This window comes from Theropithecus gelada, chromosome 8 (genome assembly GCF_003255815.1).
Source record: "Theropithecus gelada isolate Dixy chromosome 8, Tgel_1.0, whole genome shotgun sequence".
In the NCBI taxonomy this organism is placed as follows: Eukaryota; Metazoa; Chordata; class Mammalia; order Primates; family Cercopithecidae; genus Theropithecus; species Theropithecus gelada.
Genome location: NC_037676.1, coordinates 137117262 through 137189350, shown reverse-complemented (window position 1 = coordinate 137189350; position 72089 = coordinate 137117262). Strand labels below are relative to the sequence as shown.

At 42.9% G+C, this 72089-nt stretch overlaps 2 long non-coding RNA genes across 2 annotated transcripts; both read right to left on the bottom strand.

The window, feature by feature from the left end:
- Positions 1–16494: 16494 nt before the first annotated feature.
- LOC112630712 lies at positions 16495–48694 on the bottom strand. Its single transcript, XR_003120920.1, has 3 exons — positions 46990–48694; positions 17112–17208; positions 16495–16802 (listed from the first exon to the last, which is right to left on the bottom strand). It is a non-coding gene; the product is annotated as an uncharacterized LOC112630712 (long non-coding RNA).
- Positions 48695–57626: 8932 nt separating this feature from the next.
- On the bottom strand, positions 57627–61941 carry LOC112629731. Its single transcript, XR_003120746.1, has 3 exons — positions 61701–61941; positions 57943–58036; positions 57627–57807 (listed from the first exon to the last, which is right to left on the bottom strand). It is a non-coding gene; the product is annotated as an uncharacterized LOC112629731 (long non-coding RNA).
- Positions 61942–72089: the final 10148 nt, after the last annotated feature.

Here is a 72089-nt window from a genome sequence, read left to right as displayed (position 1 = left end):
ATGAGTGACCCCACTTACCATCACCCTCAGTAACCCACTGGAGGATTATGTACTTCCTGTTCCCACTGTTCTGGGGTCTGTGGAATGGAGGTCTTAGCTTTCAGAGAAAGTGCTTCCACCACACAGTGACAGTCTTATTAAATTTTATGATTTGTCCACCACCCTAACACTTCAGAATCTTCATTTCAAGAGACCAGCAGGCAAAGAAAGGAGTCATCATCCTGGCAGGGGTGTCATTGGTTATAATCATTAGAAGGCGTAGAGCTGTTGTTATGCAATGGGAGCAGGTGGAAATAAACTTAGCACCCAGATGATCCACTCAGAGTTTCCTTGGTACTCCCCAGTCCCTATGTTGATGATAAATGGTTAACTGTTGATGGTAAATGGCAACAGCTGCAGCCTGAAAAGAGCTTGGTGACATGGTGACCAGAAGCTCAGACTCACACTGGTGAGGGTCTGGATCTTGTTACCAGGTAAGTCATTAGCATACAGACAGAGGGTGAATGACTCTGATTGAGGTGGTTTGGATTTGCGTCCTGCTCAAATCTCATGTCGAATTGCAATCCCCCGTGTTGGAGAGTGATTGGATCATGGGGACAGATTTTCCCCTTACTGTTCTGGTGATAGTGAGTGAGTTCCCATGGGATCTGGTTGTTTAAAAGTGAGTAGCACCTCCCCATTTGCTCTATTCCTCCTGCTCTGATTATATAAGACCTGCCTGCTTCCCCTTCCACCATGATTGAAAGTTTCCTGAGGCCTCTCCAGCCATGCTTCCTGTACAGGCTCTGGAAATGTGAGCCAATTAAACCTCTTTTCTTTATAAATTACCCAGTCTCCAGGAGTTTTTTATAGGAGTACAAGAACAGACTAATGCACTGATTGACATGAGGAAGAAGGCTTGTTCTACCATGGAGGCAGGAAGCTGTGCTTGAGGAATTCATTTGAAGAGGAGCAAGGCAGATGGAACAATTGGAGCTCTTGCTGCCTCCAAGACCAAGAGTAGCTGTAGAAATCCCAACAACCAAACCCTGATGAGGACAAAGCAACTGAGGACCTCAGTGCTATGGAGATGAAGGTCTGAATCACTCCAGCAGGCTGACTCATACATGGTTTGCTTCACTAATCCCTGTGTATCTTTTTTAGACTTGTCTGGACACCAAGAGGAATGTGGGAGCCTTTGGAATGTTTACAGCAGAGCAGTGACATGGCCTGACTTAAAATTTACAGGACACAGGTGCTGGGTTACAAATTCACAGAAACTGACTACAGTGAAGAAAATAGACAAGGGAGGGCAAAGGCAGAGGCAGGCGTTGGCTGGAGGCTGTGGCAAGCATCTAACCAGAGACAGTGGCAGATAGGCCAGAAGCAGCAGCGGAAGCAGAGGCAGGAGACTTTCCTCTCCGATCAGATGTGGAGTGTGAAAACAAAAGATACAGCAAGATGACCCCAAGGTCTGCGGCCTGAACAACCAGAAAGCTGGTGGTGCTAGTAAGTAAAATGGAGGAACCTATGGGTTAGATGAGGTGAGGAGAATCGGGGGTGCAGTGTTAGCCTTGTAAAGTCCACGTAACTGGCTCCTGGAAGGACTCCTTCTCTTTTCTGAGTGTTCCTGATGGGCTCATCAGTCATGGTACACAACAGCAAAGGCAGATGACTCAGTCTGACGAAGCCTCAGTTATTGGTTCAGAGATGGGTTGCAGCCCAAGTGGCGCCAGTTAGATTCCTCCATGGGATTGATATGCAGACAGAAAAGTTCTCTTCCTATGACGTGCCTAAGCTGAGAAGCTACGAGCCTAGAGCTGCCAAAAGCTGCCTAGCCCGACTCATGTGAAAGAACTTGCCTGTAAAATGAAATCAAGAAAAGACAAGTGAAACAAAGAGGTGAAAAGAAGGTTTATTTATTATGTCTTTAAACTACCCTGGATCCAGCCTTACCGGAGGTCACAAATCCCCACTGATGAGTGTGCCAATCATCTATCTATTGTCTTTCAGCATCAAATGTCTTCTCCGTTACCTACTCTGCAAAAATAGACCTGGATCCTTTCAATACCCTTCTCTTTGCCAGTTGATATAACATTAAGATTTATCAGTAGAGGGGGTTGGAGAGACACTACAGGAGGTAGTGATTTTTTTTTCCTCTGGTCCCAGGATGCAACTTGGGCCAACTCCTAGGACACACACAGCTCCCCTTGGAGTCTAACTCCAGCAGCACAGATGGTTCCCCCAGCGCCTGGCTGCTGCAGGGCACAGCGGCATCCCTTGGCAGCGCGCTCAGGTGACTTTGCAGCACAGTGCCACTGGTGAGACACTTCGCTGTGAGCCCTTTCCTTGAACCCCTGAGAGCAGAGATTTCTGGCAAGTTCTGGAGAGCCTGTTTCCAGTAACACTGGCATGGCAGCACGCAACTTTCTGCTCTTCAGCGAGCTTCAGCCAAGCCACTTCCAACCCAGTTTGGATCTCAGCCTCAGGCGTGGCGGCTGCTCCTTCTATCAGCCAGCGCTATATCCTTTCAGTTCTCTTGCTTTTTTCAAGCCAATGCCTCATTACTCTAATCCCTTGTTACAATCAGTGCTGCTTTATATCAAAGTGACCCTGTTCGCGTGTATTTGTGGATTTCTGTGTCTTTACGGTAGCGTAATACAACACCATTTACATGATAAAGCCCCTCTTTGCTTAAGCTACTTTATTTCTATCCCTTGCAACTGATAGAGTCTGAAAACCGATGCACAAGTAAAGAAACAATTAAAATGACTTTAATATTGCCGAGGCCTGGCTGCCATGAGCAGTCAGGGAGGACTCTTAACTCATCCAGAGAAGATGATACCTAAACTGAATTTGAAGGCCACACCACCCACATTTACCCGCTGTCTCCACCATAAAGCCTGGGCCACTGAGGCCTAGCTAAGAGGATGGTTGCTCCAGAAATCTTTCCCAGGGCTCTCAGTTAGAAGACCCCGCTCCACACTCAGAACCTCCCACCAACTTGCCCATGATCCCTCATAGGACACTTGGCCCCTCCAAGCTTGCATCACAGCCATGTATGTGCCTGACTTAGGTGGCAGAGACTGCTGGTATGCACCAGCATCCGTGCTCTCTTCTTCTCCCAGGGCACAAAAACAAACTTTGTTTCCAACCTCGCTTGCAGTTCAGTGTGTTCACACGACTGAGTTCAGGCCACAGGAGTATGAGCAAGTGAAGTACACATCTGAGTTGACGCACTGTGCCCTCCCATTCACAATTCTGACTTCCCTTCCCTCTCTATCAAACTGAATGGAGAGAATTCCAAGGACCCAGAGAAGAAGGGAGCCACAAGATTGGAGGAACCTGGGTCTCTGAATGTCTGCAAGGGACCTGCCCTGACACATCCTGTATCTGAAAGTGATGTGTGTAAAAAATAAACATTTGTGGTGTTAAGTGACTGAATTTTCAGTGAGATTTCATCTGTCATAATCATATATCTCTATTTCTTCACTGAGCCAAGAGGTATTCAAAAGAAAACCCTGTGTTGTACTCATCTCCAGACACCCAGTCCCCGGCTGCTGTGTATACTCAGCAAATATTCTTTTGCTATACTCCAAGATATCTGCCTTATTCTCAGTCTTCTGAAATTTAAGTGAAATGTGTTTAAGCTTCACCTCCATTGCAGTCTCTTTAGGGACTTAGGAGAAGAGTGAGGGAGAGAAGTAAAGAAGAGTTTTTGTTTTCCTCATTGTCCCTGGCTCTAAGTTCTTACTTTCCTGCTTCTTGTCCCTGTTTTGTACCCTCCTGCCCTAGATGGGACCCTTGATTCTTCCTCTTGATTTACACAAAGAAACTTACTTGTATGAGCCACGTGACTCTCTGGAAGAATTTATTGAATATTTGAGGAGAGAAGAAAGGAAGTATTACACACAATGCAAATAATGCAAGTTAATTGTTCCTAAAAATTATGTGGGAGGATGACATCAGTGGCAATGGTGAGCTAAGGACCTCCAAAAATCCACTGTTCCATAAAAGCCACAAGAACACTGGCAACAATTGCCAAAATCAACTTTTTCAGAACTCTTGAACAAAGGCTTGTAGCAATCCGGGAAGCATTTACTCAGGTAAAGTGGCTGAATCTTATTATTATTTTTTTTACTGTAAGCCATGTAGAATCTTAGCTTGCCCTATTTCCATTCCCCCATTCCTCTGCTCCATACCATGCTTGAAAACTAACAGCCGTAAATCACAGTGAAAAACAGCAGCCTGCAAGCCACTGGAAGGAGATGGAATGGGATTGAAGCTCTTCCAAATGCTCACTTTGAAAAGATTGAGACTATTTGACCTCTCTGGTAGTTCACTGGAAAACTTTATTTGCAGGATTTGTCTTCATTTGACTGACTCGGAGCTTTCCCAGTAGGCAGTCGTGAAAAATATTTAGTGGCAATTGTGAAACATGGTAGCTGCCTGAGGCAGTAATCACAGCTGGGACAAACAATAGGCCGACCAACTTAAAAAAGGAAAACAGGGGAATGAGATGTCTAATGGGGGCTATGCAAAGTTCCTGGGAATTTAGAAGGTCACACGCACGTGTGGGGCTGTGCTCATGCCCGGGAAAGACCCAAGTTGGCCCTAAGCTCTCACTTCTGACTCACCTTGAGGTTTTGTGCAAACAGGAAGTAAAGGCTAAGGCAGAATTGTAAGCTACTGAAACGAACACTGAATGCATGTCCCAAACACACAAAGAGCCATTTGGTATAGTCTAGGAGACTCATTAGTTCCAGGCATTTAAGGAAATAACTGTCCGATTATTCACTGACCACTAAATTAATCAAGCGGAGATGGCAATGGCCACAAACAACGAAGAATAGAAACTTTACAGAATTCGTGTAGGGAAGTCACTCAACAAACCAACAGCAACAACAACAATAAATAATAACGGCCGGGCGCAGTGACTCATGACTGTATTCCCAGAACTTAGGGAGGCCAAGGCGGGCAATCACGAGGTCAGGAGTTCAAGACAAGCCTGATTAACATAGTGAAACCCTGTCTGCACTAAATATACAAAAAAAACAAATTAGCTGGGCATGGTGTTGGGCACCTGTAATCCCAGCTACTTGGGAGGCTGAGGCAAGATTATCGCTTGAACTAGGGAGGCGGAGGTTGCAGTGAGCAGAGATTGCGCCACTGCACTACAGCCTGGGTGACAGCACAAGACTCCGTCTCAAAATAATAATAATAATAATAACAACAACAACAAACAAAGTCACTAAACAAACAGCAACAATAAAGTAATTAAACTAACAAACAACCCTGGAGAAATGAAAGAACCTGATAAATGACATATTATTTTAAATGTCCGGTTTTCAACATAAAAAATATGAAGCATAAAAAGAAACGATAAACTATGGCCTACATACAGGATAAAATGTAGTCATTAGAAACTATCCCTAAAGAAACCCAGAAGTTGGAATTACTAGAAAATGTTATTAAATCAGCTGTTTTAAATATGCTTAAAGAATAAAGGAGGCCGAGCGTGGTGGCTCACACCTGTAATCCCAGCACTTTGGGAGGCCGAGGTGGGCAGATCACCTGAGGTCAGGAGTTCGAAACCAACCTAGCAAACATGGTGAAACCCTGTTTCTACTAAAAAATACAAAAATTAGCCAAGCATGGTGGTGGGTGCCTGTAATCCCAGCTACTCAGGAGGCTGAGGCACAAGAATCACTTGAACCTGGGAGGCGAATGTCGCGGTGAGCTGAGATGGTGCCACTAAGCTGCAGCCTGGGCGACAAAAAGAACTAAAGGAAACAATGTTAAGAACTATGAAGAAAGTGCTCAGCCATATCTTACCAAGTAAGTAGTTCCTCCTTAGTCACAGTTTCATTTTCTGCAGTTACAGTCATCTATGTCAATTGTGGTCTGAAAATATTAAACGAAAAATTCCAGAAATAGATAATGCATAAGTTTTATCATTTTTTGTTTGCTTATTTGTTTTGAGTCAGGGTCTCACTGTGTTACCCAGGCTGTAGTACACTGGCACAATCACGGCTCACTGCAGCCTCAATGTCCTGGTCTCAAGCAATCCTCCTGCCTCAACCTCCCGAGTAGATGGGACCACCAGTGCACACCACCATGCCTAGCTAACTTTTTATTATTTGTAGAGACAAGGTCTCGCTATGCTGCCCAGGCTAAGTTTTGTCATCTTAATGTCACCTTTGGTCATAGACTGCCACCAAATGATATAAGAGTCTTTTATATCATGATGATGCCTGTGCTACTGTGCTATTCATGGAAATACTTTAGGTTTCACTTTCCACAGTTGTAGTTACTCAGGGTCAATTGTGGTCTAAAAATATTAAGTGGAAAATTCTAGGAATACACCATTCATAAGTTTTTAATTGTGCACCTTTCTGAGTAGCACAGTAAAATCTCATGCCATCCCACTCCATCCTACCTGGGACAAGAATCATCCCTTTGTCCAGGGTGTCCACACTGTATGGGCTACCTGCCCACTAGTCCCTTAGGAACTGTCTCATATATCAAATTGATTCTGACAGCACCACAGTGCTTATGTTCAAGTAACCCTTATTTTACTTAATAACAATTCATCTATACTAAAAAGGAGGTATAAACTGTTTCCTTTAAGTAAAAGGTGAAAGTTCTCTAATTAATAAGGAAAGGAAAAAGACGTGTGCTTCGATTGGTAAGATCCACAGTATGAACAAATCTATCCAGGAAACTATGGAGAAGGAAAAAGAAATTCATGCTAGTTTTGCTGTCATACATCACACTGCAAAAGTTGCAGCTACAATGTGTGATAAATGTTTAGTCAAGAGGGAGAAAAACATTAAATTTATGAGTAGAAGACATGAACAGAAAACACGTCCCAATTGATGACAATGTGTTATTCCAGAAAGCATTGAGCCTGTACAAAGACTTCAGCAAGGGGGTCCCTGAAACAAGTGGCACCTAGGCGTTTACAGCAATTAAGGGATGGCTACTTAGATTAAGGAATATAGAAGGTCAATAGTAGGCTAATGTTACATCTCAATGCCTACATCATTCACTTCACTTTATTTCGTTACATAGGCATTTTATCATCTCATCACAAGAAGTGAGTGAGTACAGTACAATAAGATATTTTGAAAGAAAAAGAGAGAAACCACATTCACATAACTTTTATTACAGTATGTTGTTAGAAGTGTTATTCTATTTTATTGTTGTTCGTCTCTTACTGTGTCTAATTTATAAATTAAACTTTACTATAGATATATATGTAGGGAAGAAACATAGTATATATAGTATTTGATGTTATACATGTTTTTAGGCGTCCACTGTGGATCTTTAAATATATCCCCTGTGAACAAGGGGGGCAGGAGTGTTATTCTATCAAAAAATGAGATACAAATTATTTTCTTAAAAGAACCAGATAGAAATTTTGGAGATGAAAATCATAATAACTGTCCCAAACTTAAGAGATGTAGTTTAAAAAAAATTAGGTAAATGAAATGAAAAATTTACTAAAAGGATTCCACAGCAGATTTGAATAGGCAGAAGAAAAAAATCAGCAAACTTGAAGAAGGATCAGTTGAGATTATCCAGTCTGAGGAACAGAAAAAAAATAAATAAAGAATCGGCGGGCACAGTGGCTCACGCCTGTAATACCAGCACTTTGGAAGGCTGAGGTGGGCAGATCACGAGGTCAGGAGATCGAGATCATCCTGGCTAACACGGTGAAACCCTGCCTCTACTAAAAATACAAAAACATTAGCTGGGCGTGGTGGTGGGTGCCTATAGTCCCAGCTAGTCGGGAGGCTGAGGCAGGAGAATGGCATGATTCCAGGAGGCAGAGCTTACAGTGAGCCAAGATTGTGCCACTGCACTCCAGTCTGGGCAACAGAGCTAGACTCCATCTCAAAAAAAAAGAAAAAGAATGAAGAAAAATGAACAGAGTCTCAGAGACCTGTGGGACAATATCAAGTGTATCAACATACACTTAATAAGAATCCCAAAAGTTGGAGATAAATAGATGAGTGCATAAAAACATTTGAAGAAATAATAACCCAAAGTTTCTCAAATTTGATTTAAATACATTAACCTGCACCTATAAGAAGCTCCACAAACTCCAAAGAGGACCAATTCAAAGAGATCCACACTTACACACATCATAATCAAATTGTTCAAAGCCAAAGAGAAAATCTTAAAAGAAGTATAATTAATAATATAATGAATTAAGTAATAATTTTACTTCTATTAAGATTTCTTACCAGAAACTATGAAGGCCTGAAGGAAGTAGGGTGACATATTCAAACTACTGAAAGAAAAAAATTCAAGAATTCTATCTCCAACAAAATCCTCTCACGATAAAAACAGTTAACCAGGATTAGAAGGGAACTTCTTCAACTTCTAAAGGCCATCTACAAAAAGCAATACCTAACATCACACTAAATGATGAGAAAATGAAAGTTTTCGCTTGAAGATCTGGAACAAGAGAAGAATGTCCATTCTCCCCACTTGTGTGAGCATTGATTGTACTGGGAATTCTAACCATGACCATTAAGCTAGAAAAGGAAAGAAAAGGCATCCAGATTGGAAAGAAAGAAGTAAGTCTATCTTTATGCAGATGACATTGTCTTGTAAATAGAGCTAATAAATGAGTTCAGCAACGTTGCAGGATATAAGATCAATACAAAAATCAGTTGTATTTCTTTCTATATGCTAACAATGAATCATCTGAAAATGAAACTAAGAAAACCAGTTCACTTCTGAGAGCAACAAAATAAATACTTAGGAATAATAAATTTTTTAAAAGACGTGCCAGATTTGTAAACTTAAAAATGCAAAATATTGTTGAAAAGAATTAAAGACCTAAGTAAATGGACAACAGTCCATGTTCTTACATTGGAAGACTTAATATTGTGGGGATGGCCACACTCCCCAGTACGCGCAGACTCCCCAGAGCAGCCTACAGATGGAATGCGGCCCAGTTAAATCCCAGCTCCCTTTCATGTTGGCAGAAATTAACAAGCTGATCCTAAAATTCATATTGAAATGCCCAGAACCCAGAGTTGCCAAAGCAATCTTGAAAAGGAAGAACAAACTTGGAGAACTCACACTTAACAATTTTAAATCATATTACAAAGCTATAGTAATTAAGAGAGTGTAGTACTGGAATAAGGATAGCCATGCAGAAGAATGGAACTCACAGCCCAGAAACACACTCTTAAATTTATGGTCAATTAATTTTCAGCATGTGCCATGACAATTCAATGGGGAAAATAAAAGCCTTTTCAACAAATGGTACTGGATATCCACATGCATGCAAAAGAATATATGTGAACCTTCACCTTATACGTATATAAAAACTATCTCAAAATAGATGAGAGACCAACATGTAAGAGCTAAAACTATAACACACTTAGAAGAAAGAGACATACATCTTCATTACCTTGGATTAGGCAATGACTTCTTAGATATGACACCAAAATCACAAGCAACACAAGTGTGAAAAAATTGGACTTCATCAAAACTAGAAACTTTTGTACTTCAAATGACACTACCAAGAAAGAAAAGCAACAACCCACAGAATGGAAGAATATATTTGCAAATCATATATCTACTAAGGGACTTGTATCCAGAATATATTTTTAAAAAACACTCTTACAAGTCAACAATAAAAAGATAAATAATTCTATTTTCAAGGGGTAAAAAATTTAGGTAGATATTTCCACAAAGAATATATGCAAATAGATAATATACACAAAAATATTATTATTAGTTATTAGAGAAATGCAAATCAAAACCACAATGAGGTATTACTTCACACACACACTAAGATGGCTATAAATTTTTAGTTAAAAATAACAAGCATTGGCCAGGATGTGGAGAAATTACAACCTTCACGCATAGCTAGTGATAATGTAAAATGGTGTGGCCACTTTAGAAAATGGTTTGCCACTTCCTCAAAAAATTAAACATAGAGTTGCCATATGACCCAGCAATTCCACTCCTAAGTATACACAAGAGAAGTGAAAACATATGTTCACGCTAAACTTGGACAGGAATGTTCATAGTAGTGTTACTTGAATAGGAAAAAAGGAAGAAACAATCCAAATGCCCATCGACTGGTTGAATGGGTAAACAAAATGTGGGCTCTCCATGCAGGGAAATATTACTGAGCCATTAAAAAAAATGAAGTACTGATACATGCTACTACATGGATGAATTTTGGAAACATTATGCTAAGTGAAAAATGACAGACATAAAAGACTACATATTGGTGATTCTATTCATAACATCTAGAATAGGCAAATGTGTAAAGACAGAAGGCCGATTCGTGGTTGACGGGGCCTGGAGGGTGGGGTGGGAGAATGGGGAGTTTTGCTAATGAGTACAATGTTTCACTTTAGAGAGATAAAAATGTTCTGGAATTAGATAGAGCTGATAGTCGCACACTTGTGTGAATACACTAAAAACCATTCATTTGCACAATTCAAGAGGGTAAGTTTTTCGGTGTGTAAATTGTATCTCAATTTTTTAGAATATAAGCATAAATTATTTAGTATTTATCTCCCCAAATACTAGCTTCTTGCTGCATTGCCTACTTCTCCCCTCTCTTCTCTTCTTCTATCTCTCCTCTACTACAAGCAACAACATCAAATAACTATTTTATTCATCTGAGCAATTCAGCTTTCTCCAGCCCATACCCCATGACTTAGCTGGGTCTGCCTACTTGCACCCCAAGGACTCACCAATATGTTCTAATATTATGACTCGTGTTCTTCAGTCATGTCAGCCAGAAAAGAGGGGTGTGGAGGGCAATTCTGTATTCAGGCACTGTGTTCAAAGATTGGCTCATCTCTTGGGCAAGCTCTTGACCCGTCTGTGCTTGAGTTTCTTCATCACATGGTGGAACTAATCATAGCAGTATTTCAGTGTTTTGTTGGGCAAAGTAAATGAGATGGTAAGATTAATATCTAACATTTATTTTTTCATGGCAAGTACTGTTATAGTAATTTAATGCTTATTGGGCTATTCGTATATGCCAGGCATTATCATCATTACTCATCACAACAAGATAGGTATTTTTGTTATTAAAATCCCATAAGCCATAGTCACTTTCAAGGAAATGGCAGAGCAGGATTCAGACACAGGCTCCTCTTAACCATGAGACGGCATACACAGTAACTCAGCTAACTCTTGCATAGTTCTCTGTGCACTAAGAACTATTATCTCCATTTGACAGATGAACAAGTTGAGGCACAGAGAGGCTAAGCCCTCAGGCCTGTAAGCACTCAATAAATGTTAGCTAACAGAAGCATCAACTCATAGTGATTTCTTATTCCAATTCTGTGTGAATTTGTTCCACACACACATCCTTTTTGAAGGCACTAGTGGCCACCTTTGCTTTGGTTCGAATCAATGTTATTCCTCCTCTATTAAACACAATGGGTAATATATCAGACTTAGTGCCTTCCAGAAGCTCAGAGAGTGCCCAGGGAAGACAGACGTGTCCTCCCAGATAGCGCAAATGTAAGGCAGGGACTGAAACATAACATCTGCGGGTCCTGCGCATAACAGTTTCTCAGTAGATAAGTGAAAGCTGGTTGGATGACTAATGACAACTGAGAAGGCAGAAGTTACTTCTGGAAGGAGATATAGGAGAATATCATGGAAGAGATGGTGTTTGCCAGGTGTGTGAATGGAAAGTACATGGAGTGAAGCACAGTTAATATGTTGATTGCTAAGTAAACAGAGTAGAGAACAATGCAACATTCTACTTGGGACCTGTAGGCTTGTTATTTTGCATGTAGCCACTAGAGGGAAGTCCAATACACGTTGGTATTTAGAAGAAAGTTGGTTTTGGTTTTAATCTTGTGTCTTTCTTTACCAGACCAGATCTTCAATAAGGTCGTCTAAGTTTGTAGCATCCAGGGATTTGATTCATTCTGGGCATTCCTCATATCCCTGCACATAAAAGGGTCTTGGCTAAAATGTTCATTTGTGATATTCGTATGAAGGAATGACAAAGTTTTTTTTTTTCTAAGCATGACCTGCTCCCTCTCCTCCCTGCTTCCGCGCTCCAGTAAAAGGATCCTGAGCACATTCTCTTCTTTCCCCAAGCTTTTCTCACCCTAACCAGCTTCTACTCATTTCATTTCCCTATGAGTCTCCCTGGGCAGAGCAGACAAACTTAATTGTTCCATTAATATTTATTACATTGTGTTGTAATTGTTTGTATTAAGATTTCTTCATAGTTAGAAGATTACTCTTATTTTTGAATGTGTCTCATGTGCATTTCACAAAAGGCTGGAGGGCTTAACCTGCCTGTGTCTTTTAGTGATGGGGGAAACTGTCATACCCCTGCTGGCCTGTTCTGGACCAATTGTTTCCCTGTCTCACCCACAGAAGGGGCACTCCTGGAGGCTAAGGGTGTATTATCCCAGACTGCTTCATATCCTCAGTGCTAGCTAGCAAAATACCTGGCACATGATCAATGCCCCAATACTGTTTGCTGGATAAAGAATAAGAGAATGAATGGAATCGCCATTCTGATCCCTGACGAGGGCTCTGGCCATCAGTACTCACTATCTTGCCACGAGGTTTATACCTGCTTAAATGCCTAGAACCAAGGTCAAGGGGCTAGTGTCCATGGAATGGCAGCATCTCAGCAGATCATGTCCCTACTCCATCCTCCAGCCTCCGTGGCTTCCTAATACACCTGGAATAAAACTCTGACTCCTCCTTATGATCTACAGGGCCCTACATGATTATTCAGCCTCCTCTTTTATTTCCTTTCCTACTGCCCTTCCCACCCCCATGATCCCAACTGCACAGCCTCTGTCGTCAAACACGCCCTGCCCATCCTGCTCCTACCCGGGCCTTGGCACACACAGGTTCCTCTCCCTGGAACACCCGTCCTTCCTATGATCCCTGGGCTGGCTCTGTTTTATTATCCAGATCTCATGTTCAGTGTCACTTCTTTGTGAGGCCTTACCTGGTCATCCAACCCAAAATAGACACTCATCCAGTGTTAATGCTCTGCACAGCATCCACCTGCTCACAGCATCCAGTGTTAATGCTCTGCACAGCATCCACCTGGGTTTCCATGTGTTGGTTTGCTTATTGTCTGGTGCCCCAGCAAGACGGTAAGATCCAAGAGAGCAGGGATCCAAGAGAACAGGGACCCTTCACCGGCACATCCCTGCACGCAATACAGAGCTTGGTCCAGAGCGGGCCCCGATTTCCCAAACAAACCCTCCTGGGATGAAGCCTGCAGCTTCCTCTGGACCAATGTTTCTGCCCTCCTACCCCACACCCTGCTGCCTCCAGACCTTGCCCTTTGACCACAACAAGACAAGACACACAGAAGGAAGCAAAGTTTCCAAGAAGAAGTAAGGTTGGGGGAAACAGTGCTGGGCTGATCGGACAGAGATCTGGGATTTACCAGCCAGCAAATACACCTCTGGAAGCTTTCAGATGTCTCTGCATTTGCAGAGGTCAGCAAGAGAGCAACACAGCAGCACAGAGCAGGGGCGAGGGAACTAGAGGGCCTGGATTTGAATCCCAGCTCCTCTCCTTACTAGGGATGACCTGAGACAAATTATTTCACTTCCCCATGCCTCAGTTTCCTTGTCTGTAAAATGGAGATGATAATTATAATACCTACCTTGAAAAGTTTTAGTGAATGTCAAGTACTTAATGCTTTTACAGATTATAAACAAATTTTAGCTGTTATTATTAATACTTGTCCTATTATATCAAGAGGGCTATTTGTGCATGTGTGTGTCCTTAGAGAAACGGTCAATTCTAGTAGGAAAAGGATGGTGACTGTGCCCAGTTCTTCCCGAGTGCCCAGCACCTTCCACCATATGTGACACATCCTTTGATCAATGGGTCTCTCTTATCTCAGTTGAAAACCAAGAGTTCTAGGATGCAGAGGCCTTTGAGTCCTCTTGCACCTGGCAGGAGCTCTGTTCCACTTGGACGTGCTTCTGCTTCCTCGCCTTTTAATTTATCTACCTTTAACAAGACATGGACAAGTTCCCCCATCTTCTAAAGGAGCCACTTTGCAAGACTGGGCTGGACCCATTTGCCAAGAGATGCAGCTATGCTAAACATTGAAATAGATACCTTTCCTTTCAGGTGATTTCAACTTTCCCCAAACCCTCTTGAACAGCATCACTCCATCTCAAGACCCCACAGAAAATCTCTGAGAGGAATATAATGTATGTCCCATGGAACTGCCAATATTGCAGCCAATTTCCAAGGAAAATTGCCTCTATCCATCAAAGCAGTCCTGAGCCAATGTGCATTAGTGAGGAAGACCCAAGTCAGACTCTCCGGAGGGTTGCCTCAAAGGCAGTGGGAAGAAAGCCCATCGCTTGAATGAAATAAAATAAGGCAAGAAAGGAAAGAAAAAATGAACCATCCCAAATCAAAAAAGGTCTCCCCAGGTAGTCCCTTCACCACCCAGGACAAAACCAGGGCCAGACGGTGTCCTACAGTTCAGGCAAGTGGGTTTTTCAACCACCTCCTCCCAGATGGGAAATGGGAGCAATAAGACAGGTCAGGAGTTTAGGATGCTGCAGGACTACCACTGCATGGGTGGCTGCCCCCAAGCAAGTAGACTCTGGACCAGGCTCCTACAGGGAGACCATCCAGGCTGTTCTTCCCTCCCTTCTCATCCATCAATTCCAAGCCTGCCAGAGAGGGGTGATGCAGACATCCCTCCAGAGAGATCAATAATGAAGAACACAACCAACAGACACATTCCTCCAGAATCCATTCGGGCCTTTCCTCAGGGGTGATAGGATAACCCACTGGTAGTCTCGAAACTATGAAGCTCAGCTGAGAGAGGCACCTGAGCTTCTGTTGCTCACAGGATCTTCTGAGCTGTGAGAGCAGTGACTCTGTTTGGCGCCAGGATAACCCCTCTAACACCTGCACCTACCCATGGAACCTCACAACCACTTACTTACACTTACAAATGACTCAACAGAGGCTCGGAGAGGCTGAGAAAAGTGTCCAAAGCCTCAGGATTTGTGGCTAAGGTTTGAACCCAGGTCCCCCAGAACCTTTCCACTCCAATGCTCTGGCTCCTCTCTCTGGGCCTCGGTTTCTTTGTCTGTACCACGGGAAGAACATTGCTCCTGTTACAGGGTTTGCCAAAGATGATTCAGGTCATGAAAGCATCTGGCAGCTGACACGAGGCTTCACACAGTGCGAATTCAAAAAAGGAATTGTCTTCCATGCTCATGTCAGGCTACTCAGCTTAACACGGACAGCTCTGCTTTGGGTTAACTCTTCCTCTGCTGGGTCAGATATTGTGCCCTCCCTGAGAGAATATGGCCCACACTGACTTCCACATCCCTACTTCTGACACAGTGCTTGGATACGATGGTGCATGATTACTGTTTCTGGGACCGAATTGCATTCATTAGCCTTAGCCTGAATGGTGAAGATGATGAGATTGAAATATTTTCTGGTAAGGCTTATAATAAGCAATAAATGCTGAGTCTCCTTAAGCCCAGCAGCAAAACAAAAAGATGAAGCCAAAAAGGATCCTGCTCCTCAAAGCAATCAGTGAATTCCAGCACTTGATCTGTTCAGGTAGCCCAGCCACAGTGGAAGACACATTTTCTTTCTTTTCGTTGAGAAAGAGAACGGCAATTTGGGGGTTGGGTGGAATCAGGAGCCTCTCCGTTTACATGGCTGTTTGGATGGAAAATTTGGATCAAAGCTGCAAGGCCCTTGCAGGCAACCTCCTGAGTGAGTTGAGAGCTTAAGTGATCAAATGACTTCCAGGGGTGGATATCCCCAGTTGGCCGATGATGAAAGCCAAGTGCTTCCTGCAGTCACCCAGCAAAACTGCTGGGAAACAAAAAGTCGTATTCACTATTCTCATGTGTACAACCTCAGCTTCATTCAGGAAGCACTTACAGAGCTGACTCAATACATTCAAGGAACTGAGCTAAGCACTGAAGGGAAACAGGCTACGATAGTACAGCAGAAAGGGTGTGCACTTGGAACCTAGAGTCTGGGTTTAAATTCTAGCCCTGCCACCTCACCATACAAAGACCTTAGGTAAGTCACTCCAACCCCAAAGACCTAGTTCCCTCTTTGGCAAAATGAGTCGGGAGGATTTGGGCAGTCATAGTCAGATACGACATGTCATATGATTCCACTGGGACAGACCATAGACAAATGGTGTCTGCTCTCAACTCTGCTCTGCAGATCAATCACGATCTTGGAGGCAGCAGGTGAAACCAAGCAGGTGTGCTAGTGCTGATTTTATGTATTCTTATTTCATCAAGAGTTGTGTGTGTGATAAAGAAGAACCTCTACCATATAGGATGTTCATTTCCTAATCAGCTTTCTCTGACCATTTGTCAGTTGCCTCCTCTTCACTCAGGTTAACCACACCTGGTTCAGGTTAAATACACCTGTCTTAGGTTAACTAAGGAGGCCCTTTCATTCAGAAACATTTAAGAAAATAAAGAAATCATTGAGAATGACAGAAACTGAGCTAGAATGAAGCATATACAATTTCTAAAACAGCTAAAATGCAACATACCACCACATTGGGGCTTACGGTTTCAAAATATCAATACACAGAAGTATATTGGCAACATTTTGCAAATAGTTGAGAATGTTCATGGGATTCCCTCCAGTGCCTTCTCCCTAGGAATGGAGAAAGCCTCAGCTATGCAGGAAGATGGGAGATTTTTCTGTCCCTCTCCTGCCCAGCTGCTTTTCTTCATGCCTCATGCCATCAGCAAGGCAGATTGTTCTCCGAGAGACGGAGTCTTCTCAGAGACAGCATGGCGGTGAGGCAGCTAGGGGTGTTTGAAAGAACATGAGTGGAGAACCCAGACCAGGGTTTAAATCCACATCACATCATCTGAGGTTGTGTGGCTCAACTTGAACCACAGTTATCACATTTATAAAATGGGAATAACTGCACCTAATTCATAGGGTTGTAGAGATAGTTCTAGGCAACACACTGGTAAAGCACTCAACACATAGAAGCTCCCAATATATGATGACAATTCTTATGGTCTCTTAGTGGAGAGTCCTAATATGTTAGTCTATTCAAGATGCTATAACAAAAGTGCCATAGACTGAGTGGCTTAAACAACATTTACTTCCCACAGTTGGGAAGACTGAGGAATCCAAGTTCGAGGTGCTGGCAGACTTGGTGTCTAGTGAGGGTTTCCTGGTTCATAGACGGCCATCTTCTCCCTGTATTCTCACATGGCAAAAAAAAAAAAAAAAATGAGAGTTCTCTCTGGGATCCTTTTTCCAAGGGTAATAATCCCATTCAAGAGGGCTTCACCTTCATGACCTAAGCACCTCCCAGAGGCCCCACCTCCTAATAACATCACATTTGAGGGCAGGATTTCAACATTTGAATTTTAGGGGGACACAAACATTCAGTTCATTCATTGCAAGGGGCAAAGTCTGGTCAGCTTTCCAGAGTCAGAAATAGGATTGTATCATCCCATGGAGAGTTTAAACCACGTAACTTGAGGCTGAAACAAATAAAAATGTTAATTTACTCATTTACACTGAGAAATCACTGCTCTGGTGTATTAGTTTCCAATGGCTGCTGTAACAAAACCACAAATTTAGTGGCTTACAACACCACCAGTATATGATCTTACAGTTTAGCAGATCAGAAGCCTGGCATGGGTCTCACTGTTGGCAGGAAAATTACTTCTGGGGGCTCTAGGGGAGGATCCTTATTTTTTCTCCTCCAGCTTCTAGAGGCTGCCTGCACTCCCTGGTTCATGGCCCCTTCCTCCATCTTCAAAGCCAGTAACAGTGAGCTGAATCCTTCTCAGCTCACATCCTTCCAATCTCACTCTTCTTCTGCCTTCCTCTTCCACCTTTAAGGACCCTTGTGATTACCTTCACCTCACCCAGATAATCCAGAATAACCTCCCCAATTTAAAGTCAGCCAATTAGAAACTATAATCCCATTTGCAAACTTAATTTGCCTTTGCCATGTAACACAGTATAGTCACAATTCCCAGGGGTGAAGATGTGGACATCTTTGGTTCCACCTAACACATGAGAACAAGAATACTTGAGTCCATTTCACCACTCCATGATTTCCCCATAGACAGGCTTACCCACAGGCTTGGTGAGCATGCAACTGGAGCCTAGGTGGTGTCAGGCTTACATAGTCAATGGTGTCTACCTCCACCATGGGCATGACTTGACCAATGGACCCAGAAACCAGTATGACTCCCACCTTGATGAAAGCTGGGTGGGGTCCTGGTGATATTTATCATCTGTGACTCCCTTTGCCATCCCTCCAAGTCCAACAAACCACCAGCCAGTGCCAACTTCTGATGGTCCCACTTTCTTTGTTTCTCTTTATTTTCTTTTTCTCTTTTTTTTTTTTTTTTTTGAGATGGAGTCTGGCCACTGTTGCCAGGGCTGGAGTGCAATGGTGCGATCCCCACATTCTCTTTAAAGGTTAATCCTAAGTAAAGTGTTAAGTGGCTGTGTACTAAATGTGTCCCCTGCTCCCTGCCAAAAATTGATATTTTGAAACCGTAATCCCCAGTGTGGTGGTATTTAGAGATGGGGTCTTTGGGCGGTAATTCAGTCATGATGGTGGAGCCCCAGGATGGAATTAGTGCCCTCATAGGAAGACATAGGAGTTTGCTTCCTCTCTCTGTGCTGACCACCACGTGAGGACACAGCAAGATGACAGCTATCGGAAAACCACAAAAAGAGCCCCCAACAGAACTCAATCACGCTGACACTCTGATCTAGAACTTCCTAGGCTCCAAAACTGTGAGAAATATTCTCTGTTGTTTAAGCCAGTCAGTCCATGATAATGTGTTATAGCAGCTCTAGCCAGCCAAGACAGGTAGCCTGAGTGTCTTCATGCTAAAATCGCTACATTTTGCACTACTCTTTTCTGATCCATTATGTGTGAAATTTAAAGTTCAACTCTTCATGCGTACATGTATGTTTCCCGATTCTTAGGAAACCTCTAACTATGACCCCTAAGTCCTCACAACATCATTGATTCAATCCTGTGCATACTCACGGGAGCCTTCTTTGTGTCAAGCACAGTGATACATCAGGGGGTGAATCAGACGTGGCCCCATCCCTCAAAAAGCTCACCCTGCTTTGAGCCACATAGGACTGCACAACACTGATCATACAGGACATCCCATACCAACATCTTCAAGAGGGAAGAGACAACAGAGGGGAGAGACAACTGTAAGATAAGGTGAGCAGGGAAGAGCCACTAATGCCATGACGTGGCCATTTGAACACTAATTGAGTCATTTGACTGTGGAAGGCTTTGTACTGTGACCCATTTCTATAATGTCCAGACTTCGATTGTGGGCAATTTTCCCTTAATGTTGAATACTACCTAAAAGGAAAAGAACAAATGGTTTGTTCTTAGGATCACACAATAGGTAGGAAACCGTATGCTATACTTTTTCAGTTGCCAAGTTCTTAATTACATCCTCTATGTTGTGCATAATGATGAGTATCTTGTGTTTTTTTAGAATCACTAGGCAGGTATTATCTTTTATTAGGTACCAACAACAGCTGATGTTTACTGAGTGCTTACTTCTTGCCAGGCACTGTGTCTAGCATTTTACATGTCTCTCATCACTCAATCTTCACAACAATGCTATGAGGTTGTACTGTTATCTTGACTTTGCGTATGAGAAACCCGATGCTTACAGAGATTAAGTAAATTTCCCAAGACCACATAGCTGATCAAGGGTACAGTCCAAATTTGAACCCAGGGAGTCCAACATCAGAGGCCCTGAACTTACAGACTTTGCAAACTCCATGCATCACTTACCCTTTAACTTTGGGTCTTACTACAAAAGATAAACTGGAATATTAAAAACAAAAAGAGAGAGAGAGGCATGTCAGCAAGGAGGGCTTCTTGGAGGAAGTAATTTAAAGAACAGTAAGAACAGGCACAGAGGTTCACGCCTGTAATCCTAGCACTTTGGGAGGCCTAGGCAGGTGGATCACCTGAGGTCAGGAGTTCAAGACCAGCCTAGCCAATACAGTGAAATCCCGTCTCTACTAAAAATACAAAAATCAAACAGGTGTGGTGGCACTTGCCTGTAATCCCAGCTACTAAGGAGGCTGAGGCAGGAGAATCGCTTGAACCTGGGAGGTGGAGGTCTCAGTGAGCTGAGATTGTACCATTGTACTACAGCCTAGGCAACAAAGCAAGACTCCGTCTCAAAAAAAAAAAAAAAAAGTAGGCTTTTTACAGGAGGATTTGCACTGCAGGTAGAAGAGATGGTAATCATAGTCTGCATTTATTTATTCATTCATTTATTTTATTTTATTTTTGGAGATAGAGTCTCACTCTGTCACCCAGGCTAGAGTGCAGTGGTGCAATCTCGGCTCATTGCAACCTCTGCCTCCTGGGCTCAAGCAATTCTCATGCCTCAGCCTCCCAAGTAGCTGGGACTACAGGTGCGCACCATGATGTCGGCTAATTTTTACATTTTTAGTAGTGATGGGGTTTCACCATGTTGCCCAGACTGGTCTCAAACTCCTGAGCTCAGGCAATCCACCCTCCTTGGCATCCCAAAGTACTAGGATTACAGGTGTGAGCCACTGTGCCCAGCCATAGTCTGCTTTTTAAAATCGTGATTAAAATACATATAACATAAAATTTACCATCTTAGCCATTTTTTAAATGTACAGACAATAGATTCACATTGTTGTGCAATCACCACCATCCTTTTCCAGAACTTTTTTCATTTTACAAAACTGAAGCTGTACCCGTTAAACAATAATTCCCTACTCCTCTCCCCTCCAGCCCCTGGCAACCACCATGCTACTTTCTGTTTCTATGAATTTCACTACACTAGATACCTCATAGGAGTGGAATCATACAGTACATGTCTTTTTGTTGCTGGCTTATTTTACTTAATATAAGTCCTCAAGGTTCATTCACATCACAGCATGTGTCAGAACTGTCTTCCTTTTAAAGGATGAATAATATTCCATTGCATGTGTATATGACATTTTGGTTATTTGCTCACCTGTTGATGGACACTTAGGCTGCTTCCATCTTTTAGCCATTGTGAATAATGCTGCTATGAACGTTCATGCACAGACTTTTTTTGAGATCCTGCTTTCAGTTATTTGGGGTATATATCCAGAAGTGGAATTCCTTGATCATACAGTAATTCTATTTTTAATTTTTTAATAACCTCCATATTGTTTTCCACAGCAGTTGCACCATTTTACGGTCTCACCAACTGTGCCCAAGGGTTCCAATTTCTCCACATCCTCTCGAACATTTGTTATTTTCTGTTATTTTTTATGGTAGCCATTCTAATGATTGCAATGTGGTATCTCACTGTAGCTTTGATTTATATTTCCCTAACAATTAGTGATGTTGAGCATCTTTTCAGGAGCTTTTTGGCCATTAGCAATCATAATATTGACGTCCTCACCAATGTCTACAGTGAAAATACTGATTAGACACAAGCCCTCATTCAGGGCTGCTTTGAGGGTTAAATGAGAAAGCAAGCATGGAAAAACTAATATGATACCTGGCAAGAAATGGTAGGCAACGAATGGTAACACTGTATTCGTTATCTGTTGACAGCACAATGCTACATAAAAATGACCTAAACTCAGGAACTTAAAAACAACCATCTATTACTGTTCACAAACTTATGAGGTAGGTGATGATTCTAGTCATGACTGGGCTTTCTCACAGTCTACAGTCAGCTGCAGGTTGGATAGCCAGCTCTGATTTTGGTCAGACTCTTTCTCACTTTTGGAGTTTGACTGGCTCTAAGCTGGTCTAAGTTTCAGCTGGAATGGCTCAGCTCTCCTTTACATGTCTCTCACTTTCTCTCACAGTAGATTAGCCCAGGCATGGCCACAGGGCAATGTTAGGGGCCCAGCAGAAATCTGCGAGCACATTTCTGCTAATGTTAAGTTTGCACATTCCAGTGGCTAAAATAAGAGTGGTAGGAAGGATTCTAAGATGAGCCCCCAATGAGTCACATCCATGTATAATCTACTCATGGATACAGGTGGGACCTATGACTTGCTTCTGGCCAGTAGAATGCAAGGGGCCTTCAAAAAGTTTATGGACAAGACATATTTTTTAAAAACTACACATGGATGTCAAAATTTTTTGTACCAAATAAAACCATACTACCTTGTTATAACAAGTGAACAGGATTTAATTTGAGGCACTAAGAAGGATAAAACATCAGTTTGAAAATAGCCCCTATCAGAGCAACACGAATTCTACTAAAATTGAAGCAGGAACAAACATCAAATGTACAGTGAAGCTTGGATGAAAGAATGATGAAATCATTGATGTTTTATGAAAAGTTTAGGGGACAATGCCCCTACAAAATCAGCAAATTGCAAATGGATAACTTGTTTTAAGAAGGGACGAGACGATGTTGAAGATGAAAGACCACAGTGGCAGACCATCCACATCAATTTGTGAGGAATAAATTAATCTTGTTCATACCATAATTGAAGAGAACCAACAATTAACACCAGGAACAATGGCCAACACCATAGACATCTCAGTTGGTTCAGCTTACACAATTTTGACTGAAAAATTAAAGTTGAACAAACTTTCCATTCAATAGGGGCTAAAACTGTTGCACCCAGATCAACTACAGACAAGAGGAAAGCTTTCAATGGAAAGTTTAAACATCTGGGATCAAGATGCTAAAACTGGCTGGATAAAGTGGCTACACCTATCATCCCAGCACTCTGGGAGGCCAAGGCAGGAGTATCAGTTGAGACCAGGAGTTTGAGACAAGCCTAGGTAACATAGTAAGACCTTGTCTCTATAAAAAATAAACAAAATTAGCCAGATGTGGTGGTGCATAACTGTAGTCCAGCTACTCAGGAGGCTGAGGTGGGAGTATGGTTTGAGCCTCAGAGGTTGTGGCTGCAGTGAGCCAAGATCATATCACTGCACTCCAGCCTGGGTGACAGAGCAAGACCCTGTTTCAAGGAAAAAAAAAAAAAAAAAAAAAAAAAAAAAGACCCTAAAGCATTTCTTTAAAGAATTTTAACAGGAAATGAAACATGGTTTTACCAGTATAATCCTGAAGACAAAATACAGTCAAAGCCTTGGCTACCAAGAGATGAAAGTTTACAGTCAAAGCAAAAGTGGAGGGGTCAAGACCAAGGGTCATAGCAACAGTTTTGGGTGATGCTCAAGGAATTTTGTGTGACTTTCTGGAGGACCAAGGAGCAAGAACATGTGCTTATTCTGAGAGCGTTTTGAGAAAGTTAGCCAAAGCTTTAGCAGAAAAATGCCTGGAGATGCTTCACCAGAGTCTCTCAACACTGCTGCTTCTCATTCTTCTCATCAACCAAGGAAAATTTTGCAAGAGTTTTGATGAGAAATCATTAGGCATTCACCTTACACTCCTGATTGAACTTCTGCTGACTTCTTTTTGTTTCCTAATCTTAAAAAACATCTTTAAATGCCACCTGTTTTTCTTCAGTTAATAATGTTAAAAGACTGTATTGACATAGTTAAATTCCCAGGACCCTCAGTTCTTTAGGGATGAACTAAATGACTTTTTTTGTTTTTTGTTTGTTTGTTTGTTTGTTTGTTTGTTTGTTTTGAAATGGAGTCTTGCTCTGTCACCCAGGCTGGAGTGCAGTGGCGCGATCTCGGCTCACTGCAACCTCTGCCTCCCAGGTTCACGCCATTCTCCTGCCTCAGCCTCCTGAGCAGCTGGGACTTACAGGCGCCCGCCACCACACCTGGCTAATTTTTTGTATTTTTAGTAGAGACTGGGTTTCACCATGTTAGCCGGGATGGTCTCAATCTCCTGATCTCATGATCCGCCCGCCTCGGTCTCCCAAAGTGCTGAGATTACAGGTGTAAGCTCCCACGCCCAGCCGTGACTTTTATAATCGCTTACAAAGGTGTCTTGAACTTGATGGAACTTGTGTTGGGAAATAAAGTTTATATTTTTAAATTTGTATCTTTTAATTCCATTTTTCTGTGAACTTTTGGAAGTCCCCTCCTATGGTATATATAGGTGTTGGAATAGTCATTGTCATGATTTCATTATGTTCTGTAAGACTCCATCATAGTGAACATGAATAAGAGTTTCTCCTGCTGGCCTTGAAGAAGTGAGCTGTCACAGTGTAAGAGGGCCGTGTGGCAAGGAAGAGCCAATGACATCTAGGAGCCGAGAGTCGTCCCAGCTACCAGCCAACAAGAAAATGAGGACCTTAGTGCTATGACCACAAGGAACTAACTTGTGTCAACAAATGATGTGACCATGGAAGAGGAACCTGAGCTGCAGAAAGGAGACAGCACAGCTGATTCCTTGATTGCAGCCTCGTGAGACCCTAGAAAAAGGGCCCCTTTAACCCTGCTCAGATTCCTGACCCACAGAAACTGTGGAAAATAAGAAAGATACATTGTTTTAGGCTGGTAAGATTGTAGTAATGTGTTACACAACATAGACATCTAATACAGCAGTTGACATTGTTAATCCCAGAGTCAGCATGGGAGAGCATTACCAAAAAGTAGAATAAAAAGAGGCATGAATAATCGGGGCTATTAATGCAATCAATCCATCATACTCTCTAAGCGCTGGGGGTGGTGGCATCCCTTTGTTAAAGTAGCCCTGTACCATCTTGTTTATATGCTCTACAGACTTGCCTTTGCGGTTTTCTTTCTTATTTTCCAGCACTCATAAATAACCTATGACAGCTGCAGACTCAAAAAAGGAGTGATCTTAGAAACAGAGTCAGTATACAGCATAGGAGCAAGAACTCTGGAGCCAGACATTATGGGTTCAATTCCCAGCTCTCACATTTGTCAGCTGTGTAACTCTGGACAAGTTCCTTATTCTCCCTGTGCCTTAATGGTATCAATGAAAAAAATATAACAATACTATCCACTCTCAGCGTTTTTGTGGAAATTACATAAGTTAATTTAATATATGTAAAGCACTGAGAACAGTGCATGGCACATTGTAAATACTACATTTGCCACATTATTCTAATTATTTTCAAATGATTAGCCAATATAACAATTACAGTCACTCCAACAGAATATTCAAGGAGAAACCCTATTCCTTGATACTACAGATAACACAGATATTCTTTATGCACTCAAAATACAAGATATATAGAAAAATACACAACTAAATTATGTGCCCCTAAAATATATAACCAATAAAATGTCTTATAGAGATGAACAAAAAATAAACAAGAACCTACACCATTTCCACAGTAAAATTTTTTTAGTACTGCAAGCCTCGTAGAATAATCCTATTTTATTGGGATTTTGGAATTTATCATGAAGACTTACTAACAAATTCTAGTTCTTGCCCTTTCATTTCCAAGGAATACATCATTTAAAGCATAGTCTTTAAAATGCTTGTAATAGAGCACACAATAGCCTCATTTTTGTAAGTCAAGGTGGGAGTTCTGCATTTTTATCCCGGAATTAGGACAAAGCAGTCAAGCTTTGGAAGGACAGACAGTGCTCTTGGAGTCAAAGAAACTGTAGTCCTTCAGGCTCCACCACTTGCAACTTGAGGGAACTTCTAAACATGGCCAAAGCTGCCTGAGCCTCAGTTTCCCTAATATTAACACACCCTGCTTCATGAGATAAGAATAAAGACCAGAAGAGGCAAAAGGATGCAAATGGGGCTTTTAAAACCATATTTGAAAGAAAGAAACAGCGTGTCTAGTTAGGGTCCTATCAAGAGACAGAAACTCTACCAGTTATTTTAACAGAAAGACCTTGATACAAAGAATCGTTAACCAAGTACTGGGTAGAAAAAAAAGTTGGGGGAGCACTAAGGAATACAAGAGCAGCAACTGTCAAAGCAGCTCCCAACCCAAGGGTTAAGAAACAGAAGAAAAGATCGGGATTATAAGAATGTAGAATCTCTGAGGAGGGAGGCCCTCTGGAGCTTGAATGCAAATGTCTAAAGAAAGTGCTCCAGTTGGTAGGTACTGGGGGTGCAAGGAGGCTGATCCCAGGAGTGTGGAACACCTGCAATCTGAAACCAAGGGGACTGCCGGAGTCTACTATTGTTGCTGGGTCATTCTTGGACAGAGGATACAGAGATGCCCAAAGCTTTCTTCCTCTCTCATACCCCCATCCAAGAACCTAAACTCAGAGCCAGTGGACAGGATAGAAATGTGGTTTGCAGAGTCCCAGCCCCAGCATCATAAATCAGAGTAGCAAAGGGTGGGTTTGGAGCTGAGAGTCAGTAACTCAATGTCCAACACAAAAAGATAAAGTATTAAACCTGTAGCCAGAGCCAGGTGTGGTGGTGTGCTACTTGGGAGACTGAGGCAGGAGGATCACTTAACACAATAACCTCATTTTTGCAAGTCAAGGTGGGAATCCTTCATTTTTCCCTTGTAATTAGGACAAGCAGTCAGGCTTTGGAAGGACAGGCAGTGCCCTTGGAGTCAAAGAACCTGAAGTCATTCAGGCTCCACCACTTGCAACTTGAGGAAACTTTGAAACATGGCCAAAGAGCCCAGGAGATCAGGGATACAATGCACTGTGAGTGCACCTGTGAATAGCCACTGCACTCCTGCCTGGGCAACATGGTGAGAATCTACCCCTAAAAAGATTTAAACACACAGTCAGCAATCTCCTGGTTACAGTGGCAAGCCCCTGCTCTATGGGCCACAATTTCATCTGTAAAATTGGAACGCTGGACTTAGGCACTAGACGATTAATCTCTAACACTGGAGCTTCTGAGAGTGTGGCCCTTACAAGAACTTCAACAGGCTTCCAGGTTCCCCCTGTGGAAGGGAGCCTTTCCCAGGTTTATTTTTCTTTAAAAGAGAAAGAGAATGAGAAAAAGAAATGCACACAAATGGGTTTCCTGGAGACTGAGCTTGGATTGGAAGAGTCCACAGGTTCCTTGGATCTCAGGAACCAAAGACAGATCCCATGATTTCCAAGTGTGGGGATCACAGGAAGAGGTCTGGCCAGCCTGGGGATAATCTCCGAGTCTTGTGTGGACCTGCCAGACTTTCTCAGGGGCTGACCTCTGAAGTCCTCACCTGGACCACTGGTGCCCACCTGTTGTGCTCGTCCACACTAGCTTCTGACTCTGCCCCCAACAAAATCCAGCCACGTGGATCTCCTGCTTCTTCCTCACACTCACGGAGCTCCCACCCACCTCAGCGCTTTTGCAAACCTTCTTCTTTCTGTCTGGAATGCCCTGTGTCAGATCTTTGCAAGCCTCTCTTGTAATTCAGGTCTCAGTTCAAATCACCCTTTCTCAGAGACACCCCCACCCCTGCCTTCCACCTCTATCCTACTCTGACATTTGACCTTGCTTCCTCTCCTTCATAGTAAATATCACCATTTTACATTTATGTAGTTGTTCACTTGTTCATCTTCTATTTTTCCAAGGTAGGATTAAGACACTGAGAGTGAGCCAGGCATGGTGGCTCATGCCTTTAATCCCAGCACTTTGGGAGACTGAGGCAGGCAGATCACCTGAGGTCAGGAGTTCAAGACCAGCCTGACCAACATGGAGAAATTCCATCTCTATTAAAACACAAAATTAGCCAAGTTTAGTGGTAGGCCCCTGTAATCCCAGCTACTCAGGAGGCTGAGGCAGGAGAATTGCTTGAACCTGAGAGGCAGAAGTTGCGGTGAGCCAAGATTGTTCCATTGCACTCCAGCCTGGGCAACAAGGGTGAAACTCTGTCTCAAAAAAAAATAGAAATAAAAATTTAAAAATTAAAAAAAAAAGACACTGAGAGTGGCAACCTTATCTGTCTTGTTCACAATTCACCGTGTATCTTGTTCACCACATCCAGTACTATGCCTGACCCATGATAGGAGCTCAAGAAATATTTACAGAAGGAATGGATGAATAAGTAACATACTTTCAACTGCTTGAAGGTGGGCTCTGAGACCTAACTTTCGAATTCCTGAGAGTACACAGCAAGGCACTGAGTACACACATGGCACTTAATAAATTCCTGATTGAAGCATTCCATCCAGCAGCTGTCTCTGTGCCTCTGGAACAATGTCGCTGCCTTCACAACTTCAGACCAGCCACTCGCTTTGGGAATGTGGGAGGAACAACGAGACCTAATCTCCAGGTTAGGGAAGACACCTAACCTGCAGTCCAGTGGTTCTCACACACGAGTTCACATAGAGTCACCTGAAGGGTTGGTTCAAACAGAAAATTGCTGAGTCCCACCCTTACGGTTTCTGATTCAGTAGGTCTGGGGTGGGACTCGAGAATTTGCGTTGTAAACAAGTCCCCAGGGATGCTGATGCTGCTAGTCCAGGGACCACACTTGGAGAATCACTGTTTTACAGCTCACCAGGTAATTACAGGGGCAGCCAGAGTTGAGAAACACTGCTGCAATTTGCACCTCACAAAATTGTTGTAAAGATCAAATGTAATTATTTATTAGGCAAAGTGTGTAGCGCCATGCCTGGTACCCAGTTAGTGCCAAATGGTGTTCCCTGCACCTTAACTCTTACCTGGAAAGCCAAACAGCCTCCCAGCCGTCTCTTTGCCTCTACTTTCTTTTTTCTTTTCCTTTCTTTTTCTTTTCCTGAGACAGAGTCTCACTCTGTCCCCTAAGCTGGAGTGCAGTGTTGTGATCTTGGCTCACTGCAACCTCCACTTGCCAGATTCGAGCGATTCTCATGTCTCAGCCTCCCGAGTAGCTGGGATTACAGGCGTGTGCCACCATGCCCAGCTAATTTTTGTATTTTTAGTAGAGACAGGGTTTTGCCATGTTGGCCAGGCTGGTCTCAAACTCCTGCACTCAGGTGATATGCCCACCTTGGCCTCCCAAAGTGCTGGGAATTATAGGCATGAGCCACCATGCCTGCTGCCTCTACTTTCCTCTGTGCAATCAATTCCCTCACAACACCTCCAGAGACATAGTCCTTAAATGCAAACCTGACATAACTGCTCTCTTTAAGACACTGCAATGCTTCCCTAATGCCTATAGATTGAATCCAGATGGAATCCATGAAATAGAAGGCTTTTCACAATTTTCACGCACCCATTTATTCTCCTTCTCAATAACTCTTCCCCAGCCAACCCTAATTTGTTGGGAGAACACTGTTGTGGTATTATCTATCAGGTATTCAGACTGGTATAGGGGGAAGGAATGGAAGCTGTGTGGTTAGGTGGCTGTAATTCACATTCCAGCTTTGCCCCTTCTTGCTGTGTGACCTGGAGCAGGTTAGTTCACCTCTCTGTCCTCAGTGTCTTCAGTCATGAAGGAAGGAGAAGAGCAATCCTTTGCTGGTGGGTTAAGTGAAATAATCTATGAAAAGCACTTAGCACAGGACCCAGCATGCACTAAGTGTTCAGTAAAATGTTACTATCAGAGAGTGCTAGAAATGGAAAAGATAAAAATGACCCCTGATGCTATCAGCAAAGTACAGGAGAAGACTAGAGGTGGAGAAGAAAGGGTGGACAGATCCATGCCTCAGAGTGGATTAGGGGCCTTTATCTTCCTTCTCTTGGCTGTTACATACACCCCATCCCAGGACAGAGTATCTTTGTATACTTTTCCTCTTAGATCTCTCTTCTACTCTAGACTATGATCTCCTTGTGGCCAGGGACTATGTCTTACTCACCCCAAGGAAGGAAATGTCAAAGAGCTCTCCCGTATGACAGAGACCACACTTGTTCTTTAGCTCCAGGGAATGAAAACAAACAAGATGGTTGCCGTGGTCAGTGGGAAAAGGGCACCTAGGAAGAGTCATCCCCAGAAAGCCTGCTCTCCTTTCCCACAACTTGAGTGGTCCTCTCCTTATTGGCCATGCCTCCGCAAGCCCCTGAGGATGAGTGCCCAGTGTGGAACCTGAGAAAGTCTTGCCTATACCCTCAGCCAGAATTTTCCCTACTCCTTTCCCCTCTCAACCTCTGCATCACATTTCTTTTTTTTAATTTGAGATAGAGTCTTGCTCTGCTGCTCAGGCTGGAGTGCAGTAGCACAATTATGGCTCACTGCAGCCTTGACCTCCAGGGCACACACAATCCTCCTTCCTCAGCCTCCCAAGTAGCTGGGACCACAGGTGCATGCCACCGAGCCTGGCTAATTTTTGTATTTTTTGTTGAGATGGGGACTCACTGTGTTGCCCAGGCTGGTTTTAGACTCCTGGGCTCAAGCAATCCTCCCACCTTGGCCTCCCAAAGTGCTGGGATTATAGGTGTGAGCACCATGCCTGGCCTGCATTTCTTATTTACACATCTCCCTTCCTAGAGTTTAGGCTCTCTCTATGAAGTGCTATTAAGATAATGTTATCCATCTCATAACTAGACATAAACAGAAATAAAACAAAAAGCAGTACAAGAAAACACAAGGAGTTTTGGTACATAATTCAATATAAAGACAAGCTTGCAAACTGCTAAAGCCGTCAACAGAAGCAAGGGCTGTCGTGGAGGGAGTGAGACCCTGCATTGGGGGTCTGCAAGTAGGAGCTGCAACCACCTATTCAGAAAGCTCTGCAGTGTTTCCTGCAGTCAAAGTCAGATGTGAAGTTGGACTAAGCACTGGATGTCTTCTCTGGGCTCTTCCCAGTAAAATATCCTGTGTACCAGGGTGAAGAGTTCCCTCTCTGAATTTCCAGATCTTTTGTCCACACAGAAAGGGGTAGAGAAACCTGGGAAGCAGCCATCCCAAGTCAAAGGATCCCCAGCCTGGTCTGCTCCACTGTCCCTGGACACTGCATGCTGGTGGGCTCCTTGGGTCTGGTTGACTCTCACTCAGGACACACTCCTAGGCCGGCTCCATAGAAACGCCAGGTATGTAATCTCTTAACTGGAAACTTGGCAGAGAATAAGAACAATTCATTGGCTCCACTGCCTACGCCTACAGGTAAGCAGGCAGGGGAGAAAAGGGTATCTGGCCAGAGCAAGGAATGCCAATTTCCACTTGGCAAAGGGGACAGATATTTCAGAGAGGAGCACAGGGCAATGCTAACCAGCTATCACAAAAGCCAGGCATTGTTCTAACCCTTTGCCTCCATGTGAACCCTCTTGTCTAGCCAGGCCAGTCTGACCTGTCCCCTGAACATGCCGTGCTGACCTCTGCCTCCGCCCATGCACACGCTGTTCCCTCACCTGCAGTGCTAACAACCCACCCACATCCTACCCATCCTCCAAGCCCCAGCAAGAGCCCAGCTCCTTTCTGAAACCACCCAGACCTATTAGACCACAGGGGTCTCCACAACTCCAAGACTACCTACTGGCTATGGTAATAAGAACAACCACAGCTGTCACTTGTTAAGCTCTTAGTGTGTGACAGACGACAACGTGGTGGACACTTTACACACATTGTGCCCATTCTCAAAACCAACATGCAAGGAAAGGAGTATCAATGCCCCACTGTAGAGACTGCACTGTTTGCTAAGCTAGTATATGGCAAAGCCAGGGCTTCCTGGCCCCAAATCCCATATTCTTTCTATGCCAAAATCAAATGTAATGTTTTTCTCTTACAGGCTCCCTTTGCCCATGGGAAAGAGCACAGGCTTCTTGAGTCCTAGGATTACGTCTTCTTGTCATCTACTGTCCCAAAAACTGCTTAAAGTCAGGTATGGGTGAAACTTCACCTATAAAATTTCCCTTGCACCTGATCTATTTCAAATTAGATTTCTTGCCACCAAAAGAGTCGTAGAAAATACAATTTGGAGGTTTACTTCTTACTGTACAGCCATAGATTCTTGAGCAAGAGTGAGCCTCAAAAGATCAACTAGAGGGGGTAATAAGGCTACACGGCCTGGGCACTCTCATATGAAGGAATGGCTGTGGCTGTGCAAATGTCCAGCCCAGGCATTCGAAGGACTTAGAGAAATAAATGAAATTTTCTCAAACTCTTTTGGGAAAGGTATAGAGATATATATTTAGAAGGCATGTTATGCAAGAACTCTCAGGGCAGCTGGACCATGAGAAAACATCATTTTAGTGCTGTTCAGACTGCAAGTCATGCAATTAGCCAGACAGTGTTGTTCCTTTCACTGCTCCGTCCCACTCTGTGCCAGCCCCACCCTGTGATTGCTCCATACCAAGCCTGTCCAGCATTTTAATTAAGAATCTTTGAATGTTTTGCCTCTGTGATACACATAAACTGCCTAGGATTATGCCTGACATGTGTTGGGGCCCAGTTGGAGGAACACACTGGTATTCATGTAAAGAGACCTAGAGACCTTGAAGAGCATCTAGAACAAGGTCTAGAAACTCCAAGGTCTCCAGGGCCTGGTGGGGTTACATAGAAGAGTGAAAAACCACCATACAAGTTCAGTGATGACTGGCAGCTAACTGCAACCTCAGCCTTAGGGAGACCACATAGAGCCATGGGAGCCTCGTGGTGTACAGCACAAGGACTTTCCCCAGCTAAGGACACAGTGGCTCCTCTGTCTGCGTGGTGGCTACCAGATAAAGCCAGGCCTAGAGTTGTTGGCCTGACTTCAGGGAAATTTTCAGGGAAATCATAAATCCTCATTTTTTGTGTGTGAAATCTGCCAATTGTTTTATATAATTTTTTTGTTTTGTTTTGTTTTTTGGAGACAGGGTCTGGCTGTCACTCAGGCTGGAGTACAGTGGCAAGATCTCAGCTCACTGCAACATCTGCCTCCCAGGCTCTAATTATCCTTTCACCTCAGCCTCCCAAGTAGCTGGGACTACACGTGTGTACTACCACGGCCAGCTAATTTGTGTATTTTTTGTAGAGACCATTTTGCCCAGGCTAGTCTCGAACTTGTGAACTTAACTGATTCACCCACCTCAGCCTCCCAAAGTGCTGGGATTACAGGCATGAGCCACCACGCCCGGCCAAAATCCGCCAATGTTTTAATATTGGCAATTATTTAAACCATTTTGTAAATGTTGCCTGGGTCAAACATACCTGATTGTCGGTCAGATCCTGCCTGAAGATGGCCAGTTCGTGACCCTTCCATAGACGTAGCACCTGAGTCCAGAGAGGTGAGACAATCTGCCAGGCCCACAGCGCATGATCACCAGAGACAGCACAAGGACCGGAGCTCCCGCTGCCAGGCCAGGCCACTTTCCACTCCAGCCCTCGCTCTGCAGCGTCTCAGCAGGCGCAGAGGGTTGCTCCACTGAGATACACCTGCAGGGTCACTGGAAGTCCACACCTCTGCCAAAGTCCCTGAATGTCACCTCTCTAGCCCACAACTCTTTGCTTCCCAATTGCTTCTTGGAATCACACCTAATCTTCTGGGCTGAGCATAGCCTTCTTTGCCTTCCACCATGCTTCCTCCAAGGTCATTCTGGGAGCTTTAGAATTTGACTCATTTATTTGCCAACAGGTCAGGAGCAGCCACTCTCTGCCAGGAACTGCACTCAGCCCCGAAGACACAGAGTGAATCAGACCCAGGCTCTGCTTTGCACAGCTGTGATAGTTAATTGTTATGTGTCAATTTGGCTAGACCATGGCACCCAGATGTTTGGTCAAATATTGGTTTAGGTGTCACTGTGAGAGTATTCTTTAGATAAGATTAACATTCTAATCAATAGACTTTGACGAAAGTAGTTTATCCTTTACAATTTGGGTGGGTCTCATCCAATCAATTGACAGGCTTAAGAGAAAAAGACTGAGGTCCCTGAGGAAGAGAAAATTCTGCCTTTACACTGTCTTTGGACTCTAGCAACAAAATCATCTCTTCCCTAAGTCTCCATCCTGCTGGTCTGTCCTGCAGATTTCAGACATGCCATCCCCAAGAATTGCATGAGCCAATTCCTGAATATAAATCTGCACACACACATTCTATTGGTTCTGTTCCTCTGGAGAATCCTGACAAGTAATAATATAGAAGCTCATAGTCTAGTGAGCTTCTTTTTACCACTTCTTTTCATCATGTTAAATCATGTTGGATATGAAGGACAGGAAAATGAAGCAAAGGGTGATTCCTCCCCCCTAGACTTGTAAGTAAGATTTTGTGTATCTGTGCTATGTTGATTTTTCTTAGAAAAGTGTCAAAGCATTTTGAAACTCAACAAAATTCAAGGAATACAAAATTTCCTAGTCTTGAACAGCCCTTCTAGCTCTGGTATTCTGTAATTCTGTGGAACATAAAGTGTTTCTGTAGTTTGTTTTGCTCCTCTTGGCCAAAGACCTAGAAAGTTTCGGTGTTCATTCCAAATAAAACCATTGAGGAAAAACAGAATGAGCCCCAAATCCAGAATGTGACATTCGTGGGTCTAAACTCTATCTTGGCCATTTGCTAGCTCAATGATCCAGGGCATGTCACCTCTTTGAGCCTCAATTTTCTCATCTGTAGAATGGAAATAATACTACTCCACAGTTGCTGTGAACCTTAAATGAGATGGCAAATGTGACTTTGACCAGCACAGGGTCTGACCAACAAAGGTACCAGTAAATTTTAATTCACTCATTTATGCGTACAGATACCTGCAAGTCTTGGGGAACTACCATCCTCAGCTTGCCCGACTTCAGCACAAGCCCTTCAGGCTCAAGCTGCTGTCCTCTCAGTCATAGACACCCTTGCACCCTGATTGGATTTGATCCCAAAACCCAGAAAAAGACATCATCCCTATGCTCTTTTAAATATAAAACAAATACTTTCTTCTTGTAGAGGCAGCCTCACTTTTCTTGTCTGTCAATTGGAGATAATCACACCTCCCCTAAAGAATTGTCACAATGCCAGGATGCAAGGTTCTTACAAATGCCTGTGTCTGTCCTTCCTCAGATGCAGAAGGCAGAGAGAGTGGCAGCTTGGAGCCTGATACATAGAGAGACTGACCTTTGGGTTGTGCCTGACAGCTTTCTGGTCCCCAGGCCCTGGTTTGTCCCCGTATAAGACAAGGTTGATAAAACTAGGCACCTCAGTAGCTGAGCTCAGTGGCTCATGACTGTAACCCCAGTAATCTAGGAGGTTAAAGCAGAAGGATTGCTTGAGCCCAGGAGTTTGAGATTAGCCTGGGCAACATAGAAAGACCTTGTCTCTAAAAAGAAAATTTTAATACAAAATACATTAGCTGAATGTGGTGTTGCATATCTGAAGTCCCAGGTACTTGAGAGACTAAGGCAGGAGGATCCATTGAGCCCAGGAGTTACAGGCTCCTGTGAGCTATGGTCACACCACTGTACTCTACCCTGGGCAACAGAGTGAGACCCTATCTCTAAAAAACAAACAAACAAACAAAAAAGTCTAGGCATCTCAGAATTTGCAAGGATTTAATGAGACAAATCATTCAAGGCTTGGGCCCCCATCTAATGCAGTTATAAGCGGAGATTATTATTATTATCCTATGTTTTGCAGGGAAAGGTGGGCACTAAACTGCTATGAATTTCTCTTTTGCCTAATCTCTTATGAATTGACATTCTATTACCTGCCACCAAGAAAGTCCTGGCAAATGCCTTTTGAAAGCATACTTCTCACTTTACATCTTATTTTTGTTTGTTTTTGGGTTTTTTGTGGGTTTTTGTTTGTTTGTTTGTTTTGGAGACCAGGTCTCACTCTGTCACCCAGGCTAGAGTGCAGTGGCATGATCACAGCTCATTGCAGCCTTGAGCGTCTGGGCTCAAGAGATCCTCCCACCCCAGCCTCCCAAGTAGCTGAAACTACAGGTGCATGCCACCACACCCCCACCCTCAGATTTGTGTGTGTGTGTGTGTGTGTTTGTTTTAACACAGAGTATTGCTCTGTCACCCAGACCGGAGAGCAGTGGTGTGATCTCGGCTCACTGCAACCTCAGTGTCCTGGGTTCAAGCAATTCTCCTGCCTCAGCCTCCCGAGTATCTGGGATTACAGGCATGGACCACCACACCTCGCTGATTTTTGTATTTTTAGTAGAGACAGGGTTTCATCATGTTGGCCAGGCTGGTCTTGAACTCCAGACCTCAAGTGATCTGCCCATCTCAGCCTCTCAAAGTACTGGGATTACAAGCATGAGCCACCATGCCCAGAAAATTTTTTTTTTTTTTTTTTCTGTAGAGACGGGTCTCCCTATGTTACCCAGGCTGGTGTCGAATTCCTGGGCTCAAATGATCTTGGCCTCTCAAAGTGCTGAAATTACAGGCATGAGCCCCTACGCCGGGCCTTCACTTTACATCTTGGATTATGGAGCTGGGAAGGCAATTAGGTGTCATCTCCAGTTCCAGATGGAACATTTGTGATCCAAGAGGTGAAGCCACTGCCGGGTGGGGCTCGGCTAGGAGGCAGTGGAAGAGTCAGCCCCGCCCCATTGTTTCTGCTTAATCTTGCTGACAGCATGAGAGTCAGAAGGTTTATACAGCAGCAAAAAAACTTGGCAAGAGCTGCTTGGTCAGGGGGTCACAGAGCAGGAGAAGGCATGGGAATTCTATCCTTAATTGTATCCTGTTTGACTTGGCCCTCCCTATAGCGGGCAAAGCCAAACTGCCAGCAGAGCTCTTGCCCCTTGGTGGACATCAGGAATTTTGACTTCTAATTCTAGCTGATTACTTTGGAGAAGTTGCCTAGCCTATTCACATCTTCCCATTAATAAGTCTGGGATAATAATAGCTTCCTCTCTTTGGGGGACATTTCAATGGCTTTTTTCTATTTAAACAAAGTTACATCATTTGTTCTCCTTAATTTGCTATGTTTGGATAGGCAAGGAATGGTTTGAAGCCAGCAGCCAGTAATCACTAATAACACTGACAATTTGTTAAAAAAAAAAAAAAAAAAAGAACAGCTAAATGCATTTCAAGACTAGATCTCTATCTACTTCTTACTGAAACAGCACCCTGGGAGTGGGTTTAGCCTATGTTCAGTTATGATACGGCTGTGGTAGATGTTGAACTTGAATAGAAACAGCTCCGTGGACAGAGAGTTAGAAATCCCCCAGGTGAGGCTGGGAGACCTTGGTGAGGTCATTTTATCAATCTGAGTCTCCATTTCTTCAATTATAAATCAAGAAAGTTGTACTGATAGACTTTAGGGTCTTCCTCAGTGATACTGCTCAGACTTTCCTGTAATAATCATTTAATGAAAGGAATTCTCAGTAGCCCTGGCCCCTCTGAACCCACACTCTTTCCAGTCACCCTCCAGGAAGCTTCCAGCACAAATCTCATCATGTCCCTCCCTGGTTGAACTTCTTCTGATGGCAGAGAAAGAAACATGAGAATCATTGTGTATCCATGCAAAGGTGTAATATGCAGCTATTTAAAATGACATATAAAACAGAGCTTTCAACAATATGAAAATAAAGAGCTTACATTTGGTGACAAAGCCAGCATACAAAATCATGCACTAGTATCTCAATGGTTGACAATGCTAAAGACGAAGGCTAGAAGGAGATATCACAAGATGTTAATAGTGGTTCATTGACTCAACCTACTAAGTGCAAGAGCTAGGACTTGAACCTGTGTCCCTGTTTAGAGAGAATGTGGGTGAGTTGTTCGAGAATATGCATGTGATAATAAGTGCCCAAATATCCTGAAAAGTTCAAAAGCAAAGAAGTATTAGAATTACAACATAGGCCTAGAGAACCTATTTAGAGAAGTCAGCTCTACTTTGTGTCCATGTACTTTACCATGGACTTTAATAGTTAATGCCTTTTTTCTAGATCATTCATTTTATTCCTTTTCTTCAACAATATTTCTGCACATAATAAGGTGGGATGTTTTGTTCTTCCTTTAGACTCATTCTCCAGATATCTGTGGAAGTTGAGCAACACATTTTTGGTAACTTAAGCAGTGAATCTTTTTTCATTAGATCACTATTAGAGATCCTAGATTAAAAAGCTAAATTATTTGAGAGTTCAGACAAAAATCACGTCCACTTTCTTTGGGCTGGACCACTGCTTTTAAAATTATACTCTCTTTAAAATGACAAGTTATGTATTCTGGTCTTAGCATTTCAAAAAACCTGAGGTGCTCCAGGGCACCAAACCTAACAACCCCTCTTCCACTAATCACCTATGGTTTTCTGGACACAGGAATAATTGCCATACTCACTGGTTGCAGGCATGTCTCTCGGGTTCACGTACTAGACAACAGGGGCTAATACAATCTAGATAAGTATAGTCCCAAGAGATAGGCAGAAAGCACTGGGTGTATTATTATTAAAGGTCAACTTTAAACAGACAAAACTACCCCGTTTCATCAGACGATGGGTTACAAGGCCTTGACGCTAGGAAAGCACTTTCAGGAACCATTCATTCAAGCTAAACAGTAGTCTATGGGGTGAATCCCTCAAAACAGAAAAAAACAGGATGGAACACAAGGCAGTATTTTCTTGGAAGCAGCATTGTGTGTGGATTGGGAGGCCTATATTTGAATCCCAGCTCTTCTACTTCCTCACTGTGGAGTTTTTGCAAATTTCCAGCTGCCTGCAAGCTTCATTACTGCCATCAAAACAAATGGAGTTAACAGATCTAGCACATAACTGGCACTCCAGAAATGAGTGGAATATAAAATTAAACATGGAAGGAAAATCAATAGCCCTTCTTACATATAAATTTTAAATATTATATATATCTCATATATATCTCCAAAAGCTTTCAAAAATAAGATAAGAACACCACGCTTATCTATCATTGTACATTACTAAGAGTGACTTCAGACCTCATGGGTCCAGGTGTTTTCAACCTGTGGCCATGCACCTCTATGGGTTCCACAGATGTGCAGCCTTCCAAGGTAAGATGTTATCTGTATCCTTGCCTTCCCAGTATATATTGCTCTGTCTTATGGTAACAACGGCCTAATTTTCTTTTGGGAAACCACCCCCATTCTGCCCTCCACCAAGATCAAGTGGAGCCTACCCACTCCAAGTAATAGTGACAAGCATGGGGCCAGCCGAGCATCCAACCCCCTACCCACAGAGGTTGTGTCAGAGCTGGGCCAGATATTTACCAGGACCATAAAAAAAGGTTGCGCTCTTTCAATTGGGGTTGCTAGGTGGGTAAAATACCAGCCTGTGCTGCTGATGGACATCTTTGCCATCACTGGGAGAGACTCTTCCTAAAAGAAAGCCAAAAACTCAGAGAGCAGAGGCAAGATCTAGAGCTAAGTTCCTCCTGGCATCTTTGAGCTCCTGGTTCCAGCATGCCTAGACCACTTCTACTCCAGGATTTATGAGGACCATGAACTATTACATTGCTTTTTGGTAGGTGCCAATTTGACCTGGGTCTCTGACACTTGTGAAGAAAAGAATCCTAACCAATACAGGAAATTTCATCAATTCCTTGAAATATATGCAAATTTTGCATAAGTATGCTTATTTTCCTGGAGAGAAGGAAAACCCATTCTGAATGGACTTCTGAACTAGAAAAATTAAAACTGCCTGTTCTAATCCAACGCCCTCGTTTTACAGATGAAAAGGCCCAGACCCAAAGAGAGAGTCATTGCCCCAGGTCACGTAACAAGTGGGTGACGTGGACCGGAATCCAGTTCTACTGACTCTCATCCTCACCAGTGGATCCCAACATCGGACCACACAGAGGAATCACCGGGATGCTACTGACCATCACCCACCCGCTCAGGTTCTCCCCTAGATCAGGTAAGCCAGAACATCTGCAGAGCAGATTTGAGCAGTAGTCTTCTTAAAACCTCCCTGGAGGACTCGCATGTACAGTTAGGGTGAGAACCCTTTCTTAGGATATGAAAACAAAGATGAAGAAACGCAACCCAACTGATCCAATACTCATTAATTAAAATTAAACAAGTACCTTACCAACACAAAATATCTTATACCACTCGAACACTGAGCTAGGTGTGGGGGTGCAAAATTGCAAAGGACACAATACCTGCCCTGGAAATAACTTCCTCTCTTGTGTAAAAGAAAGTAAGAACCATCCATCAAAGAAAGTGCTGCATTTCATCAGCCGCAGAATGGAATTCTTGGCAGCCCTGCCTTCAAATCTCAGCCACCTGCCTCTCTCTTCATCTCTCGAATTAAGTAAACAGGTCCTTTAGAAGATACAGTCAAGTATTTGTGTCTGTTTGAAACAGTCCCCTTTAGGGAATGTAAGGCATTTAAGTATATTTACAAAAATTCCTTTTGAGGAATGCAGTATATAGATAAGTTCATTCCTATATTTTTCTAAGGAGATGCTACTGTCACGAGGTCTTTTTACATCATCCTCCCTGAACTGTCTCACTCTATTTCCACTCCATTTTCCACCTACTGTAGGAACTGTCATGTGTTAAGACTTCAACCTAGTAAGTATTTACGAATCCGCTCCATGTCCCAAGCTCTTTGCTGAGTGCTTGGGGGATGGAAAGGGTAAACAAGGATACCAAAACGAAAAAAACAAAGTTACTGTTTTCAAAGAGCTAACAGTCAAATGAGGGACAACAGGTTAGTACTGATTTCTAACAAAAGCAAGCTGTGATAAATGTTTAATTATGGTTGTAACTCCACTTATTAAGTGTCTGCCGTGTGCCAGGCACCTGACTAAGTACTGTACATACCTGATGACATTCCTTTCTTATGACCCCGCTGTTGGGTAGCTGTCATCTATCTGCATTCCACAGGTAAGAAAGCAGACTTGGAGGCACCTACTCATCTACTCAGTCTCAGCTAGTTAGCAGCAGAGCCATGATTGGCTGTTGGGTCTGCTTAATTCCAAACAGGTCCTGAGCGCCCCCAGCTGAGTACAGACTACATCAGGATCCAGGAAAACCAGGTTCATGATGGAGCCTCATTGCACATTTCTCCATAATGGAATACAGACGTGAAGATAAGAAACAAGATTCCTGCCCTTAAGGAGCTCACGTCTAGGAGGGAGACTCAAACCACAATTTTAGGGAGTGTTAATCACTTTTTAAATCAAAGAATTGGTATCATAGAAGGTAACTGGTACTGGGGAAAGCATAAGAACTCATGTCTGGGGAAATTTTTGAAGTCAAGATTGGCAGAAATGGATGAAAGAAATAAGGGGAGGGATCTAGAAACTGGGAGGCGGTTGTAGCTAACAATGCTGACACCTCCCACCTGCAGCCTTCTCCAGAGGATGGCCCTTGGACAAATTGGAGTCATCTCACCTGGAGGTCACTTTGGCGCAAAGACAAAAGACACCCCACCCCTCAACCTATAATACATACATGACTGAGTCCTATCAAGGTAAAGTAACTTGTCCAAGGACATGCGATCAAGAGATGGTGCACCAGGAATTCAAACTCCCAAGCCGGGCCAGCACTCCTGGGACACGTTTGTTCCTCGGCCTGCCTTGTCCCTCTAAATCTGATAAAGCCGCACTTGAGAGGGAGTGACATCATCTAAGCCATGGTAGTATTTCTGGAGCCCATGGGAATACCTGAATCCTGCCCCACCAATTACCCTTCCTGAGTAAGGAAGTCCCGAAAGATAGATCTACAAGAAACAGTGGTCATATAGGACACAAACACACAAAAAACCTTTTCATTATTAGCTGAGCCAGCAACTGGCACCTGAATTCAATCTTCCCTGGTACAGATGAATTAAAACACACAGATTAGACCAGAGGCTAAGTGTAGCCTCTCCCACCCCAGCCCCTGGCCCCAGCCAAAAAAAAATCCAATTTTGACTCTTCTCACTCTCTCCTCCATATTTAAGGAGCAAAAACGTGGGCTGGCACTATGTTAGAAGCAGCTTAATTAATACTGCTCCCCTAAATGGAAACGATAAAATTTGTGAATGAAGTTGCCTGCCAGCCTTTTCTGTGTGGCACAGCTGTGCTGTCCAATACAGGAGCTATTAGCTACATGAAGTTATTTAGATTTCGGCTTAAATTAATTAGAATTAGATAAAATTGAAAATTCAAGTCTTCAGTCACATTAGCCACATTTCAAGTACTCAAAAGCCGCACACAACTAGTGGCTTCCATAGCAGACAGTGCAGATGTAGGCAATTTCCATCACTGCAGCAAGAGGACACGAGAGAGAGAAAGAGAGTGGGGAGAAGAGTCTCAGACCCTCTGTCTCAGAGGGTCAGGCAAAGCTCAGTTTACCCAACCAGCTCTGGTTGCAAAAGGGAAGTGAGAAGAGGGACATGAGAACAAGTCTCTACCCTTCAACACACAGTGAACCCCCCAGTGGCAGTTGTGAGTGTAGCCTAATCTGTACTTCAAGCTCCAACCAATAAATGCACATTTCCCCTCAAGGAGGAACAGAGGTAGGGCAGGCAGCAAAGGATCCGGTACTACTTTCAAGGTGTATGTGACACTCTTATTAACCAAAAAATCAAATTCGAGAGAAAAGAATGATCTGCAGCCTGGAATAAGTCCATTTGCCATCTGGAATAAATACAAAATTCCAGAGAAGACTGAATTGAAGACCCCGTTAGGGTCAGGTGCCCAGCTTTGGGTCAGTCACGATGGTGGGGTTTTAAGAACCTGGCATCCAAGCATGTGGCTGTGTGATTGAATCATGGCTACTACTTATGGACGTCCCTCTACAACAGGCAGACAAAAAGGTAGGGCCTGCTACACTGAGGCTTTATCCCTCACTTCCCTTCTTATGTTTGTAAGTCAGCCCTGGCTGGTTTGTCCCTGGCCTTCGAGATTTTTGAGGACAAACATTCTGTTTCCTTCACTGTGCCCAGCGTGGTACCTGACTCATAGCCCTTCATGCTTCTCAATAAGTGTTTAACTGCATGGCAGGAGATGGCATTTACTGAGCCTCCCTTAGGCCAGGGATAATGCTATGTGCTCCTGATATGGTTTTGATGTGTCCCCACCTGAATCTCATCTTGAATTGTAGCTTCCATAATTCTCATGTGTTGTGTGAGGGACCCGGTGGATGATAATAGAATCATGGGTGTGGTTTACCCCACACTGTTTTTGTGGTGGTAAATACATCTCACAAAATCCGATGTTTTTATAAGGGGTTTCCACTTTAGCTTGGCTGTCATTCTCTCTTGTCTGCCATCCTGTAAGATGTGCCTTTCACCTTCTGCCACGATTGTGAGGCCTCCCCAGCCACGAGGTACTGAGAGTCCATTAAACCTTTTTTTAAAATATAAATTACCCAGTCTGGGATATGTCTTTATCAGCATTGTAAAAATGGACTAACACAGCTCCATACACATTGACTAATTTAATCATTACAGCAACCTTATGGGGTGCATTTTATTCACCCTCTTTTCCAGACGAAGAAAGTCTTATCAAGGTAAAATAACTTGCTCAAGGTCACATGACCAGTAAGTGATGAACCTGGAATTCAGACTCGCATCTATATGACTTCTCATGATGCTAAATATTTAAAAATGGATGAATGAATATTATCACAATTGATTGGATTAAATACCAAAAACTACTCACAAAATAATTGTTTAAAATTTTATTCAACTGAGCACAATGACTCACACCTGCAATCCCATAATTTTGGGAGTCTGAGGTGGGACGATTGCTTGAGCCCAGGAGTTCAACACCAGCCTGGGCAACATGTGAGACCCCATCTCTACAAAAAAAAATTGTTTTTAACTAGTCAGGCATGGTGGCACATACCTGTAGTCCCAGCTACTTGTGAGGCTGAGGTGGGAGGATCGCTTGAGCCTGGGAAGTGGAGGCTGCAGTGAGCCATGACTGCACCACTACACTCCAACCTGGGTGACAGAACAAGACCCTGTCTAAAAAAAACAATATACTATCAAAAAGTGGATAAATATGAGGCTATGTTCAGAATAACTTTTGAGTACTGCAATTGATGTCTGTTTTCTGTGAAGACAGGGCCATAGTCATACAATATTTAAGGAGCAAAAGTGTGGGCTGGTACTACATTAAATACAGCTTAATTAATAATGATGTTCTAAATGGAAACAATGCAAGTATGAATAAAGCTGCCCGCCGGCCTGTTCAATTTGGCACAGCCAGCCTATTCTTAGGCTCTTACTGGTTTTCATTATGTAGTTGACCTCAGAATGTCAATAACTTATGGTATAATTGACATATAATTGGCATCCATGGTTCCCTTGCAGTTTATATTTCTTTGCTGGAACCAGTAGCCTGAGAATAAAAGCTATCTCTAACTTCTTCAATTTCTTTGTTTCCTAACTCAAACCTTAGCTCCTACAGTACTCTTTGACATATAGCCTATGTTTTAGTCTGCTCACTAGTCCTAAGACAGGCCTTGCACAGTCCTTCGTCTATACCTTTCCTCCTGCTATGAGTCCTCACCTAGGACTCATTTAGCCCTATACTTTCTTCAAGACTCAATTAAACCCACACAAAGATGAATGTCAATAGGTTCAAATATTCCTCTGCTACCACTGCCCTAGGGAATATTTAATATTTAACACAGAAAGTGCCAAGTGCTGCAAAATGCAAGCTCTAGCTTCATTTTGGAATTTGTATCAGCTTTCGCTGTGTAACAAATAAGAACAAAAATCTTGATGTCATATGACAAGACATTTACACATCTACATGACAGCTGGAGTTCATCTGATCTAGCTGATTTAGATAAATAAGGCATGTTATTCTCATGGCAAAAAAACAAAGGCATGAGAACAAGCCCAAAAATACTAGCATATTTGAATCTTCTGCTCATATAACCTCTGTGAACATCCTACCAGCCAAAACTAATCACCAGGCCAAGGCCAAAGTTAGGGAGTACAGAAAGTACTTTCCTGCCACAGGGTAGGGGGAAGAGAATGAATATTTACTGAACAATAATCTAATCTTTACAGACACTACCATATATTTTAAATGTCCCTTCTTTTGCCACAGCAGGCTAGAGAATGCAACCTAAATGAGAGGAGAAAACCACCCAAAGCACTTAGATCTCAGAGAAAGAGAGCAGAGCTGCTGCACACACAGCCTCTCACTGGGTAATGAGTCAAGTAGATGAAGCACTTGGAGAGCAAGTTGAAAGGCAGCAAAGGCTTCTCAGCAATAATGTGTTATTGTCAGGGACTTAGAGGGAATGCCAAGCTGTGGTGCCATACACAGATGATGGGAGCACAAATTGATGAAAATATTTTATAGGGGAAGTTGACAATATGTATCACAATTTGTAAATGCACTTGTCCTTTGATCCAGCAATCCCACTGCAAAGAATATGCTCTATGGATAAAATCAAGTAAGTATACACAGATTATACTCATTTGTTTGCTGTAGCAAAATAATTTGAAAATAAAAATAAGTAAAAGCAGAAAAGAAAAATTGAGTATCCATCTCTAAAGCTCTGGTTAAATGAATGATGGTATATCTATGCAACATATTATAAAGTCATTAAAAATAAGTCTATACATACTAATTTGTTCATTCAAAAAAATATTTACTCTCTGCTCACAATATACCAAGTCCTGTTCTTGGCACTGACAATGTAACAGAAAATGAGATATTCAGGATCTCTCTTCTCCAGGAAAGAGACTAGTGAGAGATGATTAACAAGTCAATACATAAATGTCATCATCTCAAGAAGTGATAGAGCAAAAATATAACAGGATGGTATGCAAAAGGGAGCCTAGCAGAGAGATCACCTTGAATGGGGGTCTGTGGAAGACTTCTATGAGGAAGAGATGTTTGTACTGACTCCTGCATATCAAGAAAGAAAGGCCAATTCCTCCTCAAAGTGCATGAAGACATAGGGGAAGAACATTCTAGAAAGAGGAAACAGCAAAGTCCCTGAGGTGAAAATGAGCTTGTTTTATTCAAGGGAAGGACAAAAAGTTAGGGTGGTTGGAGCAGAGTGAGTGGGAAAAACAGTAGTACAAGATGAGGTAGGAGAAGAACTACGAGATCCATGTCTCAGTTCTACCGCCTACATTGTTGTCTTCGGTTTCTTCATCTGTAAAATGGAGTTACTAATCATTGACGGCTTTTATCTCTAGGATCTCCATAAGAAGGTCTGTGCAATAGGCAGGGCAGGCATTATCATTCCCGCTTTACAGATGAGGAAACCGAGATTCCAGTTTTGTAACTTTGCCCCCAGTCACATCTTTTGTAGTCAGCAGAATCAAGACTCAAATCCAGATTCCTGATGGCTATCACAGCACTCCTTTTGCTGCAGTACAATCTCTCCCACCTTGTTTGTGTATTTCGACACACAAAAGCCCTAAATTCAGCTGTGAATCTTTACCATCTCCAATTCTTTTTTTTTTTCTTTGAGATGGTATCTCACTCTGTTGTCTAGGCCAGAGTGCAATGGCCCAATCACAGCTCCCTGCAGCCTCGACCTCCTGGGCTCAAGCGATCCTCCCACCTCAGCCCCCAAGTAGCTGGGACTACAGGCACATGCCACCATGCCTGGCTAATTGTGTGTGTGTGTGTGTGTTTGTAGAGATGAGGTTTCACTATGTTACCCAGGCTGGTCTCTAACTCCTGAACTCAAGTGATCCATCTGCCTCAGCCTCCCAAAGGGGTGGGGTTACAGGCATGACCCACCATGCCTGGCCTCCAATTCTTAGTAAGAAGGATTTAACCCCAGTGTTGTGGATAAACTGAGTTTTTCCATCTGCAGCTTAGAGTCACTCATGGGTTTTATTTCCAATATAATTTGTTGCTTACATATTTCTCTCTCCCACCAAAATATGCAAAGGAGACATGATGGAACTGTCCATGCTGTAGGATGCATATGGACAGAGAAGACACAGGGTTGAATGTGCACAGAAGAACACCAACAGTGCCTGCACTATGCATCCAAGATCAAACAGCTTCTAAATTGTGGGACTAGGATTTGAACTGCTATCCATCCAAGTCAAAAGTGTGGCTTTTTTCAATCCTTGGGATAAAGGACCATGTGAAGTACCTGATGCATGGAACTAGCTTGATTAACTTTAGCTGCAGTTGTGGTATTGCACACTGTGTTCATAGAAGGGTCTCTCCCTGGTCAGCAGTCATCCAGTATGATGGCAACGAATCCAACTAAAGGATCCACGGGATTAAAAAAGGTCAGATTGTGTGGATTTCAGATGATTCTCATGCCATCAATCCTTCCGCCATAATTTGCACAAAAGCCTGGTAGTCTCGCTCCATTTCTCAGAGCAGAATCTCCTGGGGACCGAGAGATTAATCAGACTTCATTAATTCTACAAAATAAACCATGACATGTTTACCCGTGCACTTAGAGGCATTATCATAAATCACCAAAATTAAATCTCACCTGTCTAAGTAGAGGAGCAGCCTGCATTCAGGCCCTGTGAACAGAAGGTCACAGCATCAATAGCTTCTTGATGGCTTCATTTCTTTCTAGGGCCTTCCCGTGACCAGCAGGACCAGCTGCACTGTGCTCCAGTTTGGTCATTAGCAGAATCATGAACATTATTAGCCCAGTGGTTTTGAAAAGACTCTAGTGTGTGTGTTTATTTTTGCATACAGACTAAGCTACATTCAGAGGAGATTAGAATTTTGAGAGGCAATGATTTGTTTCTTCATGCCATAGCTTCTTAAGTTAAAGTCTGCATATGCCTTAGAGATCTCTAGAACAAACCTGAGGCCCAGAAGGGGCTAGTAATTTGTCCAAGGTCACACAAGTCATTCATGGCAGGTCTGGGACTAGAACTAGGGACTTCTGATTCTCAGTCTGGGGCTCTTTCCATTCCAATGCATCGCATAGGGACTTGAGGTAGATAAGAACATATTGAGAAATATTTACTCTCTCCTGGAGGACTGTACTGCCTAGCTTTTGTCTTGGCCATGTGACTTCCTTCAGTCAAGGGAATGGAAGCAGACCGCACTACAAGCAGCAGTGAGATGTGCTTCTCTGCATTTGGCATGAGAAGGCTCTACCCTGGTAGGCCCACAAGTCTGAGGAAGATGGAGAACCATGGAGCAGACCCAGACCCAGCTGTGGCTTGGAGGAGTCCAGTCCAGCCCAGCCTAGAGCAGCTGGTCTCCAGTTGACTTATAGACATGGTAGTAAAATAAGTGTCTAGGTCTCAGAGTTTTGTGGTTGCATAGCATGCAACAGTAGTTGGTTGATTCAAGGCTCATCCTGCACACAAATGTATGATTCCTGTGATGTAGAATGACACATTAGAAGCCTGGACTTTGGCAGGGTTGAGTTTAGATCTTGGTTGGGGCATTTAGTTACCGAGAGATCTCAAGAAAGTCACTGAAGCTCTCTGAGACTCAATTTCCTGAACACAGAAATGAAAGAAATAATACTTACCTGTGGAGGGGTGATCAGAATTTGAAATTCAGATTTTTATTGGAACTTCCTAGCTCATTGCAGGTTTTAGATTGCAAACCTCTGGCCGGAGAGTTGGGAAAAGTTTGTTGTAACATTAAAAACTAGTAATGTCAGAAACACATTCTCTTCTGCCTTGGTCATAAAACCTTGATTTTTAGCTGGGCATATGACACCCCAAATAAAAACTATACTTTCCAGATTTATTTGCAGCTAGTGTGATTTGTGAGGAAGTTTTGGCTAAGAAGAGGTAAGCAGAGTGTCACATACAACTTCTGAGATAAGTCCTTACAAAGAGAGAAGACATCCTTTCCCCCTTCCTCTTTCTTACTGGTTTAAATGTGGACATGATGGCTGTAGCTCAAGCAAACACTCTGAAACATGAGTAGGAAACCAAATGCCATTTAAGGCAGGAAGGAGAGGGAAAAAGCCTAGGTTTTGAAACCTTGTTACTAGGCTGGACTACCTGCCTACCGACGTCAACATAAGAGGAAAGAAACTTATTATACTAACTTGACTGAGCCCCTATTATTTGTGGCAGCCCTATTCTGCGTCACTTGGGAGCTTATTGGAAATGCCAAGTCCCCACTCCAGACCCACCGAATCAGAATCTCAGGTGAGGAGCCCACAAATCTGCTTTAACAAGCTCTCCAGGTGATTCTTATGGCCACTGAAGTTTAAGGAGGATTGATTTAGAGTTTTCCAGCACATACACCTACCTGATAACTGATAGAGCCATCCTAAATTGCAGGTTTTGTCAAGAACTTGGTGAAGGTTTAAAAGGCAGATGAAATAAAGCCAGGAAGGATGGCAAAGCCAATAACTGACAGTGTCAAGATGGAAAATGATTCTGACAGGGTGGAACACTGGACCAAAGCCAAGCAGATGAAATTTAATGGGGATATACATATAAAGCAAATAAAGAGGTTCTTTTTTATTGAAAGAAATATAAAATGTTCCATTCTTTGACTTCTTAAATTAAAAAGGGAAAATGTAAAATTACATATTTTAAAATACAACAAATAAAGTTATCAATCAATCCCAATTATGGCTAAAGGAATGAGAGGAGAGAAGATCAGGAGAGGAAAAGTGAGAAAAACCCAAAGTAATAAAGAGACACAGAGTCAATGATAGAAAGGAAGAGGACTAGGAATCCACTTTTGAATCAATCTGTGGATCCTGAGATGATCTTCACACCTAGGGGGAAACATAATTACAAGTCAGATTTTATTGAGACTTACCAAGGGTCAGGCACTACATCGTGTGTGTTACGCACGTTTCTCCTGTGAGGAACACTACTATTATCATTGTTTTTCAGATGCAGAAACTGAAGCCGCCAGAGGTTGAGTATGTTCCCCAAGGCCACACAGCTGGCACAAGTGGAAGCAGGATATGAACCCAGGTGGCTAGATTTCAGGGCTGTGACCCGCAGCTGCCCTGGTATTTTCTATAGTCTGGTGCTGCTTCATGAAGCATGCTTCACGCTTGATATTGATCAGTTTCACAGAAACTGGTTTTCATAAGAATAAGGAAATCCATTGCCTCACATAACCTTAAGTCCAGAGGTAGGAGGGATCCAGGTGCAGTATAATTATCAGCTCAAAGATGTTATCATAGACACGAGTTCTTTCCATTCCTGTGCTTTGCTGTCCTCAGCACCTGGCTTCATCCTAAGGGTGGGTCCCCTCATAGTGCTAAGACAGCAGCTAAAAAATTCGTGGTCTTAAAGCTTTGTGCTCCATGTTCATGTCAGCATGGGTGAGAAATCTTTACCTGAAGCATGTAAAATACTGAAGTATATATCCTTTAATTTAGTCTTGTTGTATAGATTTAGGCAAATGACCATGCTTAAACAATAGGAGACATTAAGAAGAATGCTACCAGCTGATTGGGTTAGATTACTCAGGACTTAATGCTGCAGTCAGGGATGGGGTCACCAACTGGGGTTCTCTGGTACCCAGAACAGATAGGCTCTATCACTAGTTATAGTGATTCTCTCTCTTTTTTTTCTCCAAAACAAATCAAGTTTCCTCACTTGTTTGAATCCTACAAAATTATCAAACAATGAGAAAAACCATAAAATATTCATTAGAAAGCACTTTGGATATAAAACAATAAACCCCTCTTTACAAGTCTTCAGCAGCCTTACTACACCTTCAGAAGCATCATAAGGAAAGATACTTTGGGGCAGTAAACCTTGTGCTTCACTTTAACAAATAAAATTCTAACCTGTAAAAGGGGCCAGCCTGTAGTGGTGGCAGATGCTGGAGGAGGGAGGCAGCCAGCATTTACTGAAAGTCTATGTGCCAGGAATAATGCTACATTCTTGATTATCTTAACTATTACAAGGAGGATTTTTTGGATGTCGCTTCACTAGCTGGTGACCTCCGCAGCCAGCAATGCCCCTGCCCAGGGCCATGCTTGGCTCTGGGCTTGCTGCAGGAGGTACTCCACCACTTGGTCCAGCAGCTGTGTTTGGCTTGCACTCCAGCCTATGGGTGGGCCGGGCATGTCTTGGCCTGCTCCCACTTTAGGTGCCAGCATGTGAAAGAGGGGAACATGGTGGCAACTGAAAAACTCTGGGATGCCAGCGACCCCAAAGCCCCTAAGGGGGTATTACAGCATGTTAACAGTTCTTTCAGTCCTGCCCCAACAAACTGGTGCATGTGGCACCCAGCAGCTCCCTCTCCCATTGCTTGGTGAGCAGGAGGGGAGTGCTACAGGGTTACAGCTCTGTTCACACTCACTGTTTGGCGGGTTCTGAGTTCTTGTCCCACATCCAGGAAGTTGAAGGTTATGCTAACACCTGGTGGGTGAGCAAGGTGAAGAGTTCTATTGAGTGATGAAACAGCTCTCAGTGGAGAGGGGGACCTGAGTTGGCCTCCCCCTACCCAAAGTTGGGGAGTCTCCCCCACCTGAAGGCGGGTGGTCCTCCAAGTATGGTTGAGTCTGGAACTTTTATGGGCTCAGAATGGGGGAGTGCATGCTGATTGGTTTGTGAGTGTGCAAAAAAATGACTAAAAAAGGCACAGCTCAAGGGAAGGGTAGGTGTATGTAAAATAGGTGAAGGGTGGGGATCGATCAGAGGAAAGCACACCAAATAGGAAGAGAGGTTCTCAATCCAGTTCGTGGATTTATCTGAGACTTGTAGCTTGGCTTTCAGGCTTTAAACTCTCTTTGGTTTGAAGGTCCGGTTTCACCAGGGACCTGTCCCTATTTTCCTAGGCATTTGACTGCCTTCTGCCACTATCACTATTATCCCCATTTTATAAGATGAGGGAACAAAGCCTCAGAATTGCTTGCAGTTTTCTCAGTGTAATTCAGATGGTTAAATGGCAGAGCTGGACTTCAAACTCAAGTCTATCTGACTCTACGACCCAAGTTCTATCCACCACATCGTATTGGTTCCATCCCGGATCCTTTCTATTTGCTGAAATTATAAGTATTGAACTTTTAAACTGTGAAATCTTGGCTACTTCTTACTTGCTGTCTGACCTATGTTAGTTACAATAACTACTCTCAGATTATAATAGATTTATTTTGTAAATTCTATTTATTGAACACTTACTATGCACCAAGAAATGCTTTATGTATATAATCTCAATTTATCCTGCCAATAACCTCATGATGCAGTTTATTACAGAGAATGTTTTTAGTTACAGGTGATTAAATCAGAAATCAAACTAGTTAAAGTCAGAACCAAGAGAGGAAAGAGGAATTTATTTCTCAGAAAACTGGGAAAATGGGAAAACCAGGGATGCACTAACTTTAAGCATGGCTGGATTTGGACTTCCAGTGGAATAATCAGGGATGTCTCCCTCTGATCTCTCTGCTCTGCTTGTCTTAATTTGGCTCCATTTACATTGGGTCTGGGGACCCCTAGACATCTGTCAGGACTGTGTCCTTCTTGGTGTTCCTTGACTTCGTTCTCCGTATAAGGTCTCACTATGTAGCAGACAAGATGGCTGCCAGAAATCCCAGCATCTCCTCTGCATAGCTGAGCATCCCCAGAACAAAAGCCTAAGCCAGTTTTCAGTATTCTTTGAAGTTTGAAAATGCTGAAATCCTAGGGTGTCGTCGTCATTGTTGTAATATAGTCTACTGATTTTAAAAATAATTTATATCCTTAAATCAACTACTCAATTTACATTAAAATGTGCAGATTACAAATCTGGACAGGTCAGTGTGTCATCATAGGCAACCACATTGTACAATATCAAGCTTCCATGGCTTACTCTAGTTCAAAGACTCTCCAAAGAAGGACAATATGGCTGTGACAGCATTGAAATTGAGATGTGTCTCTTTACATCAGCATTTTCAAATATCCATGATGAAAAACCTCTGAGAAATGTTTTCTAAAAACAAAACCTAGAGCTTGAAATTTTTAAAAAATTGATACCTGCCCCTTCTATTTAAAAAAAAAAAAAGTTGTTCAGAAAAAGACCCCCAAAGTTTTCAAACAGGAAACGAAACTGTTTTAAAATTGAAAATGTCAGAGTTAACTATCTGTAGTCAGCTTATGCCTCTCATTGCCCCAGTCCCTCAATGCTTACCGCAAGACGTAGCTGTCTTAGGTATGTGAATTTTTTTCCCAACAAGTATACTCATGATTCACAGTTGTCTGAAACCAACCCTGGTTTGTAGAATTCACCTGAAATATTTTTTAACCGGAATATCTGCCACCCCATTTTTCTAGTTTTTTTTTTTCTTCATATTCCCAAATCTCTAAAGATTCTAGAGAACATTTGCTGAATAGGTTGCATTTACCAGGTGCTGTCCCAGGTCCTGGGAAAACAGATGCCTTCATCTGTTTTGTGTTGCTACCCAAGCAATTCAATTCTGTCGAATACCTAAGACTGGGTAATTTATAAGGAATAAAAAGAGGTTTATGGAGCTTACAGTTATGCAGCCTGGGAAGTACAAGATCCAGCAGCCCATCTGGTGAGGACCTGGGGCTGCTTTGACTCCCAGTGGAAAGCAGAAGGAAGGGTGAGCAGGAGCGTACAAAGACACCAAACATGAGAGGCAGCCTCACTTTATAACAACCGGCTTTCACGAGAACTAATTCATTCCCAAGAGACCTAATCCAGTCTCTCCAGAGAAGGATGCTAATCATCTTAATGACCTAATTAAAGTTTGGATAAAGGCCCCACCTCCCAACACCCATTATATTGGCAGTTAAATTCCAACATGTGTTTTGCATGGAAACTCAAGCAAAGGAAAAAAAAACATGACACATCCAACCTATAGCAACAGATGAGGACAAAATACAGTCATGTCCTGCAGTGGAGGGGAAGACAGGCAGCCTAGTGAGTAGCTCTAACTACCTATATCATAGAACCTGCAGGATACTGTGGGAGCAAAGAGGAGGGCAGTTCCCAGATCGCTCCCCCAACGCTAGGGCTCATTCTAGTTTTCATCAGTGGTAAATGGACCATCCTGGAGCTGCTAGCACTCACAGGACACCACCTCAAGCTGGAGATGTTGTACCTCTGTGTGACAGGATATTAGGTATCAAGTGGATCTTGTTGTTTCCTCTTTGGGCCCACAGCGGAGAACCCAGGTCCTTAGTACCCCATACTCTGAGTTCAGAGAACAGGCAGAGAAAGGCCTGGTTGCTTCCCTTCCTGCCTTTGCCCCCTGCCCTCCCACTCTCACAAGCCTGGCTGAGAAGAGTCATTTCAGCAACACCAGCACTCCCACCCTCAAAGACAAAATAAGAGGAGTGTAGGGAGGGAGTAAATCGTTACTCCTAGTCGGAGCTGTGTGAATGGGTGGCGGACACTACCCAGTGGATTTCTTCTCCAAAATCAAGGAAAGAATTTGCAAGGTTTGGGGATGCTTTGTCATCCCTCCTGCACTCCTCCACACACTTTCTTCACTGACCTGGAGACTGGTCATCAGTGGTCATCTTTTGGGGATTGGAGAATGAGGTAAGGAGATGGCGCAGCGAGATGGTGAGGAGGACGATGACCAGGTCAGGACTGCCCCCAAGTTGCAATTCTCAAGACCTACAGGAAGGGGATCCCCAGGGAATTTTGAGCCCCGGAGTTGAAGAGCTTGGGAAAGCAAGTATTTTTGGAGCAATGGCATCCCTAGGAACCCATACAGCAGAAGGGGAAGGAGGTCCATACAAGGCCCACAGAGGAATACACATGGTGCCTCCTGCTGGGGGGCCCCAGCCAGAGTCTGCTCCTGGTGAGGGAGGCACCCCAGAGTCTGCTCCTGGTGAGGGAGGCACCCCAGCCCTCATGAAGCTCAGTGGACAGGAACAGCAGTCATGGGCACCCAAGGGGAGGACAGCAACTATACCATGGACATCCACGTGAGGGAGCATCTGTCTTGCTTTCTTTCCTCCTCTGGGGGAGTAGAGACAAGTACAGACTGGGCCCCCTCTGCCACTTGAACTTCCCACGCCACAAGTTCCACCTGTCCTGACAGGAATGGAGAGGGTCAAAATATTAAAATTGACTGAGGAACTAAAGGCAACTGTTCCCTTGACCAAAAACCACAGGAAATTTATGGAATTGAAACCAAGGTTGCTATGGAGAACAAGACTAGTAGCAATTATTGGAAAAACAAAACCATTTTATGTTTATACTCCCAATTAGTTAATACTCCTCACTAAACCAGGGAAAGTGTTTTATTGCCTTTGCTAAATTTAAAATTGGCTCTTAGAAGAGTTACTGATGAAAAGAACTTAGAACCGTACCTGGAACATAAGACTTCAAAAAACTATGAGCTAATATAGGAAGTAGTAGCAGTAGTGATAGTAGTACGGTATTTTCATCATATAACCGGTGTCTTAGTCAGTTCAGACTACCATAATAAAATACCATTAACTGGGCACCTAGTGAACAGTAATTTGTCACTAGTTTGGAGACTGGGAAGTCTGAGATCAAGGTGCCGGCAGATTCCATGTCTGGTGAGGACCTGTTTCCTGATTCTTACGTGGCTTCTTCTCACCATGTCCTCACATGGTGAAACAGACAAGCTAGCTCTCTTTGGGGCTTCTCTTATGAGGGATTTGTGCCAGTCACCTTCTAACAGCCTAACCTCCAAACACTATCAAGTCAGTGATGAGGTTTCAACATACAAATTTTGAAGAACACAAACATTCAGCCCATAGCAACTGGATAGAATTTTCAAAACATATATAAAGGATTTCCATAGCCTCTCTTTCATTTGATCTACAAAAGAACCCAGCAGAATAGGTAAAGAGGGTGTTATTATCCCCCCTTGAAGATGAGGGAACTGAGGCTCCTTGAGAGTATGTGAGTTTTTTCCAAAAAATCTCATACATGTGAACCTAGAATCGAAGACTTCTGACTCCTAGCCTATGGTTTTGTTTTGTTTTGTTTTTTTGCATGACCAGCTTTGTAAATCACAGAGAGAAGAAGGAGAATGAGAAGAAGGAGAATGAAAACGAAAGATTGGAGAGGGAAGGATGAAGAAAGACAGCCATTAATTTCATTGACTATGCACCATGAGCCTCGAGTTCCTGGGATTTTCAGATTTTTTTTTTTTTTTTTTTTTTTTTTAGAGGCTAAGACCACATACATTTCCATGTATACATAGAAACTTGTTGTATTAGTCAGTTTGGGCTGAGTTGTGTTGCAATAATATCCCCCCAAATCTTCAGGGCTTACAACAACGGCTTCTTCTTGGCTTATGTTCATGCCCTTTGAAGATCAGCTTCAGCCCTGCTCTATGTTCTCTTTTTATTAAAAAAAAAAAAACTTTATTGAGATACAATTCACATACCATACAATTCACCCATCTGAAGTTTACAATGTAATGGTTTTTGCTATAGTCACAGATATATGTAACAATCACCACAGTCGAATGTAGAACATTTTCATCAGCTCAAAAAGAAACCTTTTGGAGGATTTCTCCTCTTGACCTCTCCATTCCCTCCAGCCCTAATAAACCACTGTCAGCCTTTTGTCTCAATAGATTTCCTTATTCTAGACATTTCATAAGTGATATAATATGTAGTCTTTTGTGAGTGACTTCTTTCACTCAGCATAATGTTTTCAATGTTCATCTGTATTGATGGAAGCATATATCAGAACTTCACTTATTTGATGACAGAATAATATTCGGTTGTATTGACATATCACATTTGTTTATCCATTCTTCAGTTCACATCTATTTGAACTTTTCACATTTGGACATTAAGAATAATGGGGTTATAAACATTCATGTACAAGTTTCTATGGACATGCTTTCATTATATATATGTGTGTGTGTGTGTGTGTGTGTGTGTAATCATTGGGTATATACCCAGGATGCTTTGTTATCCCTCCCGCACTCCTCCACATACGTTCTCCACTGACCTGGAGACTGGTCATCAGTAGTCATCTTTTGGGGATTGGAGAATGAGGTGAGGAGATGGCACAGCGAGGTGGTGAGGAGGAAGATGACCAGTTCAGGACTGCTCCCTGCTCCCAAGTTGCAATTCTCAAGACCTACAGCAAGGGGATCCCCAGGGGATTTTGAGTCCCGGAGTTGAAGAGCTTTATTCCAGGAGTGGAACCACTGGGCTATATGGTAACTCTATGTTTAATTTTTTGTGGAACTATTAAAAGCAGTTGCACCATTTTACATCCCCACCAGCAGAATATGAGGATCTCAATTTCTTTATATTCTTGCCAATACTTCTTACTGTCTGGCTTTCTTACACTAGCCCTCCTAGTGGATGTGAAGTGGTGTTTCATGATGGTTTGGATTTGCATTTCCCTGATGACAAATGATGCCAAGCATGCTTTTATTTCGCTTTCCCAACAGAAGGACATAAGCTTGCAGTGAAGCAGAACTGGGTTGGACCTTGGTTCTGCCACTTACTCCCTGTTAAGTAACTTATATCCAATTGCTCCACACCATGAAGCCTCACTTTTCTCATCTGTAAAATGAAGATGAAAATATTTGCATCATTACATGTCGTGAGACTTCAAGAAAATAATATATGCGGAGCACCTAAGTACCTTGGCAAACAGTAGAGGCTTTGTAAACAGAGGCATTATCATTTTATTATCCATTACAGATAAGAAAACTGAGGTTCAAAAAGGTTAAGAAACTTGTCAGAGATCGTAAAGTAATAATGTAGTTGGGTCAGGATTGTTGCCCAGGTCTGTTTGGCTCCAAACTATAGTGTTCCTGCAACTCTACTTTTGAGTCAGAATGCCGGGCACCTATTGGGGGTTATGTTTTCCTATCCTTCACACATCTACAAGCATGTTGAATAGTGAATGAATAACAGTAATTTGAATCTATAAATAAACAATGGTATGTATTATAATCAACGGCACAGAGAAAAGAAAACACATCACTTTCTTTCGGCACTAACCTTAATTAAGTTCTAGGTGCATTTTTGTTTATTTGCTTCCAATATAAAAATTATCCATTTCAAATGTTACTACTGTAAGAAAACTTTTATTAAGATATAAAATGTTTATTTTAATAAAAACATATTGTATTCCCACCCTAAATTCATCCTTTTTTAAAAACAGGACTTCAAACATTTAAATCTTTCATGTGATTTTTATTGTCTTTGTGCTTGTATTTTTTTCAATTAGGATGTAATTTAGTTTTATGATGAAAACCACCTGGAGGCTAAGACCACATACATTTCCATGTATACATAGAAACTTGTTGTATTAGTCAGTTTGGGCTGAGTTGTGTTGCAATAATATCCCCCAAATCTTCAGGGTTTACAACAATGGCTTCTGTCTGGCTTGTGTTCATGCTCTTTGAAGATCAGCTGCAGCCCTGCTCCATGGTCTCTTTATTCTAGAATCAAGACCAAAGGAACAACCTTGAGCTGTGGCACACGAGCATCGTGGTAGAGGCCCACGAGAAATGTTAGAATCAGAGGATGGCACTTAAAGTTTTTATCTGGAAGCAGCAATTATCATTTTCACTCACATAACATGGATCAAATCCAGAAACATGGCTAATAAGCCTGATGTCAATGGAGCAGGAAGAATACCTTCTTACGGGGAGAGCCACCAGGCAGGCCCTAAAAAAAAAAAGAGAAACAAAGTTTTGGATAAATAGTGCAATCTACCAGAATTCTGGGTCATGAGTCTCCACTTTCCTCTATTTGGAAGCAAAATACATCTATTCTTTCCAATAGGGATGCCAGATTAAATACAGGATGCCCAGCTAAATTTAAATTCCAGATCAACAATGGGTAATTTTTTAGGATAAGTATGCCCAAAATATTGCACAGTGAGATATACTAAAAAATTATTCATTGTTTATCTGAAATTCCATTTTAACTAGGCATCCTATATTTTAATTTACAAAATCTGGCAGCCCTACTCAAGAAAAATAACCTAAAGATTCCATTCGGTTACAGCATCAGACTTGAATTCCATGATCTCATGGAGTTCTCTACATCAGGCCCAGATGTTCATTTTCCTGAGAGCAAAACCTACGGATCAAAAAGACAAGTTATCTGCCCCTCATATGCCCAGTGTATCATGGTGAAACAGGATACCTGAAACAAACACTCCCATTCAGAGTGAGAGGAGAGGAAGAACGCAGAAGTCACTTGTCCATGGCAATTCTGAAAGGCCCTTGGGCAGAAGTTGCAGACTACCTTCCATGGAGACTGGAAATGTTCTTTGATTAGGACTTGATTCTGGACCTAGAACAGTAACACCTGATGTATTGTTCGGCATGGGGCTTGGCACTGTCCTCCGGGAGGTCCTTCCTTTTCAATTGTTCTCCTAAAGCATTTTTTGTAAAGGACAATATGTCCTCTTTGGAAGCTGGCCAGGCTTCTCTGTCTTCTTCCCACAGAAAGTTGGAAATCCAAAGGTCATTTCAAGTCTCAGTTATAATCTGTTTTAGCATGAGCCGGTGACTCTTTTGGCAATATAACTTTCTCACATTCTTATCTATTTGATTCCAAACAGCCTCATGTGCCAATGGCCACATCCATAATTCTTTTCTAGTTGCGACATTCCTTCTAGACTTAATTGCAGGTAACTTAAATTTATCTGGCTCCAGTGAAAGAACTACACTTAGAATCTCTCTTCCCTAAGCCATTTTGTCCGACTGGAAGGATGTAATTGGTGCCACTGTAATCAGTTGAGAGGTTTTAATTGAGGAACAGTATCTTTGATTGGTCCTTGCCACAAGGCTGAATTTTAGTCAGTCTTTGTCACTTAAGACATTTCCGGTTTTATCTTTTGTTGTTTGGAGATCAAAATCAATTACACCCTCTAGTCCTCTGAGTTCTCAAATTTCTGGACCCTTTCTACTCCCTTTTGATCTCCCCGAAATGGACAATTCCTACCTAAGTTCAACTTTCATATCATTTCACTACGTGCAGCCCACAGCAACTTAGGCATGAGAGTAACATTCCGTTTCACAACTTTGCCTAAAGCCATAAGCTCATTTAGTGCATTATCTGTCTTCCAAGGGATTAAAGGTGACAGTTTTACCCAATACCTTGCCACTAGATAACATAGGTTGCCATTTTTCCATCCCTCAACAACGTTATTTTTTGCTTCCCACTCCCAAGCCTCAGAATTAATGCAACATAATTTAGGTTTCCTGCTATGGTAGTAACTCAGTGATAAGTCTTAATTGCTGTATCAATTAGCTTAGCCTAAGTCGTGATGGAGTAACAACAAACACATCCAAAATCTTACAATAAGAAAGATTTGCTCTTTGCATATGTCCATGTCCTTTACAGGTTGGCTGTCATTTTGTAACATGTCATCTTTTTCTAGGACTTAGACTGAAGAAGCAGACATTATCTGGGACTTGTTGGCTTGGGGCTGGTAAAAAGTAAAAAAAAAAAAAAGGCACATATCCCTCTACTTGGAAATGTCATATGTTCTGGCTACATTCCATTGACCAAAGCAAGTCACGTGGTCAGGATGAACTTCTTTTATTTCTTTTTGCCTTCTATGCAGTTTATTTATTTTTTAATTTTCTCATAGGTTATTGGGGTACAGGTGGTGCTTGGTTACATGAGCAAGTTCTTTAGTGGTGATTTGTGAGATTTTGGTGCACCCATCACACAAGCAGTATACACTGCACCCCATTTGTAGTCTTTTATCCCTCGAAGATGGACTTCTGATGGGTGAAAAATATACTAGTCTCACAGGGAAGAGCAGTGGGGAGTAGACCCACAGTGAAGGACAGCAGATACTTGGACAGCAGATACTTTTGAGCAAATAATAGAATCTACCCAGTAATGTGCTGCTAAATATTTAACAACTACCTCTCTGGAGGAACAGAAGCCCTGATTTGTATATTTGTCAATTTTCCACGGTATAAATACTCTCATCGTGGCCAATTTCAAGTCACCAGTGTCACGTCACCAAATGTGAAATTAGGAAGAGATGTACAATTAGCTCTTGTGAGCCACTATGAGCATGCCACAGCGCACCACTGAATCAACCTCAGTTTAAATCAACTATTTGCTAAATATAAGTTGACTTATGCCTGTTCCACAATATGAAGAACTCCTGCAGTCTTGCTGTGGATTATAACAAGGGAGGAGTCTATTATGTGACTCAGCATAAACCTCCTTTAAACCTAAGCTGAGGATTTGCAGTAGGGCTGAGGAGGACTAGACAACTCAAAATTAAGTCTTCATATTATTTGCTATTTCAGCATTAATTCAAAAATTCAAGTGGAGAGTAAGAATGTGAGATTGAAATAAAAATAGTATTTTGCCTCTATAAATAAGATTCAGCCCCAGGCTCCTCTTTTGCAGAAATTCTTATTAAGGACTTGGCTCTCCTCCAAGAAAAATAAGGTAGAAATCATTCAAAACCCTTTACTTCCAAATTATTCCTGATAGGAGCTGCTTGATGAGTATAGCTCTCTAGTTTTGTATGTTTACAATTTTCCAATAAAAGGCTTGTTTAAAATATCCCTGAGCTAGGAAGTAGCTCTTACATACTTAAGTCTTAAGCCATTTTTTTTCAAAGACTTTTTTTTTTTTTTTCTTTTGAGACTGAATCTCTCTGTAGCACAAGCTGGAGGGCAGTGGTGCAAACACAGCTCACCGCAGCCTCCACCTCCCAGGCTCAAGTGATCGTCCTGCCTCAGCCTCCCACGTAGTGGGAACTACAGGCGCCCACCACCATGCCCACTCATTTTTGTATTTTTTTTGTAGAGACAGGGTTTTGCATTGCCCAGGCTGGTCTCAAATTCCTGAGCTTAAGCAATCCTCCTGCCTCAGCCTCCCAAAGTGCTGGGATTACAGGCGTGAGCTACCATGCCTAGCCCATGTATTCTTTAAGTACACTGACAACATCTCTGTGGTAACACTGGGCAAGTTGCTTATGTGCTCTGAATTTCTGTTTCTCCAGCGATAGGACAGGATAATAACATCTACCTTACAAAGCGATTATGAAGCTTAAATATCTGGCATACATAAAGTATCTAGCACAGTACTTGCACATGGTGGTCACTCAATAAATAGTCACCAGCATTCACTAATGAGGATACTGATTAGAATTATCACGATTTTATTACTGAGCCATGAAACTAGAGGTTTTAAGTTACTATTTAAAATAGTCCAAGACTTTATTCAATAGCCTGAGAGCATTTGGCAGGAATAATTTGGCTTTCGATTTTGAGTGCATCTGACAGGAATGACTTTTGCAGCTCCCCTGGATGCATGGATGTTATTGTCATTTAACAAAACTCACCTCTCTAGTTGCTGCTGCATTTTGTCTGTGGGCCTCGAGCTTGGTTCAGATTGTCAGGCCAATGGAAAGACTGAATGCTTTGCCTCCAGGCAAAACTGTGGCCTGCAGGGGGTGGACCCTGCATCGCATCCTCAGCCAGAATGGAAAGCTCACTCAGCATGCTGCAGTCTTTCATACGGATTCTGACATAAAACATCAGGCGGAAATTCCACTTCTGACTCTGCAGTAATTGTGGAGGAGCCAGAGGGCCATCCAAACACAGATGTCTGGCATGACGCTGCACCCCTCATGAAGTTACACGACAGACATAGCAGAGAGATAGTGATGATCATGCATAAAGGAGAGCCCACCATCTTCAGGGGACAACTTGTTCATTCTTCCTCCTTCATTGTTCCTGAGTTACTGAGAATAGTCAAGATTACTGTTTCAGACTTTTTCCAATGTCTTGACTTATAATGGAGAGAAAGATGTTGATGCTGGTAATGATAATGTAAAAATGGTGGAAGTTTTTCCAGAGTTTCAAATGATGGAACTCTGCATCCTACTATTTTGTAGCATGTGTGAGTAGGTGTGTAGGGGTGTGTGTGTGTGATTCTACATATGTATGTGTATACTGATTCCTCCTGAGTAGCCCCCACTTTTTTTTTTTTTTTTACTAAGTATATCAGCTTCTGGAACTGCACATAACAGTTTTCCAGCAGTGACATTCAGGCATAGGACAGCCATCAAAGACCTGGAAGCCATGTAATAGAGCTGACCTTTGAACTAGGGGAACAACCCTTGCGTGTGCAGTCAAAACTCCAAGCATAACTTTTGACTTCCCAAAAACATAACCATTAATAGTCTACTGTTAACCAGAAGCCCTACTGATAACATAGTCAATTAACACCTATTTTGTTTGTTATATGTATTGTATACTGTGTTCTTATAATAAAGTAAGCTAGAGAAAATAACATTATTGAAAAAATCATAAGAGAAAATACATTTCCTCTTCATTAAGTAGAAGTGGATCATCATAAAGCTCTCCAACCTCATCGTCTTCATGTTGAGTAGGATGAGGAGGGGGAGAAAGAGGAGAGGTTGGAAAAAAAAAAAAAAAAAAAGAGGAGAGGTTGGTCGTACTGTGTCAGCGACGGCAGAGACAGAAGAAAATCCAAGCATAGCAGCCCAACAAAGTTCAAACCAGGTTGTTCAAGGGTCAACTGTAAAGACTACTAGAGGCAGAGGCTCACTTAATTGCGTGTTCAGAAATTAAGAGTTTAACATTATTAGAATATGCAAAGGCATACAGAGTAATATAATGGACTTTATATCACTTTATATCATTTATCTATAATGGACTCAGAAGCAGGAGGGTGGGAGGGGGGAGCCAGGGATTTAAAAAAAAAAAAAAAACTACACATTAGGTACAATGTACACTACTTGGGTGATGGGTGCACTAAAATCTCAGAATTCACCACTATATAATTCATCCATGTAGCCAAAAACCACGTGTACCCTAAAAGCTATTGAAAAAAAGAATTTAATATTGTTAGTATGAGCAGCTCCACAAATTTGGGGTGCAAATATGGTCATATTATTTACTTTTCCAATTAATTCATTGAGTAAAGCTTGCTGCTATAATAACAACAAACAACAAACAAATTTTCAGTTATTTCTTGCTCATATAACAATCTAAATTAGATGTTTCTGGTTGGAGGGCAGCTTTCCTCTACAGAATGATCCAGGGCACAAAGCATAATTATACTCTCTTTTCTGGCCAGCGGGGTCTTGCACCCACTCTACTCAGGGTAGATTTCCCTAGGGCTCCCAGGAGACTCCTAAAGAAGCCAACTTAACTTTCTGTTACCTCTTCTGATAATGCCAGGAGGAAAAAAATTATATAAAAGCTTTATATTCACTGAGGCATCCTACTATATTGAATTGTCTGAAATGAAAGAACCAAATGTCATCTTCAGATTTTAATAGATGATTGTCTATGAAATAAAGAGGATTTAGAGGCCAGGCACGGTGGGCCATACCTGTAATACCAGCACTTTGGGAGGCTGAGGCAGGTACATCACTTGAGGTCAAGAGTTTGAGACCAGCCTGGCCAATATGGTGAAACCCCATCTCTACTAAAAATCCAAAATTAACCAGATACGGTGGCTGGCGCCTGTAATCCCAGCTACTCAGGAGGCTGAGACAGGAGCTTGCTTGGACCCTGGAGATGGAGGTGGCAGTGAGCCGAGATCATGCCACTACACTCCAGCCTGGGCGACAGAGCCAGATTCCATCTCAAAAAAAAAGAGGATATAGAGGACATCTTCATATTATAAAATGGCATAAACCGAAAAATATATAAACATAAGCTGATAGTTTAAAGAAATCAGTTAATGGTATATTTTTTTTTTTTTTAGACGGAGTCTTGATCTGTCACTCAGGCTAGAGTGTAGTGGTGTTATCTCGGCTCACTGCCAGCTCCGCCTCCCGGGTTCCCACCATTCTCCTGCCTCAGCCTCCCGAGTAGCTTGGACTACAGGTGCCCACCACCGTGCCCAGCTAATTTTTTGTATTTTTAGTAGAGATGGGGTTTAACCATCTCGTTAGCCAGGATGGGACCGATCTCCTGACCTCGTGATCCTCCCACCTCAACCTCCCAAGGTGCTGGGATTACAGGCATGAGCCAACGCGCCCAGCCAGTTAATGGTATTTCTAAGATTTGTAGTTGGTGCTCAATACATTTATAGAACCAGGCTTTTGAATCATGCCTGGAACTTAGCAGCTCAATTGTTATTTTTTAGAACAAATAAATGAATGGCAGTGACAGAAGTCTAATAAGCATTTTGAAATATGCGCAAATCTTCAGATATAAAATTTGTACATTAAAATAAGTTTTTGAGATAATTGGTGGATATCCCATAAATGTTTATTTCTATTATCGAAGATATCATCAGGATAATTTAGATTGCCAAAGTAGACAGAGATGTGCTACGTACATGTCACTCAGGACTGCTACATATATTCATACAGGTTTAGCACTACACAGTCCCAGAGAATGGTATTCACACAGACTCCCATGCAAATAGCTTCCCTGGGTTTGTGCAGTGCATACTGTGTATGCAGCTGCCTAATTTGAATACATCAGTCCTAACAGGCCGTAAGAGTAGAGCAGCTGATTCACCTTGTTCATCACCAGGACTGATTGAGCTGGTCTGGCTGAGTAGTGCGTTTTCACTTCATGTCCCCACTGCTTCCTCGTTTACCACCTCCTCCCACAAGCTTATGTTCTTGTAAAGATACTGGCCTTCCCTGATAGAAATGCCCTCCTGTCAACGGTGTGCTTATAACTTCACCTGAGCCCATGCAAACTCCAGAGGACTCTCAGTAATCCTGGAGCAGGAGATCCCCTAAAATGTGAACTGAATATTCTTTCTCTGTTAGTAATGAGGGACTTAAACACACGCACGTGGTGGCATTTTTTTTAACCCAACTTTTTGAGGATTGCCTATTAAATACCAAGAGACATCTTAGCTCTCTGTTAATTAACAATGTCACTAATTCAAAAATGTTCTCATTATTTAGTCTCCAAAAAAGCCTTAGATGGGTCCTTCAGATCCCAAACACAAATTTTAAACATCTTATCCTTATATGTTCAATATTTACATTCTAAAACATAAAATGTAAGTTCTAGGTCTCTCTAGAGTCTGGGGTGTGTTGGAAGTTGGGATAGATGGGCCTAAAATGAGGCAAAAAGACCAGTTAGGAAGGAGGTTTTGGTAAGAGTCCAGATGAGAGATACAAGGACTCACCCTAAGGTAGTGACCAAGGGCATGGAGGACAGTTAATCGCTCTCACTACCATTTAAGAGGAAGACTTGGCGGGGCACAGTGGCTCACGTCTGTAATCCCAGCCCTTTTGAAGGCCAAGGCGGGCGGATCATGAGGTCAGGAGATTGAGACCATCCTGGCTAACATGGTGAAACCCTGTCTCTACTAAAAATACAAAAAGTTAGCCAGGCATGGTGGCAGCCACCTGTAGTTCCAGCTACTCGGGAGGCTGAGGCAGGAGAATGGTGTGAACCCGGAACACAGAGCTTGCAGCAAGCAGATATCGCACCACTGCACTCCAGCGTGGGCAACACAGCGAGGCTCGGTCTCAAGAAAAGAAAAAAAAAAAAAAGAGGAAGACTTTATGGGACTTGAAGACTGACAAATAAAGATAAGGATAAACTGCAAATAACTTCAAGATCATGCTATTGGGCATTTGCTGGTGCCATAGCATGATGAGAGATAAAAGGACTAGGTATGGTGAGGACTTACACATGTAGAGAGTTAAACAGCATATCAAGAGTTCTAATACTGGATGTAAGAATACTACCAGGCTTTCAATTTTTGTGCCAAATTAGACAAAGGGACAAATAGTACAAGTTCAAAGTAAGCAAATGCTGTTTGATTTCAAAATTCCTCTTTGCATGTTTTTTCCCCTTTCCTGGGAGCAACATTACTTATATACCTTGGAGTAATCTCTCTCTCATTCTTAACACATGGAGAGCTCTCATCCTAGATCCATAGTGGCAGCTGCTGAAAACATTACGACTTCTTCCTCACTGCATTTCCTACTTCTGCTTGATGTCTTGTGCTACTGCCAAAGCCTTCTTTCACTGCACGAGTGTGACCATGTAATTTCTGGTGCATTTTATAGTAGTCCAAAATTTACTGGGAATTCTTAACTTCCCAGAAAATCCCTGGTTTTGAGATATAAACATAAAAATAAAGTATGCCCCTAATAATTTTACAAGATAGGCAGGGAGCTCACTCAGCCATTCAACAGCTAGTTGTTGAGTGGTGTTGTTACTGAGGAAGAGGCTGGAAATTCGATGTGGAATTAGACATGGTTCCTGCCATTCAAGAGATTTACAATCTGAAGGGAAAGGAAAATAAATCAAGCCTTAAAGGAATGGATAATAAGTGATATATTGATCCATATGAACAGCCAACTCATACATGAATGTTCGAGAAACTTTTTGTAGGTGATAAAGCGCATAAATAGTAGAACACGAAACTAGAAACAGTGTCTAAAGCAAGGTGGCTGCCACATGCTGTAGAAAACATACTAATTTATTCCAACTAAGTAGACGACCAAGATTTTTTGGAAGAGATTGCATTTAACTTGGGAGGGTCAAGTGAATAATTCCTGAGACATGGAAAACTTCAGGGCTTATTTAAGGTACTGGGTGATATCCTTTACCAGGATCAGGTATAGGTTTGTGGCTACAAGAAAGGGAGACAGACACACACTTTTTAAAACAGTTAACAGCATAGCTAAAATTACATAGTACTACAACATTCAAGAAATACTGCTTGGCAGTGATTAAGAGCTAAGTTAGAGGAATGGGCTGGAAGCCTAAGTGTGTCTGAATCCCAAGGTGCCTGCCTGCACAGCCCAGAGGTCACAGGCTCCTTGCCGGCTGGGAAAACCTTACTACTTGGTGGATGCTGGGTAAATGCTGGTTAATTGAGTTAATCTTTCTTCAAGTAGTTAGAGACGTGGAGGACCTGGAGCTCCTTGCTGTTTACACTTTAACCAAAACTTTAGAAGGCCTGTAGGGGCCCCAAGGGAATTGAGGAAAGCACCACCTTGTTGCTCGTTCAGATGCAAATTCAGAAGCTGAACAACCCCCCTCCAAAAGTTGCACTGAGGCTATTCAGCCCTTCGGTCCAGATCTAAACTTTGTGGGGATGGGAGGGAGGTGGGGACTACCAAGTGATCCACAGATCCCAAGCGATGCTCTTTAAGGTGGTTTTTCTGAAATGTTTTATTACGCCCGCTTAAGGGAAGGCGTTGCAGGACAAACAGTACTGAACTTGAAGCCTGGGTCTCCACCACTACCTGACCTTGAGCGAGTCATTTAGTTTTTTAATCTCTTTCAGTCCCGTGTTCCCAGTTGTAAAATATGGAGGTTGTGGGCTCCATAATAATAGCTAGGCATTTAGGATCTATCACATGCCAAGTGAGGCGTTTTCCGCGTTTATCTCTTTTGATCCTCACTACCACCTTGGTAGACTTTACTAATCCCATTTTACCCGAGACGTTCGGTTGAGAGCGCTTTGATGGCATGCCCAAGGTCACGCAGCCAGAGTGGCGGATCTGGATTCCACTTCAAGGCTGCCTGACCCTAACACTAGGCAGCCCCAGTTTCATCGCAGGTGACCTCCTCCGAGATTTCCCTCAACTACCCGCTCGGTTCCTTCTCCTCCTCTTCTCGCTTCTCTCGCGTCCAAAGCGCCCCTTTGGCCACCGGACATGCTCAGTAGCTCAGGAAGACTTTTCGCTCTGCCTCGGGAAATTTTTCACGCCGCTCCGGGAGCCGAGCCCGCCCCGCCCACGGCTCCTCCTCACGGGATTGGTCAAATTCCGGGAGGCAGCAAGGGAAGGGAAGGGAAGGAGGCGGAAGCCCAAATTACCTCCCAACCCCCAGCGCAATGGGCGCGCGCGCCCCGAGAGTGCGTGCGTGCGTGCGTGCGTGTGAGTGAGCACGTGAGGGCCCCAGAACGTGCACAGTGGGCGGGGACAGGAAATGGGAAGCGAGGGGCGGGGATTGCCGTTGCCATGGCAGTGACGTCAGGCGTCGGGGAGCGAACCCGGCCCCTTCCCCACGCGCGCGCGCGCGCACACACACACACAGAGACATGCACACGCGCGCGCACAGCCGCTCTCCCTCAGACACACTGGAGGGAAAGGTCAAACTAAAGGCGAGGGAGCAGAGAGACCGGAGGGAGCCGCTGCCGCCGCCGCGCGCCATGACGGACGCGGCGGAGGCTGCTTTCTCAGTGCGGACGCCGCCGAACCCCAGCTCTCGCCGCGCCCCCTGCCCCCCGCCCCTCGCGCGCCCCTCACCCCGGCGCTGGCGCGTCCCCGCGCCCCCTCCCCCGGCCGCTCCAGGCGCGCGTCGGGCCCGGGGCGCGGGGCGCCGGGAGCGGGAGGGTGGGGGCCGCGGCGGGCGGGCGGCCTCCTCGCCCGACCCCCGACCCCGGGCTAGGTGAGTGCCTTGGGGCGGGAGAGGGCGTCTGGAGCGGAGAGGACACCGGGCACTCAGCCCCCCTCCTGACCCCCTTCCGGGGGCGCTGACAGGCTCTCGGGACACGGCCTCTGGGGGGTGTCGTGGGGTCACTAGTGTCGGGGGGTGCTTTTTGGGAGCCCCCGTCCCTCAGGGTCGGGCGCCCTAGTCGTCGGGGGCCCGGGGCCGGGGAGTGGGCGCTGCGGTGCGGCCCCGGAGTGCAGCCGCGGCGACTGGGCATGGGGCGGGCGGCGGGAGGCAGGTGGGCCCCTCCCCGGGGCTCGTGAAGTGCTGGGACCGGGCGAGGGGCCCGCGAGAAGCTTTCGGGATATGTTTGTCCGGCAGTTGCAAGAAACTCTGCCCTCGGGACGAGGCGCCTTGCTTTCTGCCGGGGCCAGCGAAAGTGGCGGATTTCAAAAACTCGGGTGAAGCCAGGCTGGACCGGCCGGGAGGGAGAGGGGCCGGGAGCACCCGTCTGGATGGGGACCAGAGATGAACGAATCCGCCTGTGTGTAGCACCAGGGCATGATGTGTGCACGTTGCCATGCCAGTGTTTAATGTTTGTTGCTTATGGTTATTTTAGGACTAAATGATAAAAAAGTTACTTTGGCGAGAGGGAACTGCTTGATTTGACATGAGTTCTTCCCTTGTGCATGCAGGAAATAAGTTCTTGTACACACACAACTGAATTTATGTCCAGTGGACTTTACAAATAATGTACACAAAACTCCAAAGCCACGAAGCAAGGTGATGTGTGTCTGAAGAGTTTCAGGTGTCAGGCTCCGTGTTCCGTGGGAACAAAATAGGAGGACACCGAAGTACTTGATATGCCCAAGCAGTCATCTTTTTGTAATAAGCTTTGGATCCCATCAAAGTGGAGTTTAGTTGTAACTGCCAGGGTTAAGTAATCGCATTGACCCAGTGCCATCCACCAGTTTGGAGCTTCTCTGAAAGTAATTTACGAGACAGTCTTGTGCTGATTTTGAATAACCAGTGCTGTTGCTGATTTTTTCCTTTTTAATTTTACACTATCATAATGTTTGTGTATACTACCTGTTTACCAAACGTTAGAATGAATTATTCATAAACTCTCCACTAAATCACTAAATCAGGTACTAGCTGTGGCATGTCTTTTAAAACAAAATTTGAATGTTACCTGGAAATTACCGATACAATGGTTTCAAGCCGATAGGGAGTTTTTGAGCTTAAGTCTAGCATAAACACTATCCCAAGTGGATGTGTTTTAAAATTTAAATCTCATCTAAGAAAGCTTCCTGGTTTGTCAAGATGCGGGATTGTGATGATAGGTGAGGAAATGGCAGAGAGAATTTTTGGTGGAGAATAAGAGAACAACCTGTGAATTCGGTGTTAACCAGCAGTCTCAGCATATACACACTTGCTCCTTACCTAAGCATTTCTGATATGTGGGTGCTTTTTCTGTTAATTATGTCTCTTTGGTTATTTGTCATTTTCAAAAAGTTCCCTCAACAGAGTACCCTCACTTTGAAATTGAGTCCTTGGGGCGTGTAGCCGGGATACCAAAAGTTTTCAATGCCAGATGCAGAGAAAGATCAGTCCATTTGGGATCTTGTTATTTCTGTGCAGCTACTTTTGTGCTGTGAGGTCTCTTTTATATCATGCTCCTATTGGCCATAGCTGACATATGTCTGTATACGGTCCTGTAATGGGGTACTTAATTGTTACAGCCTGAAAGTATTGTTTCTTGTAATATATAAATAAATTTTTATGTTTTTCTCTCTTCTCTCTTTTTCAAGGCAACTGTAGAATTGGACAAATCAACAGTTAGCATATCCCCCTTCTGTAGGTCTTGTTGACCTTGGTGGCATCCTGGAGGTTATATGTTCATGGAGATAAACAGTTCTTGAACGGTTTACTCCAGGTGGTAAAAACACATGCGAAAGTGATTTGGGCTGTGCGTATCTTGGTTTTTAAAAATCATTTTTATCGAGCGTTTATTGTGATCATGGCCAAAAATAAAATCATTCTTTGACTTTTTTTGAACTACTGTACACACATTTCTGTATTACATTTTTAAGAATTGCTTATTTTTCGATTTTTCTAGTATTGCTTGTATATTCTACCACAGGTGAACAGCTCGTTTTTGGGGTGACATTTTTAGAGCTTGCTGGAGGGGCACTAGAAAGAAGGGCAGTACTGTGGTATGAATGTTTCAGCTTATGAAAACAGCTGTGCTCTACTTTAAGAAATTTGACATTTGGAAGTTTAAGATTACAAAACAAATTAATTACTAGTTGATTATATTACATGAGAATTTTACAAAAGGAATTCACTAAAAGTTGCTTTCAAGTACTTAATCCCTTTATGTGGTATTCATCAAATGTGATTTGATTTGTGAATAATCAGTCAGCATACAACAATTTAGGAACAGATTTTTGGCATACGTTAGGGTTATCGGTGTGTTCTTTGAGTTATCTCTTTACCAAAAGTGTTTAGGGACAAAGTTAAATTCAGTGTTGTTCCACTTATATGCCACCTATAATGGTTTAACTGAGTGGGAATATTGTCATCTGATTTATCCCATATCCTTTAAGGCAGGGGTGTCCAGTCTTTTGGCCTCTCTGGGCCACATTGGAACAAGAAGAATGATCTTGGGCCACACATCAAATACATTAACAATAACTAACGAGCTTAAAAAATTGCAACAAAAATCTCATAATGTTTTCAGAACGTTTACACATTTGTGTTGGGCCTCTATCAAAGCTGTCCTGGGCCACGGTTTGGACAAGCCTGATTTAAGGAATATATTGAAGCCTAATTAAAATGCTTTTCACCATTGAGTAAAATTTTATGATCGGGTTTGTCAGGAACCTCATCCAAGGTAGTTTAGTTAGTGGAGTATCAAAAGCACCTTGTCAGACACTCTCACTAGGACAGTGGTCCCACAGCAGAGGCCAACAAGCAGTTATACCCAAACTTCAGCAAAATCAAAATAAATGGATTTGGTCTAAAGTCCACGAGCAGTAAAAACTGTTACCTTGAAATTTTCTGTAGGTGCAAATTATTCTGCAGAATTAAAGGCTTGTTTTTCCCAAGCTGTAATTCTGTTTGAGTCACTTGTGAAAAATGCTATTTTGGTAAAAGAACAACTATGTATTCTTTCAAAGGAGTTTTTTTCCCCCTTTGTGTTAATGCATTTGCGTTTATTTGAAATTGCAGGAGATGATGAATGAAGTATTTGGGAAGTTTAATTCAGAAATCATTTTGCTTTGGTCATGTAGAAAAAAAAGGAATGTGAGTTAATAGGAGACCTTATTTGTGAGTTAGTTCATACTTCATGTGGGGATGAGGAGGAAAGGGAGGAAGTAGCC